General features: G+C 48.2%; 2 protein-coding genes across 5 annotated transcripts; one reads left to right on the plus strand and one right to left on the minus strand.

Annotated features, from left to right (window-relative positions):
• The first annotated feature begins 12,210 nt into the window (after positions 1–12,210).
• ZYX (zyxin) lies at positions 12,211–20,780 on the plus strand. The gene is made up of 9 exons (XM_070424078.1): positions 12,211–12,790; positions 13,222–13,421; positions 13,561–13,653; positions 13,752–14,288; positions 17,706–17,826; positions 17,957–18,126; positions 18,259–18,437; positions 19,509–19,629; positions 20,167–20,780. The coding sequence occupies exons 1-9, from the start codon at positions 12,589–12,591 to the stop codon at positions 20,269–20,271; spliced, it is 1,728 nt and encodes a 575-aa protein (XP_070280179.1). The 5' UTR covers positions 12,211–12,588; the 3' UTR covers positions 20,272–20,780.
• A 69-nt stretch (positions 20,781–20,849) lies between these two features.
• EPHA1 (EPH receptor A1) lies at positions 20,850–36,038 on the minus strand. Of its 4 annotated transcripts, none has more exons than XM_070424075.1 (18): positions 35,897–36,038; positions 34,896–34,960; positions 30,251–30,529; positions 29,067–29,457; positions 28,687–28,842; positions 28,082–28,384; positions 27,822–27,949; positions 27,455–27,605; positions 26,724–26,820; positions 26,423–26,481; positions 25,479–25,619; positions 24,177–24,362; positions 23,948–24,009; positions 23,620–23,826; positions 23,296–23,445; positions 22,827–23,020; positions 21,271–21,445; positions 20,850–21,189 (listed from the first exon to the last, which is right to left on the minus strand). In XM_070424075.1, the coding sequence occupies exons 1-18, from the start codon at positions 35,985–35,987 to the stop codon at positions 20,998–21,000; spliced, it is 3,027 nt and encodes a 1,008-aa protein (XP_070280176.1). In that variant the 5' UTR covers positions 35,988–36,038; the 3' UTR covers positions 20,850–20,997. The 4 variants fall into 4 exon arrangements, with proteins under 4 accessions (XP_070280176.1, XP_070280173.1, XP_070280178.1 ...); XM_070424072.1 differs by having other exon boundaries at positions 28,082–28,426; XM_070424076.1 differs by having other exon boundaries at positions 21,028–21,189; positions 21,271–21,426; positions 28,082–28,426.
• Between the last annotated feature and the right edge of the window lie 34,318 nt (positions 36,039–70,356).

Consider the following 70,356-nt stretch of genomic DNA (forward strand, 5'->3'; position numbering starts at 1 on the left):
CTTGTCAAAGACTAGGCATTGCATCAGAATCTCTGTGTCTGGGGGGTGACAGGGAGGTGGCTCAGGCTGCTCCCAAGTTCAGTCAGCTTGGGGGCAGCTCTTCGGAGTTCAAAAAGGCACTGTTTGCTTAAGCAGCCAGAAATTGGTATGCTGATACTGGAGAACCTTGGGAAAGGGTTGGCGGCATACATGGAATATAGCATGGGGTCTGGGCAGAAATCAGAAGAGTCTGAGAACAAGTAGTGATGGAAGTCTGTATTCCTTCCGTGGGATACTTACCTTAACTGCCAGTAAACAAGAAGATAAAGAATGGAGCTTGGGGGGCTGGGTTATTAACACGTGGGAGCAGACTGAGAACTAAGTCCTGGATGGGTGGGAAGTTGGTAGTGTGTAAATTGTATTTCCACAGAGGAAGTACCAGAGAATCTGTGCAGGTCTATGGTGTTCACTTCCTCATTCTGCCCCTTCCCTGGATTCCCCCAGTAATCAATAGATGCGGGTCTTAGCCATCGTGCTGAGGCAGGGCCTTTCCTAGGCACAGCAAGTTTGCTGAGGAGGAAAGGACATCTCAGGACAGCTAGTTGTAAAGGAAGACACGTTCCATAGCAGAAGTTCTCTGGTTCCAGGGTTGGTGGCCAGGACAAAAGGCCTTATTTGACCAATCTCTGATCTGTTGGGCTCTGTGGAAAATAACAGTTTTTAGACCAACATAGGTCAATGCTCATTTGACTTTTAGATGAAGTTTGAAACCTTTGCAAAATATTAGGGATCTAAGGTGAGCTTATTGCAATGCGTAATGAGATAAAGAAGCTTGGCAGCATGGGCAATAGTGTGACCCCTCTTCTCCACCCAACCCCTGTGGTGCACTCCCCAGAGACACACAGGCAGGTCAGCATCACTGAATGCATACTTCCCAGGATCCTGTGGCTCCATTCAGCAGAGGAGAGAGCCCAAATAAATGTTTGCTGGTGACTCGAATAGAGTCTATTGTTTAGATTATCAAGGGAATGCATTTGTCTTTTCTTTGAAAAGCAGGTCTGTGGGCAAGTCTGGAAGAGAGCCACTTCAGATTTGGGGGTTCCACCCAAATATCTGATGCAGAAGTCCAGGCCAGGGGTTCTGGGCTAATGGGATCCCACATCCTTCTCAGAGAAGGGGAGAGTTGGGTCCAGAGGGCCTGGAACAATGTCCTTGTCAGGCCCCAAAGCATAGTCAGGGCCTCGAGATGCCATCATCAGGTCACAGGCAGCAGCAGACCAGGCAGGATGCCAGGACCAAGGAAGCAGGCCCTGGCAACCATGAGTCGGAGGCCAGGTAAGCAATAAAAACGGAGTTCATCAATCCCAGAGAGCAGGAGCAGATGGGATCATCAGAGGTCAAGCGAGTACTCAGCGCTCACAAATCCCAGAGCCACTGATGGAGAAAGGGAAGGATCAAATAGGTAATATCAGGCAATTGCTTCTTCCAGACTCAATGACCCTGTCAATTTTATACTCGCCAGAACCAGTGACAACATGGACTTGGAAGGCTTGTTTTTGAGCATCCAGATAGCTGCCTGGCTAGTGTTTATGAACTCAGCGTTGAGGAGCAGCTGATGTCACATCATGGTTCTAGACTAGAGTCTTCTTTTTTTTTGAAATATATTTTAATTGATTTCAGAGAGGAAAAAAGAGATAGAAACATCAATGGTGAGAAAGAATCATTGATCAGCTGCCCTCTGCATGCCCCCCACTGGGGATTGAGCCCACAACCCGGGCACGTGCTCCTGACCGGAATCGAACCCGGGACCCTTCAGTCTGCAGACTGACACTCTATCCACTGAGCCAAACCAGCTAGGGCTCTGAAGTCTTCTTACCTCCTGTGCTGAGACCCCTATGCTCCACCTTTATGCCCAGTTCCTCCAAGAGAGAGACCCTGCCTCATACGTGCCTATAAGACATCCTCCCCTGGTCCTGCTTCTGAATCACAGCCTGGTGGCTGATGCTCCGTTACTACCTGCCAGACTTTCCTGTCACTGGGTGCTAGCTGACAGCCTACCTCTCAATTTCCTGAATGTACCTCAATGTTGGGGTCCCCATCCCTGTGTCTTTCCTCGCTTGGATTCCTCTTACAAATGCCTTCTTGGATGAGGATCTGTTTTCCCTGCAAAGTCTTCTGCTTTCCTGCAACTGGTCCTCATCCTAAATAGTGTTCAATGCTTAGTGGGTCGGTGGAGCTCCAGGTTTCAGCCCTTGCCATCCTGCCATCATTCAACAAGCCAACCAAGTCCAGAGAGGGCAGCAGAGGCATTTTCCTGACAATGAAAGGGCAAAGGTCATACAGGGCACTAAGTATAGATCACCGAGTATTAGGACTGGAGGAAAACTTAGAAGTTGAGTTCATTGCTGTACTTTCACAGATAAGGAACATTATTTGTCTCTCAGATTTTTAGTCACACGGCTAGTAAATGGCTTTACTGGAACTCAAATTCAGGTCTTCTCTTTCTAGCATTCGTTCCCCTACCCTAGGAGGCTTCCCTAAATCTATGTTGGATTATTTTTCTGAGTTTTATTATAATACTAAATACTGTTGAAATATGCTCATCACCAAGCATGTCAAACTTGCAGGCCACATGCATGCCCTAACTGGATAGGCTCGGTGGATAGAGCTTTGGCCTGCAGACTCAAGGGTCCCCGGTTCGATTCCGGTCAAGGGCATGTACCTTGGTTGCGGGCACATACCCAGTAGGGAGTGGGCAGGAGGCAGCTGATGGATGTTTCTCTCTCATTGATGTTTCTAACTCTCTATCCCTCTCCCTTCCTCTCTGTAAGAAAATCAATAAAATATATTTTAAAATCCTATATAATAAAGAAGGAATATGCAAATTGACCGTCGCTCCATCACAAAGATGGTGGCACCCACAGCAGAGGCGGGGGCGCGGGGAGGGGAGTTTCGTAACAAGATGGTTGCACCCACAGCGGAGGCCAAGTTCCCATAATGAGCCTTAATGAGCAATCAGCAGGGACCTGAGGCTGCACCCCCCCTCCTCGTGGGGCTTGACAGGGGACCTCAATCTGTGTCCCCCAACCTGGTGCCAGGCTGGGGACCTCAGGTCACACTCCCTGCCCCGGTGCCAGGCTGGGGGACCTCAGGCCGCACCCCCCCCCCCCACCTGACAGGGCTTGACGGGGGACCTGAGGCCGCGCCTCCCCACCTGGCGGAGCTTGATGGGGGATCTCAAGGTGAGCCCCCTGCCCCAGCACCAGGCCAAGGGCCTCAGGCTGCACCCCCCCCCCCCCCCCACCCGGCAGGGCTTGACAAGGTTGGGACAGGTCGGGTCTGGATCTAGCCCAATGGGGGTGGGGCCGGCCGGTTCTGGGTCCAGTGCAATTTCAAGGCACACGTGGGTGGGTAAGGACTTGACTCTGGGTCCCGTGGTGTGCCCCAGTCTCTGACAGGAGGAAGATTTTTATATACATTTTACTAATTTTCTTTCATCTCTGACACTTCCATTATAGAGAAAGGGCAAATAGCAATATTAAAATATTTCCTCTAATTAATCCCCTTTTATTTCATTATTTTTTTTATTTAAGCAGTTACTTTTTTATTTTATTTTATTGTTTTATTGCTTAAAGTATTACAAAGAGTATTACATATGTCTCCTTTTTTTTCCCCACCCTTGACAATCCCCTGGCCTCCCCTACCCCCCAGTGTCTTATGTCCATTGGTTATGCTTACATGCATGCATACAAGTCCTTCGGTTGATCTCTTACCCCCTTCCCTCCTGCCCCCCAACCCTCCCCGGCCTTCCCGCTGCAGTTTAATCCCCTTTTAATGTGCACGAAATTTGTGCATTGGGCCACTAGTGTATGTATGTGTGTGTGTGTGTGTGTGTGTATATATATATATAAAATAAATGGGGCATGCAGTGTTTGATAAGCTTGAGATGAATCAGTTCCGTTTGGATAAAATGAGGCAAAAAGAACTTTGTTCTAAGTGGGTACACTGCATGTTAGGTGTTGTTACAGCAATAAAATGAAAAGGAAAGGAACATTATTCAATTTAGGCATTCTAGAGATAACTGTTCATTTGCTCTTTGTGTTTCAGGATGGGTGGGTGTGTAATGCTAATCATCGTGTATATGTTCAGGTTATTCTTTGGTGAAGGTATTTTCACGGTGATAAGCTGACAGGGACAAAGCTTTTATGCTGCTGGGTGCTGGTCATCCAAGCACTTGAGGGCTATTGGCTCACTGAGTCCATCATGACTGTTCTGCCAGTGGGCAGCAGACCCACCCAGATGGCAAAGCCCAAAAGAAACTGGAAATTTCTTTTGGGTGGTGTGTACCTGTTGCTCTCAAGTAAAAAGACCCATTTTAGCTCGGCTGGTGTGGTTTAGTGGTTGAGCATTGATCCAGGAAACAAGAGGTCATAGGTTTGATTCCCTGTCAGGGCATCTGCTTGGGTTGCAGGTTGATCCCCAGTAAGGGGTGTGCAGGAGGGAGCTGATCCATGATTCTCTCTTATCATTGATGATTCTATCTCTCATCATTGGTGGTTTATCAGTCACCTTAAGAAGCCTGACAAATTTAAAACTGCAGACAATCAAAAATTCAGATATATATAATGCGATGGCTACAGGTAGCAGAGTTGAATTTTATTACTGATGAAGGAAAGCTGTGTTGAGCGAGGGGCACAAGCAATTTCTGTGTTCTCTGATGGGGGTTAGAATTTGACATTTGATCTTTCAAAATACTGATTACATGTTGAAATGATAATGTTTTGGATATGGTGGGTTAACGTATATTATTAAAATTAATGGCACCTGTTTCTTTTTTAATTTCATTTGAAATTAGATAAGTGGCTTACATCATATCTCCTTTGTCAGTGTTGGTTTAGGGCAGTGGTCGGCAAACTGCAGCCCCTTGAGTGTGGCTCTTCCACAAAATACCACATGCAGGCGTGCACGTACAGTGCAATTGAAACTTCGTGGCCACACTCAAGGGGCCAAAGAGCCGCATGTGGCTCTCGAGCCGCAGTTTGCCGACCACTGGTTTAGGGTATCATCGTGGGGATAGTGGTTGAAGTCGAGCAAAATCCTGAGAAGTGAGAAGTTCAAGGAACAGAGAGGTAGGTGGGGGAGGAAGGACCATCTTATTGAAATCACTAAGAATTAAGCAAAGTCACTTGAGAGAGAGGGCCAGTGAGGTAGGACATACAATGTTCTGGAAATGAGGGTGGGTGACTCAGGGCAATAGATGGTGATCCATGGACAGGCAGCAGCTGGCATAGTTTGATGACGGGATGCTCAAAGCTGGAGATTTTAGGGAGAGGAGACTAGCATGGAAGTAGTAACACAGATTAGAAAGGATATCTGTTCCGCCTCCAGGGCTGTGGGAGGAAAATGTACTGCCACTTGAGAAGACTATGAGGGAGGTGTATCCTCAGAGGTGATCCATGTGAGAGCAGCAGGAGAGAGATGCTGTAGGAAGAGGAATGTTTGATGATAGTGGTCTATGAGCTCTGGGGAACACCCTGCACTGGTTTCAGGAGTTGGACAAGATGTGGCGGGAGCTGGGAATCTGAGGCTTCTTAAGGTGACTGACATCTGGGGTTAGAGGTTTTCATGCAATCAGTGCTGCTGGTCTGCAGGCAGAGCAAATGGAGGCAAGATGGTGAGTGTAGGAGGTTTGGGCGGAGGGTGGGGAGGAGAAGAGAAGGTGTCCTTGCTTCACTCCTGTTGGGAGGAGACATGGGGGCCTGGGGTCTCCTTATTCCGAGAGTCCCGCCTCCCTCTTCCACCTGTCCATCAAATGCTGTAAACCATTAAAGCCCATCTTGGCTCTTTTAACTTCTCATGCAATACTGGATAGGTGATTTTTTTTTCAGCCAATAACAGATTCAAATTCATACTCCAAGGCAGATAACTCACACATGCAGATCTTCAGCACAGTTCTTCTCCGCTCCAAACCCAGATATCTCACTGTCTACCATACACTCTCTCATTCTTGGCAGGTTCAAAACAAAGCACTGTCTTATTCCCAAACCTGCAACCTCTCAGCCTAGCATGCTGTACTCCAGGTAGGTAGCAGCTGGGGGCTGGGCTGAGTGCATGATGTCTCCCTTACAGCCCCCACTCCCACTTCAAATTCAACCGGTCACTAGATTCTGTTGATGATTCCATGTCCTAAACACCCTAAAATCTATCCACTTTTGTCCATCTCCATCACCTCCCCCTTCTCCCCCCTTGTATATAAAGCTCTACAATAGCCTCTTAATAGGTCTGCATCTGAACTGAACCCTACCGTTATTCCCCATATTGCCCCTATGGTGAGACTTTTCAAAACTCCCAAGTATTTTCATGCCACCCTTTTCAACCTAAAACTCTGCCATGGCTCCCCACTGTTCTCAAGACAAAGTCAAGACTTTTACACATGGTCGGCATCTCTGCACAGCCCCCTCCCCAGCTCTCTGGCAGCCCGGGCTTGCACCTCCCTCTCAGTCACCCAGGCCATGCTTGCCTTCCTTTTTGCGTAAGCCATAATGTGATTATGGCTGTGCTCACAGCCATCACATGGCTTTGCACATGCTGTTCTCTCTACATGGAATGCTTTCCCCTCCCACTTTGCCCAGTTAATGCCTATGCATCTTTCAGATCCCTTCCTTGAGCTCCACAACTAGGTCCCATCCCAGTATGCACTTCATCACATGCATTGTGTATCTTCACCTGAGGTACTTGTAACAGAGGCAGTTTTACATTTGTTTATGATTGATTAATATTTATGTCCCTTTGTAGGCTCCCTAAGGTCATAGACCAGGGGTCCTCAAACTACGGCCCGCGGGCCATGTGCAAATACAAATATTGTATTTGTTCCCGTTTTGTTTTTTTACTTCAAAATAAGATATGTGCAGTGTGCATAGGAATTTGTTCATAGTTTTTTTTAAAAAACTATAGTCCGTCCCTCCAACGGTCTGAGGTACAGTGAACTGGCCCCTGTTTAAAAAGTTTGAGAACCCCTGTCATAGACCCTCCCTGAGGGCTGGGATCATTTCTGTTTTTGCTCAATATTATTATCCCTCACACCAGAAAAAGCATCCTGCACATAGTAGGTGCTCAGTAAATGCTTAGTGAATAAACAAATGATGCAAGCTGACTCAAAAGCCATTAACTTTACAGAACACAGGGTCTCCTTTGATCTAGTATGAGAGTTCAATGATTCTGGGACTCAGCTGCACTCAGCAAATGTGTACAGCCCTGGCTGTGTGGCAGGCGCTGTGCTCAGCCTCCTGCGCTATGCCACTACTGAGCACACAATAGTAACTCTGCTGGAACTGGGTAGGTTAGGTTGCTCTGTGGCATTAATGTCCTCTGGTAGCATCACACTTGGATAAAAAGGCCTGTCTCCCAGCTGCTCAAGCATGTTGAGAAGTTAAGTAGAAAGACGTGTGGTCTTCTGGGTAGATCCTCATCCCTCTTTCTGAGACCCGGTGCCCACTTGCCACATCCATCACACCTCTGGGTGGCAGGAAGGGGTGCCCGAGTTCTGAGGTTTGCTCAGGAGCACCCACTTCCTGTGTTAGGTGATTCTTATTAAAGGGAGTGGAAGTGGCAGGAGCCACTAGAGAAACATACTTCTAATTTCAAGCAGCTAGGTTATCTAAAGATCTTTACCACCACCACCCTCCCTCCTTGAAATGTTTACTTCCCCTAGTGACGGCTATTTTCAGTGACAAACACAGGAGCTTCTAAGCCAGGCACTCTCTAATTTTGGCTTCCCCTGGGTTCAGGAGAAAGAAGGCAAAAGGTAGCAGATGCTTTGCTACTGGCTGCCTCAGTGCCAGCAACCTGCCTGTGCTACGGCTGGTACCCTGGGTCTCTGTTCCTGTCTGCCCTTCCCCACTCCCTCCGCTGCTGACTCTCGGCCATCTGACCATCTGCCTTACTCTGCTCCCCGCAGTCACCACACATTGCTACCTTGCTGACACTTGCAGTGCCTTTGGGTGCCCATCTGGCTCAGACCTTGGGAGGTATGGACCCCTCCCTTCTACTGCTCCTCTGATGCCCCGTGCAGGCTCTGCCCACTGCTGCCTGGACTTGGTGGGACAATAATAATGATTTCTAAATGGCGAGAAGGCCGCCAGCTATTGTAATCGGTGTAGCCACACCGAGCCAGCACTATTGGGTGGGTGGAAGTTTTTTTCTAATCTTAACATCTTATTATATTAAAATATCTATGTAAGTGTTTTTTGACTCTAGATGGAGGTTTCTCGAAGGCATATTAATTATACCCAGAGTGCCTAAAATATGAAGTTATTGGTAAGTCCTGGTTGAACTGAGGCTGGGGAGTGGAGTGGGAAAGGGCACAGAAGATATGTGCTGACGTCAGCCCACCTGGAAGAAAGGAGGAAAAAGGGGCCATTTGTGGTTATCAGTCCATCCCCTCCCTCGGGGCTGGGGCTGGGGTGGCCCAGGGGCAGAGCAGGAAGCTGCTCTTCCTTGGCTTTGTGGCCACAAAGTTTCCTGGGTCTCTCACTGGGTGGTTCCCCCTCCCCCTCCACTGTGTGTGCAGCCCCACCCGTGAGAGAGCCTTTTGTCCTGACAAGCAATGCAAGTGGTGCTAGGTAGGGAGTAAATTTGGGAGAAAGTGGAAAAAAAATGCTCTGATATTAGGAAGAAAGAGAAGATGGCTCTGTCATTTTTCTTTCTTTTCCTTTTTATAAATTATAAAAGTTTACATGTTCATGGGGAAAAGTCAATAGTTATAAATAAAAGCTTCCTGCCTTCTCCAATTCTATACCCCAACACCAACCACTTTCATTTATTTTTATTTATGTTTGTTAATCCTCACCCGAGGATAATTTTTTCCATTTCAGAGAGAGTGGGAGGGTGGGGGGCAGGAGAGAGAAACATCTATGTGAGAGAGACATATTGATTGGTTGCCTCCTGCACATGCCCCTACCAGGGTGGTGTATCCAACCTGCAACCCATGTACTGTACATGCTCTTGACCAGGAATTGAACCCTTGACCCATAGGTGTGCGGGCTGATGCTCTAACCATTGAACACACCAGCCATGGCACCAACCACTTTTAACAATACTTGGAGAAGCCTTCTGGAAAACTTATACTATACAAAACTCTCTCTCTTTCTCTCCCCTCTATCTTTTCTCTATATAAACACACACACACACACACACACACACACACACACAGGTAAAGAGAAAGACAGAATTTGATGTTGCAATGTGATGGAAAAAGAAAATGGTGGTTGAAGGACTTAGAGTGGGGAATGGACTTGAAGCTGACCTGAAGAGGTTGTTGATGTACCAGACTGGGGCTCCTGAAGGGAAGAAGTGAGGACTGCAAGGATGTAAGTGGGGAGCAGGGGTGTCTTCAAATAAAATATTTGCATTACAAAAATTTTCTTCTGCAGTTTCAGAGGTGAAAAATGCAATAGCTAATTGGCCTCAAATTCCTTAACTGGAAAATGGGATCATAATGTACATTCCTTACAGGTTTGTTGTGAGGATTACATGGGGCCTTTTTGCTTACAGTGTTTAGTATTGTGCCTAGTGCCATGTGCTAAGCTTTATTACAGTGAGTGCTATTATTATTGCTGATGTTATGGTGGTTGCTGTTGCTAGAGTGCCTAGCACAATGCCTGGTACAAAACTGACCCTCTGGCCATCTGCAGCCAGTCTACAGAAAGAACCTGATAGCATCTCTCTTCATTTCAGAAAATTCTTCTTTTTTTCCCACTGCCTTTGTTCCTTCCTTTTTTCTTTTTTTTTTCTCTTGGCTCCTTCTAACTGCTTACTTTATGTTGTATGACCCTTGAAGAAAACTTTCTGGTACCTGGTGGACATAAATTCTCAGAGGCCTGTAGAGATGTTTTAGGTAGCAAAGGGTCCTGCACATTTTTTTACTTCCTCTTCTTGCCTGGCCCAAGCTGTTGGAAATGATTAGGTGGGAACATCTGTGCACTTGCTATCGTTTATACATTCTACCTGAGGTCAATTAGAATTGTTTACTTAAGGAAAATTCCTAAGAATCATTAGGGCCACTCCCTGATTGCCAAGTGCCTTTTAACACATTGACCCTGCAGCTCTGCTAGAGACATCCTGGCCTAGCAAACCTGTGCAGGGATAGATACTCTGTGTGTTTCTACTTGTATTTAGAATGGCTGGCTGGAAACTCAGCTTTAATATTCTGCATCCCAAATGCGTTATTTTTAAATTGTCAGTACAAATAAGCCTGCCTACGCACTCTTCTATTCTTGATTTATAAATAGGTTCAGCTGCCTAGCGATTAAACATACTATATTTTTGCACATGCACATTCCTTAAGGAGACATTTAGACTGTAAATGGCTTTTCCTCTTGTGACACTATCTAGAAACCATCTTCCTAACTTTTCCCCAACAAGTGGGTATATTTTGAAGGACTGGCAAGGAGACTTTTGGTCTTTAAATCCCAAGTCACCATTTCCAATCTGCACAGAAATCCAGCATCAAATTTCTAGCCTATCTTTATAGGGACAAGCCCAGGACCAGCTGATACCTGCATGACATGCTTTATATCATACGTGGCCACACATGCTTACGGCAGTGTGAAACACCCGTGACCAAGACAATGAGACACCAGAGAAAGGACCGATCAGTGGGTTCTGAGAAGGAGATGAAGATGTAGTGTTAGGTATAATTAAGTATTTGATAAGGTTGAAGGAAGAGGCAGGCATTGCATACCCCAAGGCCCAGGAGATTGGCTTGGCAACTCAGAAGGGAACATACGGAATAACGCTCTTAGGTTAACCTGTCAGAATTTCCATTCTGGACAGAACTGGGACTTGAATAATAATACCAAGTATTATATAACACTTCAGATATTGAATTTCATTTATTTCTCCACTTAATGCAATAAAGTAAGTAGATTAAATATCACCACTCTTTTACGCACGGAGAAAGTGAAGCGGAGAGGATGGACACTCAAGCTAGTCTCTGCACCCTCTGACCTCACTCTGCATTCCTGTCTCCAGTGATGCTTCACCTGACACCAGGGTGTAGGGGAGTGAGCTCTGCTGACATTGGAGCCCTCAAGGCAGCAGTTCTGGCCTAGACTTTCCTTGGGGCTGACTGGGTGTGACCGCGGGCCCCTCTCTTGAGCTCCCAGCCTGATTCCTTCTGGTAAATGTCAGGGGTGGGTCTGGACGATCTCTCCAGCAGAGCCCAGATGCTCCTTGACAATAGGCTGTAGCCGATTTGAAGGGCCAAGGAACTGGAAACAGAGTAGGACATGTGCAAGGGAACTGCCTTAGAAGGCAGAGAAAAGGCAGCGCCCGAGGGTGATATATTGGGTTTACAGGCTGAGAGGCCAAATGACTCCATAGTTTGTAAGTAGTGAGTGTGCAAGAATTCAAGCGGCAGTTTGGTTAGTTTCAGTGTTCAATGAACCCAGGTCTGTCTTTTTTCGTAGCCTGGAGCTCAGTCCAAGGCAGAGGAATCCGGTCGGACCAGTGGGGGGCTCCACCGAGCGCAGTCTCCAAATCTCCCCAGGGCCACCCGGCTGCCCAAAGGCTCCTCGAGGGGTCACTGCGGACGCTGAAAAACTGTCGAAGGCGTTTCACCTGCGTCCACGCTCTTCCTTCCTGGCCGGCCGCCCCCCGCCTCCGCTTCCCCCCACCCCCATTCCCGGGGTCCTACGTCCCCGCCTCTCCCTCCCGCAAATCTTAACAGAGAGATCTGCAGGCGGGGACGCGGGTGATGCGAATTCCTAGAAGCCTCAAGGGGCTGCCCATGAGGTGCGTACACACACACACACACACACACACGCCCGCCCACCCAGGTCACGCAAGGGCCTGGGTGGCGGGTGTGGGAAGGGAGAACGCCCACTCACCATCTCCGTCCACCCTGGAGCCCAGTTTTATCCTAGTCTTGCCAATCCCCGGATAGGATCTGGGGCGCGGGGCTGGCAGCGGTGTGGGGAGGTGGCGGGCGCAGGTAGCGGAGGCCGGGAGAGGAGGGGGCTGAGTCGGGGTGAAGCGCAAAGGGGCTGCTTCGGCACCTCGGAGACACCCTACTGACCTCGCCGGCATATCCCGGAGTGGGGACGGTGAGTCAGACCTCGGGCACCGCGGGTCGGGCCTGGAGGGGGGCAAGTCAGGAAATGACATCAGAGACTTGTGCACGGGGAGGGGTGGTCCTCGGCGGGCCGAGCGGCGGGGGCGGGGGCCGGGGCGGGAGGACCTTGACGGAGGCTGTGGCCCGGGGGCAAGACCTGGGCCCCTTCCTGGGGGAGTTTCCTGCCGCGTCGGCCCTCCCGCTCTCCCCGCCCCCCTCTCCGGGCCGCTCCTTGTATGGTCTGGGCGCCGCGCTCTCCCCGCCCCTCCCTCCTCCCCCTGCTCCGCGTCCCTCCCCCGCCAGGATAGAGGCGGCTCCGGACCGGGACGCAGAGTCCGCGGACACGGCTTCCCAGGCGGCCACGGGGACGCGGCGCGCACGCTCCGGCCCGCGGTGAGGAGCGGGGAGCCGCACGCGGGGAGGGCACGCGGGGACGCCCTCCGCCCGGCTTGGCGCCGCAGAACCCGGCCCCCCACGCCCAGCAGCCCGGCCTGGCCATGGCGGCCCCCCGCCCGTCTCCCGCGATCTCGGTCTCGGCTCCGGCTTTTTACGCCCCGCAGAAGAAGTTCGCCCCGGTGGTGGCCCCGAAGCCCAAAGTGAATCCTTTCCGGCCCGGGGACAGCGAGCCTCTGCCGGCCGCCGGGGCCCAGCGCGCACAGATGGGCCGGGTGGGCGAGATCCCGCCGCCGCCCCCGGAAGGTATGCGGCCGGGCTGGGGGCTGGTCTAGGGCGGGCGCCGCGCTGGGGGCAGTGGCTTCGGGGTTGGGGGTGTTTGGAAAGGTTGCGGCGGAGGGGGCTGGGCGCAGCCACCCTGTCCCGAGCAGATGTTCTTACCTCATCGCGGAGCTCGTGGCTGGGAGCCAGGGCTCCTGGGACCGGTCCAAGTCCCCGCCTGGGGGTGGGAGGTGGGAATGTGGGGCACGAATCTTGCCTCCGGGTCCGTTTTCCGAAGTGTAACGGGAGCTGCACCGCTCCTGCGCGGAGCCCCCATGCTCTCCCGTTTCCTTCCCGCGCGCTCCGGGACCCTTGAGAGTTCTTGGCTGAGGGGTTAGGACTGTGGAAGGAGGGGAACTTAGGGAATGGGGTAGAGGGGCGCCTGCTGACTGCCCTCTTTCTCCTTCCTACCCCAGACCTTCCCTTACCACCTCCTCCCCTCCTTGGGGATGGCGAGGACACGGAGGGCACCCTGGGAGGTGCCTTCCCGCCTCCCCCTCCCCCGATCGAGGAGCCTTTTCCCCCTGCACCTCTGGAGGAGGAGATCTTCCCTTCCCCACCGCCTCCACTGGAAGAGGAGGGGGGCCCTGAAGCTTCCATCCCGCTCCCACCACAGGTACGGGGTCTGGGAGGGGCAGCTAAACCGGGACATCCCCCCCCCAAGGAGAGGAGGGTCCTTTCTGACCTCCTCCGCACCTCCCCCTTGATGGGGGAATGGAGGGCTGGGATGGGTGTTCTGACCCTTGACCTTCTAGCCTAGGGAGAAGGTGAGCAGTATTGATCTGGAGATAGACTCTTTGTCCTCACTGCTGGATGACATGACCAGGAATGATCCCTTCAAAGCCCGGGTAAGGAACTGGAGAGGAGGAAAGGAGTGGGGACAGAACTGGGGAGGGCTGCACCCTCCTCCAACCACACTTCTCTCCCCCTACCCCTCCCCTTGCAGGTATCATCTGGATATGTACCCCCACCTGTCTCCACTCCATTCATTTCCAAGACCAGTACTAAGCCTGCAGCTGCAGGCACAGCACCCCTGCCTCCTTGGAAGGCCCCTTCTAGCTCCCAGCCTGTGTCCCAGGCTCAGGCTCAGCCTCCGAGCCAGGCACAGTTCCATGTGCAGCCCCAACCCCAGCCCCAGGCCAAGCCTCAGGTCCAGCTCCATGTCCAGTCCCAGCCCCAGCCCCAGCCCCAGCCTGTGCCTTTGGCTAACAGTCAGCCTCGAGGTCCCCCAGCCCCACCTCCAGCCCCTAAGTTTTCTCCAGTGGCTCCCAAGTTTACTCCTGTGGCTCCCAAGTTCAGCCCTGGTGCCCCAGGTGGACCTGGGCCACAGCCCAATCAAAAGTTAGGGCCCCCTCAAGCTTCCTCTTCCACTGGCACAGGCTCCCCTCAGGCCCCCAGCTTCACCTATGCTCAGCAGCGGGAGAAGCCCCGCGTGCAGGAGAAGCAGCACCCAGTGCCCACACCGGCTCAAAATCAAAACCAGGTGAGGCAGGGTGGGAGGACCAGGCTGAGACATGGGTGCTGGGGACAGGGGATAAGTCAGGAGCCAGAGAAGAGGGCAAAGATGAGTGGGTGGGGATGGTGGGATAGGAGTTTCCAGCCTCTAGGGTTGGACTGGTGGGGGGCTGGGTGTGGCCTGATTGGGAGTGGGAGCAGCACAGGCTCTGAATTAGGCGGAGGGTTTGGTGGACCATCCCTTCCCCCTTCCCCAGTATGTTAGAGGGGAGGATGACCTCATCACCAGTCCCACCCTGGTTCTTCCCCCTTCTTGGATTCTTGAGTTAATCTCTCTTTCTCTGAGCACTCTCACTGCCTGGGGGTGATAAGAGTGGCTGCACTGGCTGAGCCAGCATCTGCTGTGTGCCAGGCACTGTGCTCTGTGCTCAGGGTGGAAGAGATCTCTCAAAGAGGTTAAGCCTGAGGGAGTCAGCTGGACCTGGGATAGAATTCCCAGCTCCCATCTCACAAAATCCCAGGCAAGTGAGGTGAACTTTGAGCCTGTTTCTGTCCTTGAAATAACATTATCCACCCTATACAATGGTTGTGAAGATCAAGGGGGCTAACGCATAGAACGTGCTGAGGGTCTTTATCTAACACATGAGTGCCCCAAATTGAAAAATTCGCATTCCCACCTTTTAGTTCAGGAGACGAGAGCGTCTTAGTTGAAGGGACCCTGATGGTCATCTAGTCCAACCAGCGACAGAGTAAACGGACAGCAGGAGTGTCTGTCTCTGTGTGTGCAGGCACGGATGGGGCAGGAGGAGATGCCAAGGACCCATAAGTTGTGCAGAATTCTATGTTACAGAAGCTCCAAACAGGGAGTCAACATGGGGTGGCCAGTTAAGAAAGGCGTCCTGGTGCTGGTGTGCTCTGAGGGATGGTCGGACTTAAGAATCCAGAGAGGAGAGTGAAGGGCACTGGGGTGGGAATAGCATGAGCAAAACTCAAGGGCACAAATACACCAGAGTGTTTGGAGACTAGAAAGTAGAAGGTTCCTCTGCGAAGTTATAGAGCCACAGAGAGGTAGGTGGGAGCTCGAGGGAGCCAGTCAGATCTGGCAAGTCCTTCATAGCTTTCGAGTAGGTGTGTGAGTGGGTTGGAAGACCTGTGACAGCCATGCCTTTGGAAGCTTTTGGGATAGTGTTTACAGCAGAGGTGTGTACTAGAGGTAGGAGATTAGTGACTTATGAGGGGATAAGAGTTGTCAAAGCAAATGCCTCTAGGACCTGGTAACTGATAAGCAGTTGGGAGAGGAAGGGAAGGGGCAAAAAATGCCTGGGTGTGTCGGGGGGAATGAATGACAGTAATGCTGACAAAATAGAGAAGTCCAGAAGGGGAAATGCTTTGGACAGGAAGAGGAGGGGTCCAGCTGTCAACGTATTGAGCAACAGGCTCCAGGAGGACTTTCCTTCAACTGGAACTTTCACTCAGTTAGAAATGGAGGGCCGGGTTTTAGGAGAGGCCCGGGACTCAAGGTTGTCACAGGGCAGTGGTACTGAAGCAGCCCAGGGTGCTTGCACAGCAGGAGCTGCGGGCCTGGGAGGAACCTGGGTGATGCTCCCGCTTGTTAGGTGGGAGGGGAACAACGGCAGAAAAGGAGGAGCATCATGTTGGGGTGGGATCTTGGGGGACAGATGTGATGGCTGAGGAGACCTTCCATAGGTTTGAGGAGGATGAGGACTATAGGAAGGTCACAGGTTTGACTATTTGGAAGTCACCGAAGGCTGTGGGGTAGTCCATTTCTGCCCTTTGGTGTGGGGACAGTGAAAGGAGTTGTGGACTGCATGGGCGCTGAGGAAACGGAGTTTCCAGAGTGGCCTGCTCTGGAGGGTTGGCAGAGATGGACTAGGGCAGGGCTTGTGTGTGTGTGTGTGTGTGTGGTTTTTCATGTTAGGGGACGGCTCAGGTATGGGTGTGAACCAAGAGGAAGAAGCTGGTGCAGGGGGGTTAGAGGTGCCTGAGAGCAGGGGCTGCTGCTCCATGGAGTCTGGAGGAGAGGAGGTGACGGCCCCCCAGCTGTGGCGTTCCTGGAGAGCAAGGACAGAGTCACCACAGTGTTTCTGTGGAGAAGAGGAACACTGAGGGAGCTCGAGCTGGCCAGCTTCCATCTTCTCAGTCGTGTAGGAGGTGAGGTAATTGGTGAGAGCGAGGGGCTCAGGGGGATGGAAAGGTTTGAAACAGCTGCTGTGGGGAAGGAAGGCCACTGGGAACCCGCAGGAGCCAAAAGCCAGACAGCCGAGCTGCAGGTGACTGGGGCTGAGGTCACCGAGGGCCTGCTGTGTTTTGTGTTTTGTGAACTCACTCTGCAGCCTCTATGCCTACTTCTGTAGCCTGGAGGCAGAAACAGGAAGCGGGTGGTGTGGCCTGGGCTGAGATTGGGCCAGATAAGTGAGGTGGCCCAGGGTGGCTAGAGGGGCTGGGAAAGCCTTGTAGAAATAAGATGGTCATGGGGCCTTCTGTGTGTCTGCATCTCCAGGCAGGCACAGCTCTGGATGCAGAGGGGTGAGGGTGGTGGGGCCCAGGCTGAGGGGGGGAAGGTGGCTGTGGGAGGAGGTACCTGGGAGACTGAGGCTCCAGGTGTTATGGGATTGAAGGCATGGGCAGGCAGAACCTTCAGTGACCACAGTCCTACGTGGACTTCTCCAGTAATAGAAGACCAACCAGCGTTCCTATCAAAGTGTCTCATGGTAATGCTGGTGGTCAGACAGTGCCTGTGGTGCTTCCTCCTGGTACTTGTCGGGGTCCCTGCAGTGCCCCCTAACCTCATCCCACCCCGCTCCCTAAGTTCTCTCAGGATCCCCTAAATAGTGGGATCCCCAGTTGTGGGCTGGCCCTTCTCTGAGGCCTCCAGGGGAGGAAGTGAGGTCAGGAGGAACCCTGGACCTCTGTGGAGGGCTGGGGGCTGGACTGCCGCAGGTAGCTCTGGGGGTTTAACCTGTGATTCCTGCCTGTGTTGTATCCTCACGCTGACAGGGCTGCTCAGCAGCAGGCGGGACGGGTAGGTGTGTGCGTACGTGGGTGCGCAGCCCATCGTGCCGACCTCTCCTGTGGGGGGCCATGTCCGAGCATGCTCTGTGGAGTTGATGCGTGGCCTGGTGTGTTTGGTGCTTCAGTGACCTGAGCTGCTGTGTGCGTGGCCTTCGTCCGCTCAGTCATTCTGGCCTGTCTGTGGCTGCCCAGGGGTGTTTGGGCAAAGGGGGTGGAAGGTCATCCCCTCCCCCTTATTCGAGTGGTGCTAGGGTCTGGGAGGGGTCGTGAGTAGGTTTCAGGGTCAAATCTGAGCATCTGGGAAATGGGAGGGGAGTTAGTCCTTCCTGGAAGAAAGTGGGTAAGCTGGTTGGGGAATGTTCTTGGAGGGGGTGACCCTTTAGAGGGTTTACAGAGAGTGTTGGGGTTTCAGGTGCGCTCCCCTGGGGCCCCAGGACCTCTGACTCTGAAGGAGGTGGAGGAGCTGGAGCAGCTGACCCAGCAGCTCATGCAGGACATGGAGCATCCTCAGAGGCAGAACGTGGCCGTCAGTGGTGAGCCCACCGCCCCCTTGCTGGGATGTCTGTCCCCCGCTTCATTACTGTGCTGGCCACTCCTGTGGCTCCACTCCCTCTTTGAGGGATCAGTTGACTCCTATTTATTTATCTTCTTTGGCCTACCCAGAATCCTGTGGCCGGTGTCACCAGCCCCTGGCACGTGCGCAGCCCGCAGTTCGAGCTCTGGGACAGCTGTTCCACATCACCTGCTTTACCTGCCACCAGTGTGAGCAGCAGCTGCAAGGACAGCAGTTCTACAGCGTGGAGGGAGCACCATATTGTGAGGGCTGCTACACTGTGAGTCAGGTTTGGGTCTGAGGGCCACTCTGGGGCTCAGCAAGGGGTTGGGATGTGGACATGTGGAGACCTACCTTGGCAGCTGGCTGTTGGGTACAGTTCCCTGCCAATCTCCTGCTGCTCCCTCCTCAGGACACCCTGGAGAAGTGCAACACCTGTGGGCAGCCCATCACTGACCGCATGCTGAGGGCCACGGGCAAAGCCTACCACCCTCAGTGCTTCACCTGTGTGGTCTGCGCCTGCCCCCTGGAGGGCACCTCCTTCATTGTGGACCAGGCCAACCGGCCCCACTGCGTCCCTGACTACCACAAGTGAGGACCCACCACTACCTCTGGGCGCTTCTCTGGGGCCAACCATGGTTTGTCTGGGAGCCAGGCTGTCCCTCTGATCCCAAGACAGCTCCAAACCCCTGGTCTGGCTTTCTGGTAACCATGTTCTATCTGTAGATGGCAGGGACGAATTCATGTGGACTAAGCCAGCAGTTCTCAACCTGTGGGTCTCGACCCCTTTGGCGGTCGAACAACCCGTTCACAGGGGTCGCCTAAGACCATCCTGCATATCAGATATTTACATTACGATTCATAACAGTAGCAACATGACAGTTATGAAGTAGCAACGAAAATAATTTTATGGTTGGGTCACAACAAGAGGAACTGTATTTAAAGGGCCAGAAGGTTGAGAACCACTGAAGTCACTAAGCTATCCAGGAGCCTTAGACTTAGGTAGCAAGTCTTGCTCCTGGCCAGTCCCCTGGCCCTTGGCTCACTGAAGCTTCTTCTGGGTTCGGCAACATTTGCTGGAGTGACTTCATTTCACACAGGCCAGGTTGTAGATGTTCCTTTGGAGGTCAGTTGTTAGGAACTCTGGTTCCCTAGAAAGTATTTACAAGGTGGCTACTTTCTCAGGCCAGCAGCAAAATCCTGTAAGGTAGCTAGAGGGCGGTACAGGGACCCCACAGAATCTGGCTCCCACTGCTGTGTTTGAGGTGTGCGTTTTTTAGGATTCCACCTTGAGTGGCCAGGCCTTCATGTCCCTCTGTACCTCCCAGCAGTCGGTCAGAGACACCTGCGTGGTGAGGGGTGGACTAGGGTCAGGGGTCCAGGGATGGGACCAGCAGGGCTCCGCTGGGTGTGCTTTCTGCAGGATGAATGTGATGGGGTGAGGACCTGGTGGCAGTGGGTTTGGGGCAGGTGGGGTTTTGGGAGAGGCAGGTGGCTGGTCTTAGGCCTTTCTGTTGGGCTTCCTCTACCTTGAGATGTGGGAAAGATGGGCAGAGAAGTCTGCCTGTTGCCATGCCACCGCCGTCTGCTCTCCCTGTGCTCTGGTGAGAGCGCGGGTGCCTCTCCCCACACCCTGACTTGTACCGCCTTGCTGCCCTCCAGGCAGTACGCGCCCAGGTGCTCTGTCTGTGCGGAGCCCATCATGCCTGAGCCTGGCCGGGAGGAGACTGTGCGAGTGGTCGCTCTGGACAAGAACTTCCACATGAAGTGCTATAGGTGTGAGGTCAGTGTCCCTGGGGCCTGAGGGCTGGGAGGTGTGGGGACATTCTTCACTGGCCAGGTGGTGAGCAGTGCCAGCCTGCAGTTTTGAGGGTGGTCAGTGGCAGTGCCCAGGCCCACGCAGCCCAGATGCTTTGGTCACTGCAGGAAGGGGGTTGTGGGGTTTCTGTGGGGTCACTTAGTTGCAGATAAACCAAGACAGGAGACTGCGCAGTGGTAGGGAAGGGTGGGTGCTATGCTTTGTGGTGACCAGGCTGGGGTCTCACTGAGACTCAGAAGAAAGGAGAGTCAGAATGGAGTTGAGACATGTGGGAATGGCCCCATATCCTTTATTGGGATGGGTGCAGCTCTATCCACTGCCCATCCTCGTACTGGATGCCTAGGGGACAAAAGTGAAAGTGGGGGATGAATGGGGGTGGGGAGGCATAATGAGGATATCGGCTCAGAGCTATGAAGCACTTGGCCTTGCTAATGTAAAAGTGGGGGTGTGTGGGGTGCACAGGGGCCCTTCCCATCAGGGAGTTCTTCCACTTTCTCCTAGGACTGTGGGAAGGCTCTCTCCATTGAGGCGGACGACAATGGCTGCTTCCCCCTGGATGGCCACGTGCTCTGCCGGAAGTGCCACACTGCCAGAACCCAGACCTGAGTGAGGACTGGCCCCTTCTTCACTGGGAGTTAATTCCCCATCAGCGGACCACCCACACTGAGACCACCCTGCTCCTCCACTGGCCCCGCCCCTGGGTTATTTTTTGTCTAGCCTCTCCCTCCATTCCAAACCCCACCCAGTATCCCAAGGTCCCTGACCCAGGGCCTCAACAGAACCCGGGATGCAGAGTCCCGGTTCTGGCTTTCTAGTCCCCTCTCCCATCCTGCAGGGACCTTTCACCACCCTTCAGATACCCCACCTGAGGGTCGCCAGGTTGAGCGCTGCTGCTTTCACTGCTGCACAAATGCCTCAGCTGCCACCCCAACCCGCCCCCTCACCCCAACCCCCAGCAGCCTCTACTCTGCTTGCTGAGGGCCGAGTCCCCTGAGCCCCAGGGAGGCTGGGCTGGGCTGGGCTGGGCTGACTAGCCTGGACCTGGACGTTCCTACCTGCTACCGTGCTGCCAGGTTGTGGTTACAGCTACAAATAAAAAACCTTGTTTTCCAGAATTCTTAGCAGTTGACTCTTGTGCTACAGATGGAGGAGACTGAGGGATTAAAAAAAACCAGGGGTCCAGGTGAAAATTCAGCTCCTGTTTACTTATAAAAATATATATGTGTGTACCTATATATATATTAAACCCCTCCTCCCAGCACGATGACTTTACTTATACCCCAACCTCCCTTTTGAAAACAAAGAGGCTCCCAGGCTCCAAAGGCAAGTTCCTCAGGGAAGCGTGGGCCGGAGCAGCACCAAGGCCTGGTAGGCTGAGGGAAAGGACTTGAGTGACCCTGGCCCCATCCTTGCTTCCTGAGGACAGGATGCGGGGAGGGGAGGGCTCAGTCCTTGAATCCCTGAATACTGCAAAGAATGCGCTTCTGGTGTCCTGGCAGCGTGATCCCCATCTGCACCAGGTCCCTGTGGTCAAGGAAAGGGGTTCGTGAGTATGCGGGCTCAAACCCCAGCAACCCTCCCCTGCCGGGTCCCCAGGGTCCTCACTCGGCCGTCAGGTCCAGTACACACTCCATGGTGTCCAGCCCAGCTGAGCGGAAGTTCAGAATGTAGCGTTTCATGCGAATGGACTCCAGCCACTCGGGGACGCTTCGATAGGGGATCCCGTCTGAGCCGCTCAAGCTGGGCAGGCGAAGGGTTACCCTGTGGGATGGGATGGGGACTACCTCAGTCATGTGAGGGGCGGGGAGGGCTGTCTTCTTTCCTGAAACCTGGGCCTAGCCTGTGAGCATCTGGGGCCAGCATTCAAATTGGTGTCTGGGCACAGAGATTATCTAGACTTTGTGGATTAGCCAGGCCATTGTCTGTGAACCCATTTCCTGGCCTGTTTCCTGGTGCACTCACAGCAGAGGGCAGGCTGACAGTAATGGGGGAGGTGGCAGCCCCGAAAAGTTCTAACACAAGGTTACCATCAGCCCATCTCCACTGGAGTGGCCAGTTCTGGGAATGTATCAACTAGCCCAGCTGAGAAGGAGCAGAGGCCTGGACCCGGGTGTGGTCCTGCCTCCAGGGTGGCCCCTGAGTTCTGGGAGCAGCCCTGATGGCCACCTCCAACCTTGGCTGTTACTCTTGCACTCTGACACCCGCAATACAATGAGTGTTCCTGTACGAAAGCCAGCCAGAGCCAAAAACCATTAGCAAAGTAAATCTACTGGGGGAAACATATCCAACATTCCAGAAAGATTAGCACATGCAGTCTCCAGTGTACGAGGGAGTTGTGCTCCAAAAGATAGTTGCAAAAGTTGGAACTTGGAGCACATTTTCTCCCAGAAACAAGGTTATATATGGTGGTTTGATACAGAGGCCAGTATGCCAGGGCTGGTTTACCCGATAAAGCATGTGAAGTCCGGCCTTGCCCGTCTCCCCCACCTTCCCTGGCCCCACCAGTTCCTTCTCTACATCCTGCCAATGTTTTTAGTAAAATGCAATTCTGACCATGTTCCTCTCATTGGCAGTTTTTAAAAAACTGGTCAGTAGTTCTCTGTGCTCAGGATAAAGTCCAAATTTCTTAGTGGAGCTTGTACTGACCTTCCTTGTATTAACCCTCCTACCTCTCCAACTTCATCTCTGACCACTATTCCTGAACTGGGTGCTGTTGTCACCCTACATTATTTGCAATCAGCCCACCCACAGCTCCCCAAACCCATGCTTGGCACATGATCTGGGAGTCTTTCCAGACCCCACAAGGCTGCCCTTCGCAGTTAGGAAACTCAGTCTACTGTCCATCACTTAACAGATTCTGTCTTCCCCACCCCAATCTAAGTGACCAAGCTCCCTGGAGCAGGTGTCAGGTGTAAGCCCTGCTTATATTTGCTTCCCATCTCACTGTTTGCTTCCTGTCTTCTATCAAACTACAGCTGTCAAGGCTGGGACCAAATCTTCATCAAGGTGGCCACTCCCCCGGGTTGCACACTGCGGTTATGCCTCCTATGCTGGACTCTGTCCGGAGGTTTGCAGGCCCAGCACTTGGTGGATGTGGCTGAATCCCCGTTTTCATTCTAGATCTGCCCTCTAAATCCCTTTGTCCTCCCCAGCGTGGTTACTTGGGATCAAAGTTGGCCATGGTCCGCAGGGTGTGGGGGGTGTTCAGCAATCGCTCCAACTGTGTCTTTAGCTGGTGGAAGTGGGGCCGATGGTCACAGTTGTAGGCCCAGCAGTTCTTCATTAGTTCATAGAGAGCAGCAGGGCAATCCACAGGAGGGGGCAGCCGGTACCCATCCTTAATGCTCTGCATTACCTACAGCAAGGGAGAGGCGAGGGAGGCCCGAGGTAGGAAGCTAACCTGGCAGCCCTTAAGAAATCTCTGTTCATGCAAGATCATTGCAAAGGAGCCTCTAACCTCCCTCATCCTCACCCCTGAGCACTAGTAAGAACAGGGTGTGAGGCAAAGGGGACCAGAGGGGACAGAAGTGCAGAAAAACTGTGGGTGAGGAAGAAGAAATAAGGATATGTGCAGGAAGAGCCATAGGGGGATTTGGAGAGAAGACCACTGTGAGGAGTACCCTGGCTCACCTCCTGATTGCTCATCTCCCCATAGGGCTTGTCCCCAAAGCTCAGCACCTCCCACATCACAATCCCAAAGCTCCACACATCACTGGCTGTGGAGAAGATCCGATCGGCAATGGCTTCAGGTGCTGTCCAACGGATGGGGATCTTTCCTCCCTAATAGGGCATGTTGGACAGAAAAGAGATATGTTTCAGGGCATGGAGGATGGCCACCATGAAGTCATTGTGTCCATAGGAGCACGCGTCCTGTATTTGTTGTAGAGGAGTGCCTATATGCATAGCATAAAATAGTGTGTGCAAATGTGTATACGGTGAATAAAGGGCTCTCACCTGAGTTTCGTAGGTACCATCCTTGTTGTCCAGGAGACGGGTAAGGCCAAAGTCAGACACCTTGCAGCACAGGTTCTGACTCACTAAGATATTCCTGGCTGCCAGGTCCCGGTGGACATAATTGTGGTCACTGAGGTAGGTCATACCAGATGCAATGCCCAGCAGCATGGCCACCAACTGTGCAGGGACCAGCTGGTCCTCCCGCTCCTGCAGCAGGGTGAAGGGGCGGGTTAGGGAATGGGCAGGGTTGCTTCTTCCCAGACCAGGAGTCAATACCCAGGGCTTCATGGTGCACCCCCCTTCCCAGCTGGTCCTCTGCCCTCCTCACCCTCAGGAAGGCATCCAGGGCTCCATTCTCCATAAACTCCGTGATGATCATGATGGGTTTTCCTGAGACACAAAGCAGGTCACCATGGAAGCCTTCATCCCCATCTCCACCCAAAACCACCAGAACCAGATTTTCTACCCTTGGCAAAACAGCTTCCCTCCACTTCCTGTGACCTCACCCCCCCCTTACCCTCCCCTCAACCCCCACTCCTGGAGACCAATCCTCATACTCTTTGTCACAACGCCTTCGAGGTGCAGAATGTGCGGGTGGTTAAACTGGCCCATGATTGTTGCCTCTCGAAGGAAGTTCCACCACTGGCCGTCTGGAGACGTGTTCTTCAAGGTCTTAATGGCCACCGTCTTGCAGTCCTGGCTGGGGATTCTCAGGGTCCCTTGATACACTTCCCCAAACTCTCCTGGGTGGAAAAAGAAATAGGATCATGGCCCAGTGCACTATCAGGGGGATGGATGACATCCTCTAGTCCCCCAGCTCTCTTTTCTTCTCTGGATCAGAAACCTGGTATGCCCTTTCTGGGACAAGGGCTAGGCTATACAGTGGGGCCTTGACTTACGAGTGTCCTGACTAACGAGTTTTTCGAGATACGAGCCGTCTCTCGGCCAATTTTTTGCTTTGAGTTGCGAGCTAAAATTCGGGTTACGAGCCAGCTTCAGATACCCCACCGCTAGTTGGCGCAGCGAACGTCACAGTGAACGCCACAACATCAGCCCAACATCACGTGTCTCACTCGTTCACTCTTTGATTTGACATACGAGTAATTTGAGTTACGAGCTTCGTCACGGAACGAATTAAACTTGTAAGTCAAGGCCCCACTGTACTTCCTAGGGAAGGAGACAGGAGTCCAGGACAGAAGTACATTTCTATAACCTGTTCAGCTAACCCACTGTCTCCTGGGTGAGCACGGTTCTTGGAGAACAGTAGGTGCTCTGTAAAGGCTGGGTCAGTGGGCGCTGTGCTGTGGTACTGGGGTGTGTTCATCAAGGGCAGAGCACAAGTGACCAGAGAGGCTGCCCATTGCCACTCTCTTCCACGAGTTCCTCTGGACAAGCTTGGCTGGCGTGGCCACACAATCAGCAAGGACACTGCCAAGCTTTGTTCTCTGCTCAGTTCCATTTCCCCTGGTGACTCAAGGGATCAGGGCAGCCCAAGGACACTGGGCCTTGTTGGGGTAGAATGTGGGGTGAGGGAGGCTCTGAACCTCTCCCATGTTTGGGAACCATCTGAGAAGAGTCTGATCCTGGACACAGTGACTCCCCTATCGACAAGGATGATGTGTCTAATGATCTTTATGAAAAGCTCCATAACCACAGAGGCGGGCTGTGTATGAGGTGGGGCTATTCCAGGACACTCAGTAAGGGGGCTGTACGTGACCACAGCAGTTCAAGAAGACAGGGTCGGGCAGAGAGGAACTCTTGGGAGCTCTGGGGCCAGAGGAGAGGCCAGCGGGGCTCTGCAGGGAAGGCCAGAAGGAAGTGGCTCTGTGCTGCCACCCAGAGGAAACAGCAGAGCTCACCTCCCCCTATGACAGTGTCCACGATCAGCCAGGCTGGATCCAGCTCCTGGGTGAAGTCCAGGGCCCCCCGGGCAGGGTCCTCATACGTCGTCATGGGTTCCGCCAGGAGGTCCACGTAAGGCTTCAGCCTCTGCTTGTCCCCTGCGGGGAGAACAGGGAAGGCTTGGCCACAGGAGCACCAACTGCAGGGCTAAGGCGTAATGGGGGGAGGGGCTGGCAGCAGACCTCGGACTTCTCATTCTTCTTGTTCCCTGAGGAGTCCTGTTTTGGCTGAAGTGGGAGAAAGTCTCTATCCTCAGCAAGGAAGCCTCCACAGCCAGCTTTTCTTCCTCCTGTCTATGCGCAAAGCTCCTGTGTCCTTGCCCTCTGAGGCCCAGAGCAGCGGGCCAGAACCCAGACCCAAGAGTGTTCACGGCCTCAAGTGCCCCAGCCTTCCCCTGGCTCATTGACCCAGGCTTCACATGCCTTCCTCCTCGCCCCGGCTTGGCCCCTGCTTGCCATGCTCCTGCAATCACTCACACCTCGTTCACATTCCCAGGCAGACCTCACTCCCACCCCACTACTTGGATGGACTGCTGACCCCCCTATTTGGAGACACCTAATGAGGTGACCAGCAGGAAGCCCATATGCCTTGGAGGACTTCAGGGAGCCTGTCAAGCAATCCCATTTCCGCCCAGCCTCAGCCCAGACCAGGGTGGGGGAGGCTGCCTAGAGCCAGGGTATTGGTACAGTGGCACCAACAGCTAACAGGTAATTGCACAGAGCCTCTGGGGCACCATCAGTACAAAGTTAATTAACCAAAGTTAATTAGGTAGCAAAACACAAGAAGCCTAAAGACAATAGAGCTCACTTGTGCCCCCAGAATTGGGTTCCTCGGTTCTATCCCGACATATATGCCAGTGCGCGCGCGCACACACACGTGCACGCAGCTGCTCCTAGCTCACCTCTGTTCACATTGGTGACACAATCAAGCTGCCTCTGCTGCTGTAGTTGTCGACGTTTCCTGTGGGTGGGGGTGGGGGTGTGGACAGTTTATTCAGGGACAGTTTATTTAGTTCTACCATCTACATTCGGGGGCCCAATGGCCTTGGCTGAGTTTTCCCCAGAGTGCAGGGTGCAGGGTGAAGGTGAGGGCACAGTGGAGCTTTGGTATTAGGGGGTGGGAGGGTCATTGGGGCTGCATTCAAGGCCTTCTGACCAGACAAGGGACCCAGGATGGTGGCTGGGGAGGGGCAGGAGTAGCACCTGGAACGGAAGACAAAGATCCCGAGCAGCAGTCCCACGCCCAGCAGCATCCCGAAGATGATGGCCACGATCTCGCCTCCAGTCAGGCCCCTGGAAACTGGGGCACACAGGTGAGGAAGTCTGGGGGTCAGAGTCCACGGGGATGAAGGAGACCAGAGGGGCAAGCCCGGGGAGACAGGTGTGTGAGAGAGAGCGCGCGCGCGCAGAAAGGGCTGCCCTCAGGGGTCTGGCTTGGGCTGCCTGCGGCTGGGCACTCGCTGAGCCTTTAGGACAGCGGTTCTCAACCTGTGGGTCGCGACCCCTTTGGGGGTCGAACGACCCTTTCACAGGGGTCGCCTAAGACTATCGGAAAACACGTATATAATTACATATTGTTTTTGTGATTAATCACTATGATTTAATTATGTTCAATTTGTAACAATGAAATTGGGGGTCTCACCACAACATGAGGAACTGTATTAAAGGGTCGCGGCATTAGGAAGGTTGAGAACCACTGCTTCAGGAGATCTGAGGGTGCTGTGTCAGAAGTATCCAGAGTCGGAAGGTGTGTGTGCGATCACCATGGGAGGGGGCTGGTGTGAGTCTCCCCTGAAGTAGCTTCTGCGTGAGTGTGGAGCTTGTGTGCACACGCGTGTGCGTAGAGAGAGGAAGGGTCACTGACTGGAACAGGGTCCCAGAAGCCTCCCTGGGACGACAGGTGTTTGGAGCAGAACAAAGGATAAGCCACTCACCTGGTGGGCTGGTCCGAAACTCATGGTCAGGAGAGAAAGGGCCAGGGCCCAGCGGGGTCAACATTCGGACCCTGATGATGTACGTGGTGTCTGGCTGCAGTTCGGTCAGCAGGGCCCTGGGTTCTGATACCATCTGGTACCATTCTTCATCCTGTGGGTGAGGGACTCATGTTGACTGGGCTGGGTGGAGCCAGACATGGTGGAGGTGAAGGGCGGTCTTGGGAGCACATGGGGAAGGGGAGGGTTGGTAAATAGTCTTGGCAGGGCTCTGTGTAGGTTTTTGTCCCAAGAGAGCCATCCTGCACCTCAGGCTAGAGTGTTGGGGTGTGCAGGGCATGGACATGGAGACTCTCAGCTGTGTCCTCACCTGGTTCAGCACGTGTAGTTCATAGGTCAGGTTCCCGCCAGGGCTTCGGGGTCGGGACCCCGCCCAGGTCAGCTCCAGCTGCCTGGGCTCCTTCCTCACCAGCCTCAGGGACAGGCCTGGTGGTGACTCTATAAGTCCAGAGGGTGCCAGCGCATTTGGAAGGAAAGAGGAAATAACTCTAGGAGCTGTTCAATGGCTTCCTGCCCCTCCATGTGCTCTTGCGGTTTCCTCTGGGGCCAACCCCTCCCCAGGCCCCTCACCTGTGTGCCCCATGTGGACGCTGAGCCAGGCACTGGCGGGTTTGGAGCTGCCCAACCCTGACACTCCATTGTGGGCTTCAACGTGAAAGGTGTAGTTGGCATAGGGTTCAAGGCCCTCGACGCGCACAGCAGGCATGGTGAGCTCGCTGGCCCCGGGGGAGAAGCGCACATTTCCCGCACAGGGCTGGCAGGGGGCTTCGCCTTGCACTGCTCCCCGACACTGAGAACACCCCACGCTGTATCTCACATCCTGGCGCCCCCCCATATCTGCTGGGGGTGCCCAATGCAGGGAGAGCTGAGTCTCTGAAACAGAGAAGCTCAGGTTTTGAGGGACTGAGGGGGGACCTGTGGAAGAAGAGGGGCCATCAGTAGGAGCCCAAGCTGCTGACTCCCCACCACCCCAATTCTTGAAGTCCTCCGAAGGCCACCAGGAAATTTTACTCTGGCTCTGCTTTCTCCCAGAAGGAGCAGGGGCAGGGGAGAGTCTTGCAGTGACTGGTTCAGTGCCCAGTACCTGATCAGCTCTGGGCAATTCTAGCCTAACCTGGGCTGAGCAAGGGTCCCGCACCTCCTCACAGATGGCCAGGCCCTGCGCCAGGACTCACGTGTGCACGCCGCCTGTGGGCCCTCCCCGGGGGCTCGGTAATGGCCGCTCTCACAGGTACAGAAGGTGGCCCCCTCAGACTCGGCCATGCTGTGTTGGGGGCACTTGAGACAATGGGGTGAGTCCACATTTGCCCGGTAGGAGCCACTTGGGCAGGCTGGAGAGAGAATGCACAGAGCTGCGGTTGTTCCATGTTTTTATAGGTAGAATCGCACCCTTCCCCCATCCCTGTAGTGGAAACACCCCTGCACGTGTCTCTCTGGGGCCCTCAGACACTCACTCAGTTAAATAATCTCTTTCCCTCCCTCCCTTGGCAACTTGGACACTGTCTCCCTCCCCCAAGTCCCTGCAGGTTGTCACCACCTCCTTGAGTCTCCTTACCATGGCATCTCTCTCCGCCTTCCTCATAGCCAGGCTCACAGTGGCACCTCCCCACTGGCACCAACCACTCGCCTTCAGAGCTGCAGTGCATGCGGGGTGCTCCTGAGGGGCTGGCCTGGGCGTGGGGCAAGCAGGTCCCCGCCACTTCTACCAACTTGGCAGGTCTAGGCAGAGTGTCAGGGAACAGGGCTAAGCCATGCACAGCCTCAGGGCAGCGCAGGTAGAACACCCGTACGGACACCAGGGTCATGCAGGCCCCCGGGTTTTGGAAAGCGAGGTAGAGGCCGCGGCCGGTCAGGAGGCCCAGGGAGCAGCGCTCGGTGTTCATTTTCACCAAGCGTGATGCAAGGTCTCGAATGGTGAAGCTCTCGTCTGCAGCCACCGTGGTGACCTGGGAAAAAGGTGGGGGCAGAGGGGAACAATCTCACAAGAATGATCCTCTGAGGCAGGATGAATAACCATCCCCGTCTAACCGCTGAGGAGACCAAGGCTAGGAGAGGTTCGAGACCTTGCTGAGACCACACAGCTGGGTTTGGAAGCTAGGCAGCGGGGCTACAGCTCATGTAACTTCCACTATTTGAAGTTGTGGCCCCACCTCAGTGGCAAAGGGGTGATCAGGTATAAAGTGTGTCAGGACTAATTTAGTACTAAAAACAAAGTTTACAGCATCACCTCTTTAGGAAACAAATGTGAGCACATCCTATAATCATATGCTCCTAACCCTTCCGCACTTCAGCATATTTTTTTGAGTAGGAAAGGAAGGGGTGACACGAGAGAGAGCCTGCAGAGGACTGTCTTCCTACACTACTCTAACAATACTCATGGGGATGGGGCGTGCAACGACGTCGTGAAACACCTCTCCCCTGCCTCCACCATGCTGTTATCTTAGTGGATGCCTGCAAAGCCTCTGCAATCGACGAGGCTGGCACTATGATCATTATGTTAAGACAAGGAAACCAAAGCTCAGAGAAGTTAAGTAATGCACCCAAAATCGGGACACAGCAGAAAAGGCACTCAAATCCAGTTCCTCCAAACTCTAGTCCCACCGTCTTTTCAATTATCTGACACCTAGACCCTCTTCCTGTTTCTGGCACCTTCTCTTTTTCTTAGCTGAGTGGGTACATGGAAAGGAGGGAGGCAGGGAGCAGGGTCAGGACCGAAATGGCACTGAGGAGTGAAAGTACCTTCTGGAACATGGGCCGTCGGAGCTGAACGCCCACGTCCTGGTCACTCTCCATGTACAGAAGGTTGAAGGTCTCCTTGCAGCCCAGAGGCCCGGCTTCCCCGAAACTCTTACAGTCCCGCATGGTGAACTGAAGCTCCACGAAGACTTGAAAATCCTCCTCCCCCCGGTAGATCCAATTGGAACGAAGCCAGTGGTCAGTGTCTCCTCCTCCTTGTACTGCGCAGTCTTGGAACATGTAGAGGGGTGTCCCATTCAGCATCTGCTGCATCTTGCTCCACTGACAGAGGCAAGTCAAAGTCACATTCCCAGTCATCATCTGCTCCCCAAACCCCCATTTTCTAGAGCTGACGGTGGGGAGGTCAGTGTCAAAGTCCCCCAGGTTCATGCTATTTGTCCTGCCTGTTCCCCACCCCTCATCCCCAGGACAGTAGGTTAAGTATTAGGGTCGTGGATTTATTTGGATATAGGACAGGCAATACAATACCCCTTTTACCTCCCTAGCCAGCCATTGTCCCTTCTGTTAGCCCACCCCAGGTGCAAGTGTCTGAACACTAATTTTGACCTATTTCATCAGTAGAGCTGTAAAGTACCGCAAGGACAGACTTTTATAGCAAAAGCTTATTCACAAAACCTTTCTGCCGACTTAGAGAGCAAGAGGCAGCAAAGAACTCTTCTGTCGCCCTGGCTGGTTTGGCTCAGTGGATGGAGCGTCGGCCTGTGGACTGGAGGGTCCCAGGTTCGATTCCAGCCAAGGGCATGTACCTTGGTTGCGGGCACATCCCAGTAGGGGGTGTGCAGGAGGCAGCTGATCAATGTTTCTCTCTCATTGATGTTTCTAACTCTCTATCTCTCTCTCCCTTCCTCTCTGTAAAAATCAATAAAATATATTTTTTTAAAAAAGAACTCTTCTGTATAAGGGAATCTCTGCCCTCGCTGGTGTGGCTCAGTTGGTTGATGTACTAAAGAGTCACCAGTTCAATTCCCAGTCAGGGCACATGCCCAGATTGCAGCTTGATCCCTGCTGGGGAACGTGCAGGAGGCAGGTGTTCTGTTTCTCTCTCACATCGATCTCTCTCTCTCCCTTTCTCTCTCTCTAAAGAAAAAAATCAAAAACATATTTTAAAAAACAATAAAAATAAGGGAATCTCACCCCTTCCAACATGTGTTCCAGGAATGGCCACCATTGAAATCAGCAACTAAGACATCCTCCCCCCTTAATTTCTTTTACATTAAAATAATTTTTAAACTTTGTTAATAATGGCTAGTTCTAGTATCATGCTTCCCATGGGCTAGTCACAGTTGTAAGCACCTCCAATGAGGAAACTGAGTCACAGCCCAGTTAAATGACTTGCCCAAGGCACTCAGCTATTATGAGGCAGAGCTGGGATGCGGACCCAGGCCCTCTAGGCTTCTGAGTTTATGCTATTAATTATTATGTCTTTATGTGATTATTATAAAAAGTCAAAGGATGAAAATTAGCATATATTAAAAAGTGAAAGTTCTACCCTCTATTCACCCCACTGCCAGAGGAAGCCACTCTTAACAATTTGGAGTAAAACTTCACAATTTTCAGTACCTCACAAGCATGTGAACTCTCGGCCGCGGGTTTGAATGCTTGTGTCTGAATGTTTTACTATGTGTGTACGTGTTCAACATAAATGTGGCTTTTTTAAAAAACATACATGTGTTATTCTGTAAGCTGCTTTTTGTTTTTTGAAAAATGTTCACATGAGTATATATAGATCTACCTAATTCTTTTTAGCAATCCATAAAATAATTGTCCATTGTGTAGATGTACCAGAATTTATTTAACCATTCGCCTATGGTTGCACATTTAAGTAGCTTCTAGGGTTTTGTTTTGTTTTTTAGTAACCATGTGCAGATTTCTATCAAAACTCTATAGAACTGCTGTATCAAAGGGTAAACACATTTCACAAGATAGTGCCAAACTGTCCTCCAAAAAGACTTTATCAGTTTATACTTCCACCAACAATGCCTGAGGGCTCATTTCTCCAAAGCTCATCAACACTAGATATTAATAATTTTCTTACTTTTGGCCAATCTTATGGACAGGACACAGCTTCTTGCCATTTTAATTTACATTTCTTTGAGAAGTTATACATTTCTCTTTTATTCACTGGCTATTTGTATTTTTAAGCAATTATCTGTTGCCTGATATTCTACTGTTTTATTTATGTATTTATAATGAAATTAATTGGGGTGATCTATTATTATCTTTTGAGTGTTCATTTGGATGAATTTTTAAAAAATATTACAGGCATTAATCATTTTCTTGAAATGCATGTTTCAAATAGTTTCTCCCTGTCTGTCACGCCACTTTACTTTGCTAATAGTATCTTTGATGTTGACATTGTTTAACATTTTACTATAATAACATCTATAATCTTTCCCTTTATGATTTTGGAGTTGTGTTTGTTTGGGAAGCTCTCCCATTCCAAACTTATAAAGATATTCTATATTTTCTCCTAATAATTTTGTAGGTTTGGTTTTTAGGTCTAGATTTTAATCTCCCTAGAATCTATTATTTTTTTGTGTATAGTGTGAAGTGGAGATGTAATTTTGCCTTCTTTATTTTAACTATAGACAAACAATTGTCATTTTATTGATGATTTTATACTTTCCACATTGATTTGCAATTCCAAGGTTATCATACTAAAATCTCATCTATGTGGACTTGTTTTTTGAACTTTCTATTCTGTCCCATTGACCTGAGTATCCTTGTGCAATCACACATGCTTTCATTATAGTTGCTGTATAGTATGTTCTGGTGTTTAGGCAAGTCTCCCATTTCATTATTCTTTCTTTAAAATAAATATTAGCTATTTGTAAGTATTCCCCCTGCTGTGTGCATGTAAGAAATAAACTCCAAAAATCTGTATTTTGGTTGAAACCCCTTATTTTATAGGGAAGAGACTACGAGGCCCTTACCTGAGAGAGTTCACTTTCCCAAGGGCTTTCACTCCATTATAAAGCCTGGGCATTCATGGCTACTCTCAGCTCTGGGAAAAGGCAAGAAACTAGGAATTTGGGATGGCGTGGGGCAGGAGCAGAGTTTTGCATTATGCTAGGTAATTCACAGATTGGGCAAGGGGTGTCGAAGCACTGAAGCTGGGCCGATAGAAGGCACCCAGAGCCTGTTTGTAAGAGGCAGCTGTGATGAGGAAGCCAAGTGTAAGGCATGCATGTGGTGGAGGGCAGGTGGGAGGGTGGTGGGTGGTTAATGCGCAGCTCATTAGCTCGCCTGCAGCTGGAGCCAGGAGAAGCAGATGTTCCCAGCTGTAACTCGCCTCTCCCAGTTCCAGCGGTGAGCGGAGCAAGAGGGAGAAACAGCTGCCCAGGATCAGCCACGAGGATCCTTTCACTTATCACTCAGGCACTGCTGGCTGCTACGTGGGTACATTCTGGGGAGCCTGGACCTCAGTGTGTGTTTTGAAAAGATGAGAAGTAGGAGAGAGGACAAGCAAGACAGTGGGAGTGTGTAACCGCTGCTGTCTTCTTGCCCTCCTGGTGCTGTTTAGCCTGAGCTTCGAAAGGCACCTGGCTTCCCTCTGGCCCAATTAGGGAAGAGTTATTTGGGTGGAGGTGGCAGGGGCACAGCGAAGGCCCGTGGGAGCCAGCAGGTGGACCTGTAGCCCTCATTGTGGAGTGATTAGCTGGTTTATGAGATGAGGCGCCTATTAGGGTTGGCCTAATCCAGGATTTTCCAAGCAGCCCCTCCTGTAGGATACATTATGGTTTAGACTATTAATTCTAATTACAGGCTACTCTGTGGGAGAGCTGAGATTGAGCCAGGACCCTAGGACCCAGAGGGAAAGAATGCAAGTCACACCAACCCCAGAAACAGAGGCCGATTCCTACTGGACTAGGAAAGGGAAAAGGGGGTACCCAGAGAACAGGGTTTAGGACCAGAGGGAAGAGAGACCTAAGGTGAGAGTCCGGGAAGCTGAGGCAACTGGGCTGGCTTCCCACGGTTCCAGAGGGACAGGTTTGCAGAGAGGCCAAAAGGTGTTCTGCTCACTGGGTTTTAGGAATATCCAAGGGACCTGGAGCAGACTTAAACAGCTGGAATGCATGGTGTGCCTGCACTGGGGAGGATGGAGGAAGTACCACAGACTCTGGGACTTTTACTGAGGCAGCTTCCAATTTTGGGGAGTCACAGACCCATTGAAGAATGTGATGAAAACTCTGGTTCTCCTCTCCAGAAAAAAACATCCACACACATACACAATTTTACCCCTTGGAACCTATCTGTGCAACTCCATAGGGATGAATGGACCTCAGTTGAGGATACTTCTCTGTTTTGTCTTAAACTTCAGCCATCCCCAGGATGGTCCTGTTTCTCCCCAGGTGGTCCTCAGAGGTATTCAGCACCCCCACATCCCCCACTGGGGCAGGGAGGGGAGGAGCCAGGCATTGAAGCATTCTCCATGGGGTGAAGCCTGACGCCCCCCCTCCTTTTCCCATTCAAAAGGCTCTCTGAGTCATCTTCCCTCCCCCTCCCAGAGGAGACACTTCCAGTTTTTCCTGCTCTTTTCTCTGTTCCTCCACCCACCTCTCCACCCCATTTCCCACTGGCCCTCAGCCTTGAGACATCCTAAGGCCTTCCCTCCCCTGACACTTACCCCATCCTCGGGATCCAGCAGCCAGCCCAACTCTCCCTGTGCGGTGCTCGTGTCCATCAGAGTGACTGAAGGTGGGGAGGAAAGAGGCCTGTCACCTCGGGGAGGAGGCCCCACAAGTGCAGCACACATTCCTCATTCTGGGCCCCCAGCCCCCAGGCTCCCACACCCTGTGTCTAACAGTATGGACTTCCTGAGGCTTAGGGGAGTGAAGAGCCCCAGGGAGAAGAGCCGGTTGTCCTTGAGAGTGTGACAGGAGGAAGGCGAAGTGGGACAAGGGTTGGAGGGCTGGATCTTTGACCCAAGTCAAGGCAGGAAGCATTGGGAAGAACTGCTACAGACGACTTGCACCCTCTCACTCAGCGGGGGAGCCATCGGCTGCAGATGGAAGGGTGCATGGGTGAGACAGTTGCTCAGCCCCTGGGGGGTCATGAGTGGGGAAAGGGAACCTCAGAGGTGGTTCCTGGGTAGGAGGCTCCCACCACTGGCAAAGGGTCTGCTCTGCTTGTGACTGGGGTTGTGGAGTGGGGTACAAGGCACAGCTCTGAGTTTAGGAAGTTGGGGGAGCAGGGCTGGAAGACGTGACCGCCCTACACCCCGAATTCCAACCCTCCCCCCAGCCGCAGGTCTCTCTGTCGCCCGGCTGAGGTTGACAATAAGGCGACTTCCCATCTCTGGGTTGGGCAACTGAGGCTGGGACTGTCTGGGCACAAGCGCCCCCTCCCCTTCTCCCCGCATTGCTGGGGTGGGGGTCTGGACGCTGCTCCTCGCACCCCACCCCCAGGCGCAAACTGCTGCCCAGCCGGGGGCGGGGATGACTGGCCCGTGAAAGCAGCTGTTTGGGGTCAAAGACCAAAGATCGGCCTGGCCAGTCGATGCCCTGGCGGCCGATTAAACGGGAGCGCTGGAGAGGGGCGCGCGGAGAGGCCTCCTGAGGAATGCCGGCTCCGGGAGGAGGGTGCCAGCCGGGCCAGGGGAGGGGGGACAGGGCCGGGGGTCTGTACCTTCCTTGGCGCGCGCCCCCGGGGGCAGCGGGGTGCAGAGCAGCAGCAGCAGCAGCAGCAGCCCGAGCCCCAGGGGCCAGCGCCACTCCATGGCGCGGGGCCGGGACCCGGGACAGTGGCCCGCACGGCTGGCCCAGGTCGCGAGGACTGAGCGAGCCAAACAGGCCCGGAGGGGGGGGGGGGCGGGGGCGGGGGCGGGGGCGGTGCTGGGGGCGGGGCCCCGGCCTCACCTGGATCACCTTCTTAAAGGGACAGTAGGGCAGGAAGGAAACTTGTTAGACAGGTAATAAACTTCAAAAACCGGAGGCGTCTTGACTGGAATGAGACCGCCGGCGCCGCCTAGTGGGTGGGATTAGGCATGGACTAACCCAGGCCTGATTCTAACCCTACCACCCCAGCCTTGATCCAGCCTTTACCCCGATTCCACCTCGGACCTGAACTGCATTCACCCTGGTAACCCTCCCTCTCCCTTTCTTCAGGGCCCAGCACTGCCATCGACTCCGAGGAAGGCAGGGAAGGCTTAGACAACCACAATGCAGGGCGGGGTCCGCCCTCAGAGAAGCACCTGGGAGGTTGGAAGAGGGAACCAACTCAGCCGGCGGGGCACCTTGCCTGAGTCTTCAGGAAGTGGGGGTTGTGACTAGGGTTTTACGTGGCAGAGATTGGGAAAGGCATGAGCAAGGCCCCGAAGGCAGGGAGCCCCAAGGTGCGTTCTGGGAGTGGTGAAGGGACCAGTTTGACTGCTGGGGCACAGGATTTGTCTCGGGAGCCAGGCAGAAAGGCAGGTGTGGGCCAGAGCTGGGAAGATCTTGGTAAACACGTTGAGGAGTTTGAACTTACCTTGCGCTTTATAGAGCAGCCCGGAGGAGAGCCTGCTTTAGCCCTGCCTAGTGGTGTCAACCCACAGACCTCCCAACTGCACGGAGAGAGCCTTATATTATATTTAATAGCTGCTTATTCAGTTTCTACTTTCCATGCATTAAGCCTGAAAAACATCAAAGAAGAGTACTGAAAAACATCAAAGAAGAGTACGGTAGTCCTTGCCTTGCCCTAAACAAGTAATTAGTCTGAGGAGTGTTGGGGGCTAGGGCAAAAGCAAGCACCCTCAGCGATTAAAATGTCATGCAGGAGTGGACCCCAGTGGAGGTGCAAAACAGGGGTGACAGTGGCTCAAAGCTGAGCGATGCATTCACTGAGAATGGGCAGCGGCCTCCACTCTCGGGGCCCTAGCTTTCTACACCCCTCCCTGGCTCCATCTCATTTGGGTGAATCATTCATAGTTCTTCTGTTATTTCAGTTGTTGCATGTTTCAGTCACTGTGGAGGAAGGGAGGAGCACTCCAGGTGCTTACTTCATTTTTGAAAGTTAACACTTTTCAGAGATTCTTTTACAATTTTATTTTAAATACAGATAAATATAAGAAGAAAAGGGCTCATCATGGCCCAACCCAGACTATCCTCCCTGGCATAAAAAATTAAATGTAATGCATGTATATCGGTTGGAAAATTTACATGGAACAGAAAAGAAACAGAAAGGAAAGTCAAATTCTCCCTCTTCCCGCCCTCCAATTCCTGTCCCCAAAGTTTACCCCCATCAACTGTTCCTGTGATTCTCCCAGGACTTTCCCCCCTATATACCCACCATCATGTTTCTCCCACACATACACACAGGGAGGCCATGGGATCCAACGCTCTGCACCAGAGCCCCTCTAACGGAGGGCTTTGGGGGAGGAGGCGGAGGCCCCTGCAGGCTCACTGGGGTCAGAGCTCTGTGATTTCAGCGGGGAGGAATGGGTGAAGGGTGCACAGCCAACACAAGGGGGGAAATGGAGCAAGCTTTGGACAATTGCTGCTAGGAAAGCAGCCAGACTGTGGTGAGGTAATGCATGTGTGCATTGCTGTAGTTGTTAGTTACAAGACTCTGGGGACTCAAGGGGGTGGGGTGGGGGCTGCTCCTGGCAGGCGGAGGTGGAGTCAGAGGAGCCTCGCTTTTGTTTAAGGTTGCTTCTCTGTCCCGGTCAGGGAGTATTGCTGGAGGGGAGTGAACGGTGAAAGCCCACCTTCTAGCGGCATTCAGCCAGATCCCAGTCGACAATTCCTCACTCCGGTTGTTGTGGGAGGAGGCACGCCTTCCATTTGGCTTCTGTCCTTAACTAGCAGCGCAGCTTTTGTCAAGTTCTTTACATGCTCTGGACCTGAGTTCCCTTAGGCCTGGGTGATCCCTGAAGCCACTTCCAGGAAAGATGGTGGGATTCGGAGTCAGAAGACTTGGGCCGGCTCTTTCAGCCAGGCGGTGCCTCTGTTTCCTTAGCTGTAAAGTGGGATTCATTGTGCCCACCTCCTCGGGTGGGTGTGATGATTCAAGGAGGAGAAAGTTTGCTAACTGCAAGTACTGGACAGATGTTAATGTGCTGGGAGAAGGACGGGGCTGAGGGGGACCAGCGTTTCACCGCCCTAAAATATGTCTTTTGGGAATTTGATTTTAAGCTGGTTATTAAGAAACAAAAGACTCAGAAAGTATCTTTGAGCCCTAGCCGGTTTGGCTCAGTGGATAGAGTGTCAGCCTGCGGACTGAAGAGTCCCGGGTTCGATTCCAGTCAAGGGCACATGCCCAGGTTGCGGGCTTGATCCCCAGTAAGGGGCGTGCAGGAAGCAGCTGATCAATGATTCTCATCATTGATGCTACTATCTCTCTCCCTCTCCCTTCCTCTCTGGAATCAATAACATTTTTTTTTTTTTTAAAGAAAGTATCTTTGATCTTCCCGTCTTACCTACCTCAAGGACTTCGGATAGAAAACCTACGTAAAGGAAGAGAGCATCATATTAGCCTCACAGTCCGTGTAAACTGACTGTGGCCGACAGGGGAAGTCTGGCAGAGAAGCCCTCTGTGTCCCTCTGATTTTGGGTGGTCCTGTAAGAATTTTTTATTGCCACGTTTGCTCTTTCTCATCTACCTGTGAATTGCCTGCTACCCTTTAAAATCTCAGCCACCCCCACCTTTGTCCAAGATTGCATATACTAGTAAACCTCAACTGCCCAGTGGGTCTTGGGTCTCATATCTTATGGCACTACCCCCCACCCCCCACCCCGTGCTCCCCCAGTGTGCATTTGTAATAAATTTTGGACATTTTCTCCTATTAATCTGTCTCGTGGTAATTTGATTTTTAGCCCAGCTAGAACTTAGAAGGTGGGGGAAGAGTTATTTTCTGTGCCACCACAAGGCTACAGAAGACTTACTGAGTTGCTCCTTACTGAGGCCTCCCAGGTCACTCCCAAAGTGACACAACCTCTGTGACGAAGGCATCCATTTTTTTTTTTTCTTTTAAAAGCAATTATATTACAGGATCATTTGCATAAAATAAATTGTACCCATTCCAAGTGTACAGTTGAATGGGTTCTGACAAGTGCACATGCCCTGATAACCACCACCTCCATCAACTTACAGAACACTTTCATCACCCAGAAAGTTCCCTCCTACTCTTTGCAGTCATCCCCACCTCTGGCCCCAGGCTTCCTGTCAGTTTAGATACCTTTTTCCTTGGTCCAAAATTTGACTGGCTTTGTCCCTTCAGTATGAGCCCTAAGGCCCATCCACATTGGGGGCATCAGCAGTTCGCTCCCTCTGCTTGTTGACCAGTATTCCCTCTGTGGATGCCCTAGACATCCCTGGCTCCTTGCTGACCTGGGCTAAGGTAGATTCCATCCCACCTGGGTCAAGGCCTTGTATGTCCATAGGCTTTCGTTAAAACTCTGCTTAGTTAGGAGGGTAAATCCAGTAAGCTGCCGGCAACCAGGAGGAGAGCATCAGTACAAATTAGTTTATCAGACTAGTGTCATGATAAACTAAAGGGCCTGCAGGAATGGGACCCAAATGACTTTGTCTGTATTTCACGGGGGCTGGCCTGCACTTGTAGGCAACGGGACTCAGGAGACATTGTGGGCCGTGGGGAGTGGAGAAACAGCCCTCTCCGTATAGCATTTGGTGGACTCTGCATATCTCTGATCATCGGGCTAGTTTGGTCCTCCCGTTTGCTTCTGCCTCTCTCTTTCCTTTCTGTTCTCTGACCCTGCTCTGCCATGGGCAGCAGGGCAGGGATGCTCACAACTACCATTTATTACAGCGCCTACACAGGCTGCTGGGCACTTCACATGCATGTTTCATTGACTTCTCACACCAACACTTTAAGGAAGGTATCATTAGCCTCATTTTATGGGTGGAAAAACCCGAGGCACAAGGAGTTGAAGCTACTTGTTCAAAATCACTCAGTTGCAGAACCAAGGTTTGAATCCAGTTCTGTCTGACTCTGAGGCTTGTGGCCCCTACTCAGGGTCTCCAGAGTCCAAGAAGGTAGTGAATGCCTCACTTTTGTCTTACTCCCTGTTTCTGCCCCTCCACCCATCCCACCCAAGGTAGCCAGTATTTTGCTTTAAAACACCATGAACAGAATAATAATAATAAAAAAATTAAAACACCATGGATTGGGTTTCCCCATTTTTGAACTTTATAAAGTGCAATCATCTGATATGTGTCCTTGGTGTCTGAGTTCTTTAATTTACTTATGTTTGGGAGATTTATTCATGTGGTTGGTGCTGATTCATTCTCATTGCTATATGCTCTTCTATTGTATAAAGAACACCTTATTTTTTAAAGACCTCTTGACTTGTGGTTAAGCATTCTACACTTGAATTGCTGCACTGGGCAGCTCCCTTGGTTTATCCGGCTAGTCTGGGTGTCTCCAAAGGAGGTTTAATCTTCCCAGAAGGCACTTCCATTTTTTAAGGAGACTTTTTGTTAGCCCCATGGCTCCTTAATTGCTAAATATATGCAGAGCTGGCCTTGAGCAATGCCACCAGGCCACAGTGATCCCCCTCCACCTCCCTCCCTTCCTCCACGTAGTCCCTTTGCCAAGAGGAAAACAGCTGATATTGTTAGGCAGCTGCAACTCTTTATAGCAGATATAGGACTATTTTGAGATAGAGGCAGTTTGAAATTTTCTCTGGGATGTCAAGAGCGAAGGTTCTAATGTTGTCACTTAATAGCCGTGCAATTCTTGGCCAAATCATCTAACTTATTTGAGCTTCAGCCTCCTCATCTACTAAATGGGGGACATGGGGATAAATACCTACCTCACAGTATATAAGGCAATTATGAATATGAGAAGGTTTCAAGCAAAAGCTCCTAGTACTGCCATACAATCTGTGTCCTCTTGTACAGGGTTATTTGCAAACTAGGTCTGAAGAATAAAAGGAAGTATTTGCTGAAGGAGACTGAGTAGCATCAGTCCCTGAAATAAAAGAGATGTTTGGTTGAAGCTTGGATCTCAAGAAGAGGCAAAAGAAGAATGAAGAAAGAGCTAAGAGGAAATCACTCATAGATGATGAGGCATTGTGGGGGAAAATGCCACTCCAACACTTTGGAGCATATTGTAACTCTCCCTGCATTTGCTCTTTAAAAAATTTGTCTCTATATTTGCCATATTAAAATCCTCCACAGCATTCTGTTTGTTTTAGGGGAAAGAAGGCAGCAGAGAAGCTGTGAGCCTGCATTGCATTCTAGCATGGACCACTGTGTAGGGGAGACCCAAGCTGAAGAATGGATAGTAGTAGCCACAAAGGAGGAGACGGGATGGTTCCTGGTGCTGATGGGAGGGATAAGAGGGCAACATGGGAATTCGCTTGGAGTTATGCATTACATCCAAGTGTGTATTTGGGTACCTCAACACCTTCTGCACCCCCATTCTTAACTGATCTTACTCTAAAGTAAAAATAAAACCAACTCACGATCCTATGATTTCATTTGATTTCTGGAGTGGGGACATGAAAACATGGAGGGTGTCAGTTACATGAAGGGGCTGGGACTCAAAATTCCTCATAATATTATTTGTGTGTGTCTCAGCAGAAGCCATTGCCTTTTTTCTACCTTAATTTGTTTTCTTAACTGCCTGAGAAGTGAATGTGGCTAACCTGAGAAATTAAAACGCTGCCTTAAAGCTTGGGCAGGTAGAAGGGAGGCAGAGAAAGGATGAGAACAAATGTGGCTCAGTAAACTGGGCACGTCAGAAATTTAATAAGAACAAGTTGAGACAAGTGTTATACACCAGATCCTCTGGGAGAAGAGCATTAGCTTGGTCCTTGTCAAAATGTTTACTGGTTAGACCGAAGGAAGAGAAAAACTGGAAAACCAGCCATGTCTTAAAGTCCATTTCAGTTGGGCTAGTATGAGAGAGGAGAGGGCTTTGCCTTCCAGATTAGGCTAACTTGGCTTATTTGAAAAATGTACAATTTTATTGCTAGTCTAGGCTGGGAGTTCTGGGAAACTAATCTCTAGGGAGGACTGGGATGTAGATTGGCATAACCCACACTTACAGTTTTAAGTTTCTGGTCCCATGGTCTGGAGGTAATATTACATTGTTGTCTCATGAAAGAAGTATTTGATAAGTATGAGCCCTCTTAATTGGGCATACATTTGATTCCTTTCATATTTTGCTTAGAAGTGTTTTTATGAAAGGATTCTATTAGGGCCATCTGTAATTTCCCCTAACAAGTTCTAGTTAGAAAGTTATTGTTATAAATGCAGACACACAGACACATACACATTTGAAGATACTAACCACCTCTTTTAAGAAATTAATGTATATTTCTCCGAATACCAGTATATTCTTGAGTTTGGAAGGGATCCAGGCCCTGGGTCATAAGTCTTGGCGCCACCTGGTGAGGAAAGTAGGTAACTGCATCTTGTAACTTCAAATTCCAGGTGTGCTTTCCAACAGGTATAATTACTGTTTATAAAATCTTAGAATAGCATGAGACTATTTATCCACATGATATGAAAGTGGCAGCCATTATCATATACTCTCATTGTTATGAAAATGGGGAGGCTTTAGGCTAGAAAGAAACTTTCTTGGTTAGCCATGCATCCAGTAATGGTGGCCTCTGACTGGAGAGAAGGGAAGGTCCGGGTGGGAAAGAAAGGGGGGTGGGGAGGGGCTTGCAACGGTGTGATGAAGGGCTTCTCCTACTTTCAGTCTTCAGGACCAGACACACACAAAAAAGCAGAAACCAAGTCATGTAGGAGGGGCTGTCTGAGAGGAAAGGGGGAGCATTATTTGTAATGTATCTGTTAGGTACAAACTAGAGAGAGATGCTTCCACTCCGATTAACCCTTCTGCTGAAGTTGCCTTGTCATCTGGGCAGAGCATCAACTAAGAAAGTGGCGGCATTGTTTCTTTTTCTTTATTCTTTACTCCCAAGCCTCCCTCCCTTCATTCTTTTTTTTTTTTTTAAATATATTTTATTGATTTTTTTTTTTTTTTTTAAATTAAATCTTTATTGTTCAGATTATTACATTTGTTCCTCTTTTTTCCCCCCATAACTCCCCTCCTTCCAGCTCCCACCCCACCCTCCACCCTCACTCCCCACCCACTGTGTTCATCCATAGGTGCATGATTTTTGTCCAGTCACTTCCCGCATCTCCCACACCCCTTTTTCCCCCAAGAATAGTCAGTCTATTCCCTTTCTATGTCCCTGATTCTATTATAATCACCAGTTCATTCTGTACATCAGGTTATTTATTCACTTGATTCTTAGATTCATTTGTTGATAGATGCATGTTTGTTGTTCATAATTTGTATCTTTACCTTTTTCTTCTTCTTCCTCTTCTTAAAGGATACCTTTCAGCATTTCATATAATACTGGTTTGGCGGTGATGAACTCCTTTAGCTTTTCCTTATCTGTGAAGCTCTTTATCTGACCTTCAATTCTGAATGATAGCTTTGCTGGATAAAGTAATCTTGGTTGTAGGTTCTTGGTATTCAGCACTTTGAATATTTCTTGCCATTCCCTTCTGGCCTGCAAAGTTTCTGTTGAGAAATCAGCTGACAGTCGTATGGGTATTCCCTTGTAGGTAATTGAGCCTCTTTCTCTTGCTGCTTTTAAGATTTTCTCTTTGTCTTTTGCTCTTGGCATTTTAATGATGATGTGTCTTGGTGTGGTCCTCTTTGGATTCCTTTTGTTTGGGGTTCTCTGCGCTTCTTGGACCTGTAAGTCCATTTCTTTCTCCAGGTGGGGGAAGTTTTCTGCCATTATTTCTTGAAATAGGTTTTCAATATCTTGCTGTCTCTCATCTTCTGGGACTCCAATGACTCTGATATTAGACCGCTTAAAACTGTCCCTGAGGCTCCTTACACTATCTTCACACTTTCGGATTCTTTTTTCATTTTGCTTTTCCAATTGGGTGTTTTTTGTCGAATCTTTGGTTTGATTATTGTACTCCTCTGGTCTGCTATTGGGTATAATATTCTTTATTTCAGTCCGTGTATGCTTACTTTCTAATTTCTTTATCGTAGCATCGAGGGTCTCATTAGTTTTCGTGAGGTTCTGCACAAATTTATGGCAAGCCCTCAAAATTGCGATTCTTAGCTCCATATCCTCCATTTCTGTCATGTTTTTTTGTCTCCGCATCTTTTATGCTTTCTTGGTGCACCCCCTTGTGGTCTCTGTGCGCAGTCTTGTTCTAGCCAAGCCTTAATTGTTGTAGTTAACACTAGAGGGATTTGACCCTCAGGCCGACTGGCTATAGGAATCAGCTGTGCGAAAAACGTCTGCCTTCTGGGGAGGCGCTAATCCAGCCTTTGCCTGAGGCGATCGGCAAATGGCTGTGCGCAGGCTTTGGGCGGGGCGGGATCAACAGGGCGGGCGGAGGGAGCAGTTATGGCCACGCTCAGTCCCGTTCCCAGAGGCTCTGCTTCTCAGAACCCCCGGCAGCCGCTGCAAACCTCGGAGAGAAAGCTGCCCTCAGGTTCCAACTGATGCCGGGTAATCCCGCTTCTCCCGTTTGAGTCTGGGTCCCTAGAGATTCGCCCGGATCTGGAGCCCAGAGTCTGAGACTCACTCCCGACAGAAAACGACAACCGCGCCCTCAGCCACCAGCCCGCTTTCGCGCGCACCTCGGTACCTTTGTATTTTCCACACTGCGCCGCCTCTGAGCCTCGATTTGCTGTTCTCTTTCCTTCTAGTTGTAGAGTCTCTCTTCAGCCAGCCTTCCTGTGGTTCTGGGTGATGTCCGTTCAGTCTTTTAGTTGTATTTTTGAAATAGTTGTTTGCGGCAGCGGTCTCCGGTGCTTACCTACGCCGCCATCTTGGTCGACTCCCTATTTTATTGATTTTTTACAGAAAGTAAGGGAGAGGGATAGAGAGCTAGAAACATCGATGAGAGAGAAACATCGATGAGAGATAAACATCGATCAGCTGCCTCCTGCACATCTCCTACTGGGGATGTGCCCGCAACCAAGGTACACGCCCTTGACCGGAATCAAACCTGGGACCTTTCAGTCCGCAGGCCGACGCTGTATCCACTGAGCCAAACCGGCCAGGGCCCTCCCTTCATTCTTTTAAAATGATTATTGGAAAGTGCTCTTTCTTAGACCAAAATTAAGACACTTGAGGCACCAAAGTTAGTGAAAAGTGTGAGAAATGCTCACTGTCCGAATTCAAGTAACAGACATGGAAACAGAAGTATGGAGAAAACCAAGACTTTTAATATGTCCTTGCAAGAGCGCGTGTCCGGTTGTACAGGCACACATGGAGTGATGAGCACATACTATTTAGGTGTGAGAGTCCCTCCTCCAGGGTTCCTCATTGGCTGAGTACTATGGGGTTAATAGTCTCCTCATATGTCTCCTAGGTCTTACTGTCTCTCATTGGGTTATTTAAAAAAATGGGCTGAGGCCTTTTCTCATTGTTGCCACCTCCCTCAGAGCCAGGTAAGAAACAATAAGGGCTCAGACTCCACCAGCAGTGGGTGAAAGGAATAGATCATTAGAGTCATATTTGTGATTAAAAACAAACACACATTTCTCAATGTGAAAATAAGCGTGCTGGAATGAATGACTGCACCCTGGGAAATGCTTTAGAGATAAAGGTGGCAAATCAGCATGATATTGTGATTTACAAGAAGAAATATATATATTTGGTCTTAGTACCCATTTCTGGCACCTGTGATGAGATGAGTTGAGGAGGCAGGAGGTATTTCTTCCTGGGTACCTCGGGGTGTTTCCACCCTGATGATTGCTCAAGTACACAGTTCTTTGTTCTTATATCCTCTTCCCTCTTCCCTACATTCTGTTTGCCCTGGGGAAATTCAGCAACCATTTCCATGAAAAGTTGACTGTGCTGAAGATGGATCACAGAGGCCTATTTCCGACAGACAGGACGTCCAGTAGTCTCAGGAATCAGAATGACTTGCAGTAGAATTTGGGGTTTCTGCCTCCTAGGTGTAAGACTGTGGGCATTTTTCTTAACCTCTCTGAGACTCAGTTTCCTATATGCAATGGTTCCTTTACCTTCTAGAAGCGTGTGTGTGTGTGTGTGTGTGTGTGTGTGTGTGTGTATGTGTGTGTAGAGGTGTCCCCAAGTGGAAGGCAGCTCGGGAAGCCCTAAAGTAGAGGCAGAAACAAACAGCCATGAAAGCACAGGCAGCTGATTTGGACAGGAACAGTGTAGGAAAAAAAGGCCTTTGCTTGGGGCCAGGTAGGTAGAATAATTTCAATAAAGCAGTTTATTCATTCATTCAGCAAAAATGGATTGAGGCCCTATTATCAGCTAAACACTGTTTTAGGTGCTGGGGATACAAGAGTAAATAAAAAAAACAAAAAAGGATAAAACCTCACCTCACTGGTTTACAACATTCTAGGGAGAGGAGCCAGACAGTACACAAATAAATAACAAAATATGTTTTTCAGATGGTGAGAAATACTGGGAGAGAAATTAAAACAGGGTCAGGGAAGGGATTCTATGAGGAGGCCCCTCTTATATATGGGAGGGAGTTTGGGCAGAGATTGTACCAGCAGATTGGAGGGATCAACAACCCAGGGGGGTTAGGAGGGAGGAATGAGACAGGCTCAGGAAGGTAAGTGGGAGTTGGTAACCAGCTTGCAGAATTTGAATTTCCTTCTCTATGTAGCTAGGAGGCAGCCAAAGTTTTGAACATGGGAACCATGTGAACAAATGGTGGTTTGTTTGTTTGTTTGTTTACTGAGTTGAGATAGAGAAACATTTATTTTTTGTTCCACTTATTTACGCATTCATTGGTTGATTCTTGTTCATGCAATGAAACCCACAACCTTGGCATACGCTGTTCTAACCAACTAAACTACTAGGCCAGGGGCCAGATGATGGTTTTGAGCTCTGATAGCCACCAGAGGAAAGACTGCAGAGGGAGGGGAGAACCTGAGAGACAGTGGTCCAGGTAAGAAATAATAAGGGCTCAGACTCTGGCAGTGGATGAAAGAAATAGATAAGTAGAGTCATATTTGTGATTAAAAACAAACAAACATTTCTCAGTGTGGAAGTAAGTATGCTGGAATGACTGACTGCCCCCTGGGAAATGCTTTAGAGATAAAGGTGACAAATCAGCGTGATACTGTGATTTACAAGAAGAAATATATATTTGGTCTTAGTACCCTTTCCTGGCACGGAGCTCCTAAAACCATTGGAATTTCCTGTGATGAGAGTGACTAGTTAGTGTCTTTTGTTGTGTTAATGAGTGACTTTTGGAGATCCCTAGGGATTGGGGGCTGGTTGCCAGGGAACTCAGCCACCTGATTGAAGGGTTGGAACTTTCAGTTCCACCCCCTGACCTTTGGGGAGGGGAGGAGAGGGGTTGGAGGATGAATTAATCACTTGTTGGTTTGACTACCTGATGAAGCTCTGGCTAAACCCAGAAGGACAGGCTTGGAGGACATTCAGGTTGGTGAACACGTGGAGATATGGGAGAGTGGCTCCTCTGGAGAGCCTGGAAGCTATGAGCCCTTTCCCTATACCTTGCCCCTTTGCATCTCTCTTCATCTGCCTGTTTCTGAGTTGTATCCTTTAGCATAAACTGATAATCTAGTAAGTAAACTCTTCCTGAGTTCTGTGAGCTGCTATAGCTAATTGAATGAACCGTGGGGAGGGGGTTTTGGTTACCTCTGATTTGTAGCTAGTTGGCCAAAAGCACAGGTGACCATTTGGACTTGCAACTGGTATCTCAAGTGGGTTTTATGCATATATGTTTGGATAATTGGTATCAGCTACATATGCTGTATAAATTTCTCTGAGACAGCTTTCTTCACTTAACTATGTATCTTAAAGATTATTTTATAACAGTATATTAGATTTAGCTAATCCCCCAAACTGTTGCAGAGTACTTCATAGTGTAATGTATCATATTTTATTTAATTACAAATACTCTGGGCCAATGGCCCCTTTTTATAAAAATATTAGGGACTATCCCCCTTACTATTCTGACATAAAATTCATAAATAAAACAACTTACTTAAAATATGATTAAAAATCAATATAATGTTGTAACTATAATATGAAGACATAAGAAAAAGCAATTTATAATAAACTAATATGTATTTTGATATAGAAATAGCTTGGGGACACTGAGGCAGATGACATCAAAAGGTAGACAGATGCTTGTCCCTACATGTAGCCTGGAGTGCTACAGCCCCAAATGCAGACAGCTTTAGCTGTGTTTTGTTGTTGATTTAAATACCTTGGGTGATGTTGATATGAATTTTATGATTTTTCTGAGATGATGAACAACTGGTAAAGATTCAAATCAAACAGAATTCCACAATGTCTCAATTTATTCATTGGTCCCATTCTTAGAGAAGTCATTGTACTATATTGAAATTGTGCAAAAATTACTTCGTGTTTATATATAGTGGAGTTCAGTTCCTGGCTCAGATGTTTTCACTACGTAAGCAATGTCAGGCAGGACACCTGAAGTCCTCGCTGAATGGGGAAAATTCTCATTGTGTGGGATACATTGTGGCCCCTAACCAATAAATGCCAGTAATAACCCCAGAGATGGTGACATAAAAACAACCACTTAAATTTCCTAAATATCTATTGGGGTGGTGGGGGGGGGGGGGCGGGGGGGGGGGGGGGGAGGAGGGGTGGCAGTGAATAATGATGGCATTTGTGCTCCCCCCCTAGATTTTTGCTATTATAAATAAAGTAGCACGATGTATCCTTATAGCTGCCTTTTTTATGCACATGTCAGAACAACTCTTCAGGGAAAGATAAATCCCCAAGTCATTTAAACTAAGGTGCCCTCACTGGGCAGCTGGGGCACCAAGTGTGACTTCTCCAGAGGAGGGCTCTTTCTATGTTGCTTTTTTTTCTCTTGTCCAGGTGGCTCTGGTCAGAGCCGGCCCAGGTTCACTTGGAAAACCCAGAGCCTTGTCCTCCCTTTCCCCTCCAGGAATGCAGCCGCCTGTGGGCAGACCACTCTTACCAGCCCTTCGAAGAGGGGTAGCACCATAATTTCTACGGTGGGGTGTCATCTCTGGCGGGGACACCCCCTCCGTGGGGATGCCACTACTGGCCCAAATGTCAGATTAGGAGCTATTATTAGATTGAAAGTTTTGATTAATGAGGTATCTTAATTGTGCATATTAAACATTATGAGTAGCTTGGCGAGGTGGTGAAATTGGACTTTTTCCCAGAGACACTGATGAAAAAAGAAAGAGGTAAAAATTCTCAGGCAGTGACTGACCGGGAAAGAGAGAGGAGAGTCAGAAACAGGTCATCTGGGCTGGCAGGGAACTTGGAGGACATTTAGTTCAAGGTCGTTGATGCCCATTCCACAAGAGAAACCAACCTTTAGGAAGCCGTAGGTGAAGCAGGGATGTTCTGAGAGAAAGAGCAAGGTCTCAAAACATTACAAAGAAGCTGTTACAAGATTTGAGATTTGTTCATTAGCAAGAAATAGAAAAAGGCATTTTTTTAAAAAAAAAAAACGAGGAAAGACTTAAAAGCAGGAATGTTATGGGAGTAAGTTTCCCTTCAGAAAAGGAAAACAATAGGTAATTTAAGGAGTTTGCATTTTGTTTCTTTTGCTTTGTCTACATTCTTTTTCTGGGTTTTGCCTGTTTTTACTAAATAACTAACATATAGGGTTTAGCAATGGGCAAAAATATTTGCATATATATTTCCTTGTCTAACATTCACAAACTTGCCAAGTATTTATGATGACAATTGTACACACGGTGGGTGAAAAAGAGGGAGAGACTGAATCTTAGGTTACATGTTGAGAAAGTGACAGAAATAAAACTCAAGCCCAAGTCTTCTTAACTTAATTATATGCCCTTGAAGGCAAAGTAGCTTGAAGTTCATTTAAATGTGTAGAACGTTAAGCTGAGCATTTTGCTTTTGTAACTCTCTTTGGAATATCATGATATTTTCTGATTCTCTCTAATGTTTGCATGCTTAGGTGTATTGACTCATTGCCAACTGGTGGTAAATAAATATTATGGGAAAGAGGAGAAACAAGGGATGAGAAAACACCTGTTACTCAGAACAGCATTTCTGGTTCAGTAATTTGAAAAGTTGTCATTGAAAAGTGGCAAGTGGATAAAGCTGGTTTCTTTTGGCCCCACCAGGCGATGGAAAACACTGAAGCTATGTGCTGTCCTGATCTCCCATTGAGGCCAAAGCAGAGCTGTAGCAAATTCACTATATTTTCCTGATGGGGAAAAAAGAAAAACAAACAAACATCAGAGGCATAGACAGTGTATCTACACTAATAAAAGAGAAACATGGTAATTGGCGTACGACCGCTACCCTTTTCATTGGCTAATCAGTGAGTATATGCAAATTAACTGTAAGCCAAGATGGCGGCCAGCAGCCAGGCAGCTGGAAGCGAACATGAGGCTTGCTTGCTGCGGACTCCAACGTTCCCCGCCTGCCTTGCCGGCCTCTGAGCCGGCAGTTTGAAACATTCTAACAAATATAGAAGCTAAACAAACGGCCGGGATCTCAGAGTTGAAGTTATACATTGTTTCGATTATAGAACGCAAACAAACCAGCGGAAGCCTCAGAGCTAGAGCCAGAGCTAAAGCTGGCCCAGAATAAAAAAAAGAAAAGAAAAAAAGGAGCGGTTGGGAGCTTCAGTTAATCACCAGCCTTAAGGCAGCCCTCAGCCCCTCACCCAGACTGGCCAGGCACCCCAGTGGGGACCCCCACCCTGAAGGGTGTGTGACCAGCTGCAAACAGCCATCATCCCCTCATCCAGGCTGGCCAGGCACCCCAGTGGGGACCCCCACCCTGATCCAGGACGCCCTTTAGGGCAAACCAGCCAGCCCCCAGGCCTCTATCCTATATAGTAAAAGGGTAATATGCCTCCCAGCACTGGGATCAGCAGAGCCGCGAGGCCTCCTGGCACAGGATCAGCGTGACAGGGGGCAGCGCCCAAACCCCCTGATTGCCCTGCGGCTCTGTGTGTGACAGGGGGCGGAGCCACAACCTCCCTATCCGCCCTGCTCTGTTCGTGACAGGGGAAGGTGCCCCAACCCACTGATCAGCCCTGCTCTGTGCCTGATAGGGGGGAGCTCCCCAACCCCCTGATCGCCCTGCGGCTCTGTGTGTGACAGGGTGCGGTGCCCCAACCCCCCTGATGGGCCCTGCTCTGTGAGTGACAGGGGGCAGTGCCCCAACCCCCTGATTGGCCCTGCTCTGTGCGTGACAGGGGGTGGCGCTGCAACCTCCCCATCGACCCTGCCTTGAGTATGACAGGGGGCGGTGTCCCAACCCCCCAATTGGCCCTACCCTGAGCGTGACTGAGGGTGGCATCGCAACCTCCCGATCCGCCCTGCTCTGTGCATGACGGGGTGGTGCCCCAACTCCCCAATCGGCCCTGCTCTGAGCCTGACCAGGGGCTGCACCTAGGGATTGGGCCTGCCCTCTGCCACCCGGGAGCAGGCCTAAGCCAGCAGGTAGTTATCTTCTGAGGGGTCCCAGACTGCGCGAGGGCACAGGCCGGGCTGGGGGACCCGCCCCGCCCCCCCCAGTGCACAAATTTTTGTGCACCGGGCCTCTAGTCTAATAATAAAGAGCAAACTCTAAAGCACATATGACATCCTTAAATCAGATTAAATGTGAAAATGATGTATGCAAGCATGCTGAGCAGGGTGTCAGCCACAGATTAGATTTTCAATGAATGTTACTTCAGTTTGAGAACTCCCTACTTAATACCTCATGATTAAAAAAATTTTTTTTCTTTCTCTTTTATTAACATGGCCTGATGGGGAGATACTAACTAATCCAACTAACCTACCCACCTGGGAACCCAGTGTGTAGTGTTCCTAAAGGCATTCTACAATCCTTAGGTTTGCCCAGTTGGAAACTGCTGTGCAGCCTCACTGAAATACCTCTGTTTCCCTCTTTTCTGCACATGCAGACAAAATTATGGGACTTTTCTGTGGGGATTGTCGGGAGGAGCTGGATGATTGGGAATGTCTTTCTTTCTTTATTTTTTCTTTATTTTTTTGTTAATCCTCCCTGGAGGATATTTTTTCCCCCATTGATTTTTAGAGACAATGGAAGGGAAAGGGAGAGACACACACAGAGAAGCATTGATTGGTTGCCTCCCAGACCGGGGATTGAGCCTGCAGCAGAGGTACGTGCCCTTGACCGGAATCAAACCCGTGACCCTTCAGTCCGTGAGGCCCACGCTCTATCCACTGAGCCAAACCGGCTAGGGTGGGAATGCCTTTTAAACTCCTCCACTGAGTTTATGAGGGAATGTGTAAGTGTGTGAGTGTCCACATCCTTTTGAGAACAGAGTGGATGCTATGCTATGCTCTTTGCCTCTTTATTTTATCTCAAATTCCAAGCACCATCATACAATTCCTACTATATATGGGTCAGCACATTTTGGCCTCGTGCTAAAAAGTCTCTCATTATCTGATGCCATCAGTGCTCCTGTCATCCCTTATGCCTCCAAGAAGGTGTACGGTGATAAATGATAGGTGGGGACTGATCAAGGATCTGAGGCAGGACAAGATGAAAGGGGATAGGGAGGGAAAAAAAATAAAGAAAAAAAAATCGTCATTTAAAAAATTGAAATCTTAGATTATGACTTTTTTTTGGGAGGGGGGATGATTAAGCCCATTGTAGAAACATGACTCATATACTGACTTCTACCCTTTCTTCCTTCAAATGGTTATGAAAAACACATACTTGGAAGACTTTAATAAAATTACGAGTAATATTAGATCATTATGTTTCTGTATACAGAGGACAGCAGTCCAAGAGTTAATTGCAAGAGGAAACTGAATGAATGCTTTAGGAGGCACTGCCGTATCAAAAAGCTAAGGAAGAATAATTTGGCTGTTTTTGCTTGTAGCCCTCTCCTTGTTTTCTCATTTCTTTCTTAAGATTTCATCAAAGTTATATATGCATTTAGTGTTTTTATTTTAATGTCTCTTAAATCGTTTTTTATATATAAAATTTTATTGATTTTTTACAGAGAGGAAGGGAGAGGGATAGAGAGTTAGAAACATCCATGAGAGGGAAACATCCATCAGCTGCCTCCTGCACACCCCTACTGGGGATGTGCCCGCAACCAAGGTACATGCCCTTGACTGGAATCAAACCCCGGGACTCTTCAGTCCACAGGCCGACGCTCTAGCCACTGAGCCAAACTGGTCAGGGCTCTTAAATCGTTTTTAATCTATGGGTTCCCCTTTTCCTGTTTGTCCTGTGGTTTCTTACAGCCTAGATCCTGCTGCCTGCATCCCGTGGTATCCTTCATCTCTCCTCCATCCTCTCTATTCTCTGTAAATTGGTAATTAGATTCAGAGGCCCGGGGCTAGTTTTAGGAGGCTAAAGATATCCATTTCCACTGGCCAGCCCAACTGGACCCGAAAAGGCAAAGCTAAGTCACCAGCCAAGTTGCTTGGAGTGACAAAGACACCCTCTACACGCCTGCCTAGGTCCATCACTGCTAAGGTGGAGATGGAGGGAAAGAGGCTGGGTGGGAATGTGGGAAAAGCCCTTTGTCTGCTTTCCACCCGGAAAAAGTACCGAAATAAACCAGCGGGGTGGGGCCTTTGGCAGGAAGTCTGCATCTAGTTTAAAGAGCCAGGTATTTGTACCAGTTTGTTTCGGAAAAACACTGGTTCTTGCTTTCATCCTTTTTCCTACCCCTCTTTCCCAAAACTAGTTTTATTTCCATTAGCTAATGTGTTTATGTATGTGTGTGTATATGCCTTTGTATCTAAATTGTATGCTTGTGTTTTTACATTTTAAAAAATGTTTTTATTGATTATAGAGAGAGGGAGAGAGAGAGAGGAAAGGAGAGGGAGGGAGAGAAACATCAATAAGACAGAAACATCAACATTGATTGGCTGCCTCCTGCACGCCGCTCACTGGGGACTGAGTCTGGAACCCCAGCATGTGCCCTGATCGGGAATTGAACCGGGGACCTCTTGGTGCATGGGTCGACTCTCAACCACTGAGCCACACGGGCTGGACTGTGTATTTTTTATTTTTCAGTTTTGGGCACACTTTTCAGTCTTCCTCACCCCATTCTCATGGCAGCCCCTTTCCGTATCACTTTTCTTTTTTCTTTTTAAAAAAAATATATTTTATTGATTTTTCCCAGAGAGGACGGGAGAGGGACAGAGAGCCAGAAACATCAATGCGAGAGGAACATCAATCAGCTGCCTCCTGCACACCCCCCACTGGGGTTGTGCCGGCAACCAAGGCACACGCCCCGGGCCTGAACCGAACCCGGGACCCTTCAGTCCGCAGGCCGACGCTCCATCCACTGAGCCAAACCGGTTAGGGCTCTGTATCACTTTTCAATATAGTTTTATTGTGATGGCTAAATCAATATTCACAGTTTAAAATATGATGATTGTGATATAAGATATATGCATTTGGTCTCTGCCTCTGGTTCCTGACTCAGAACTCCTAAAAACCCTTGTAATTCCTGTGTGAAAGGAGCATCTTTTATTCTATTACAGTTCATGGTTGACATCACAGGGGTTGGCGGGGGTGATCCCACAATAGTTGAAAATTCCCATGTAACTTTTGACTCCCCCAAAACGTAACTATAGCCGGCCCTTAGCATTCGAGGATTCAACCAGGCAAGGGATTGAACATTCGGTGGTGGTGGGGGTGAGGGTGAGGGTGGTGGGTAACATGCGGTCGGGAATCTGCTGTTGCGAATGCGAACATACTGTTTTCGGTCTGCGGTTGGGAGTCCGCAGCTGGGAGACCGCGGTTGGGAATCTGCTGTTGCGGATGCGAACATACTGTGTTCTACCGGCGGTTGGTTGAGTCCCCGGATGTGAAACCCCGCGGATGCGAAGAGCTGACAGTATTTATTGGGAAAAACAACAACAAAACCAAACTGTGTACACGGGGACCTGAGCAGTCCAAACCCGTGTTGTTCAGGGGTCCAGTTCCCGACACAAGAACTTAAAGTCCTCGGGGTCCCGGAGTGCAGGAGTGTCCTTTTGTTTGCTACGAAGATGACAGGCTGCTGGGGCCTCGAGTTGCCCGAAGGGCCGAGGCGGGAAGCTCGGAGAGGGGCCTGGAGATGGAGGTCACCCGTGGCCAATGACTGAACCATTTATACCCACGTCATGGAGCCTCCACAAGATCCCCGAACCAAGGGGTTCAGAGAGGTGAACACGTGTTCCGGGTCGCTGAACACGTCCGTATTCCAGAGAGGGGGGGACCCCGATGTCGAGACAGACTCCCCGGGGCGGAACCTCACTGACCTCGCCCTGGCACCTCTCCGTTCTGAATGGACGTGAGTAAGTCGTGCGGCTCTAAGTTCTGTGAGCTTGTCCCGAACGATGGAACCCGAGGAGGGCGTGTGGGAACCCATGGGAATGGGGCGCGGAGGAAGGACAGTGACAGGCGGGGCCGGGGGCCGCCCTCTGGGTCTGAGCCCCGACGTGCTGTGAGCGCCAAGGTGGCCTGGTTCGCGTTCGGACTGAGCAGCCGGGCGTCCGGCGGCGTCTGAGAGCGGAGGATTGTTGGTGTGAGAAAACCGGCGGCCCGCACGTGCGGCGGCAGAAATGCGGTGGGTGAGCGGAGAAACAAGTTTTCTTTTACTGACAATGTAAATACTATTCTTGATGGAACTATGTAATTAAACAATTATTTTTTTCTTTCCTGTACACCCTCCCCCCTCCCCCCTCCCCCCCTTGGTTTAATAATTGCCTTGCTTTGGTTTGCTTTTGCTCTCAAACGCTTCAAAAATCTTTCTCAACAACATTTCTGGGAGTCATTGGCATCCGAGAAGGTTTCCCCTGGAGCCTCTCGTCCCCCTCGACTCTGGACTCGTCCCCTTGCTCGGTGCGCCTCCCTTCATCCTGAGGTCTGTCTTCACTGTCACCCTTGGTCTTTGCCTCGGCTGTAGCCCATGTCGTCCTTTACCACGGGGATACTCTCTAGCGTTGGAGGAATATGTTCTCCAGTAGCTCCAAAGAAATAGTACATAAAAAGTGAAGTTTATTTTTTCGCAATTTGGCTTGTCTGAAAAGTTTTTATTTTGCCCTTGCTCCTGAGTATCCAGATAGAGAATTCTAGGTTAGAGATAATTATTTCATTGCCTTCTAGCTTCCAAAATTACCTTTGAAAGGTGTAAAATCCCTCTATTTCTTTCTTTTAAACAATATAATTATTTATTGTTGAAAGTATTACATATGTCCCCCTTTTTCCCCCATTGACCCCCTCCAGCCCACCCCTGCCCACCGCTCCATTGTCTGTGTCCACGGCCAGGCATTGATGTATACAAGGTCCTCGGTTGATTACCTCCCCGCCCCCCCCCCCCCCCCCCCCTCCAAGATTCCGCACTCTGTTCCGTGATTCCATGTCTCTGGATCCACTCCCATCAGTTTATTTTGTTACTTAGATTCGACATATGAGTGAGATCATGTGACACTTGTCTTTCTCCGACTGACTTATTTCACTTAGAACAGCAGTTCTCAACCTGTGGGTCGAGACCCCTTTGGGGGTCGAATGACCCTTTCACAGGGGTCGCCTAAGACGATCGGAAAACACATATATAATTACATATTGTTTTTGTGATTAATCACTATGCTTTAGTTATGTTCAATTTGTAACAATGAAATTGGGGGTCACCACAACATCAACAGTATTAAAGGGTCGAGGCATTAGGAAGGTTGAGAACCACTGACTTAGAATGATACTCTCCAGGTCCCTTCATGCTGTCTCAAAGGGTAAGAGATTCTTCTTTTTTTACTGCTGCATAGGATTCCATGGTATAAATGTACCACATTTTTTTTATCCGCTCATGTGCTGCTATGAACATAGGGGTGCATACATTCTTTCTGATGTATATTTCAGGTTTCTTAGGATATATTCCTAGAAGTGGGATCACTGGGTCAAAGGCAGTTCCATATCTAATTTTTTGAGGAAACGCCATACTGTTTTCCATAGTGGTTGCACTAGTCTGCATTCCCACCAGCAGTGTGCTAGGGTTCCCTTTTCTCCACATTCTCGCCAGCACTTGTCATTTGTTGATTTGTTGATGGTAGCCATTCTGACAGGTGTGAGGTGATAACGTCATTTTAATTTGCATCTCTCTGACGATCAGTGACTTTGAACATTTTTTCGCATGTCTCTTGGCCATCTGTATGTCCACTTTCAAGAAGTGTCTATTTAGTCCTTTGCCCATTTTTTAATTGGATTGTTTGTCCTCCTTCTGTTAAGTTATATGAATTCCTCATATATTTCAGATAGTAACCCTTTATCAGATATATCATTGCCAAATATGTTCTCCCATATAGTGGGCTCCCTTTTTGATTTATTGGTTGTTTCTTTTGCTGTGCAGAAGTTTTTTATTTTGATGTCCCATTTGTTTATTTTCTCCATAGTTTCCTTTGCCTTAGGAGATGTATCTGTAAACATGTTGCTACGAGAGATATCTGTAAAATCACTGTATTTCTTAACATTTTGAATTTGGTTTCCCCCCTCTCCTAGAAACTTCTTCTTTATGCTCAGTATTCTGAATTTTTATGATGAAGAGCTGATATTTGGAGGGCCCTTTAATATGAAAGCCTATGTACTTTAGTTCTGGGAATTTTTCTTAAATCATTTGTTGAAGTTTTTCTGCCCTCCATTTATTCTCCTTTTAGAATCCCTATCATTTGAATATTGGATATTCTGGATTAGCCTCCTCTTGTTTTTCACCTACTTTTTAATTTTTATTAATTGAATTTACTGGGTTGACATTGGTTAATAATATCATACAGGCTTCAAGTGTACAATTCTATAATATATCATTAGCATAATGCATTGAGTGTTCACCACTCAAAGTCAACTCTCTGCCACCATTTATCCCCTCTTTGCTCTCTTCCACCTCCCCCGCAGCCTCCTTCCCCTTTGGCAGTCATCATACTGTTGCCTGTGTCTGTTTTTATTTCTTCTTAATCCTTTTGCCCTTTTCACTCAGCCTCCAAACCCCATCCTCTGTGACAGCTGTCAGTCTGTTTTTAGTATCTATGAATCGATATCTGTTTGGTTTGTTAGTTTATTTTGTTCATTAGATTCCACATATAAGTGAGATGATATGGTATGTGTTTTCTCTGACTGGCTTGTATCACTTAGCCTTAGACTCTCCAAGTCCATCCATGCTGTCGCAAAAGGTAAGATTTTCTTCTTTTTTTAAATGGCCGATAATATTCCATTGTGTAAATGTACTACATATAGCTTTTTTATTCATTCATCTACTGATGGGCACTTGGGCTGCTTCCAAATCTTGGCTATTGTAAATAACACTGCAATGAACATAGGGGTGCATATATTTTTTCGAATGAGTGTTTCATAGGGATTGGTCAGATATTTTCCCAGAAGTGGAATCACTGGATCATAAGGTAGTTCCATTTTTAATTTTTTTAGGAAACTCCATACTGTTTTCCACAGTGACTGCACCAATCTGCATTCCCACCAACAGTACATGAGGGTTCCCTTTTCTCCACATCCTCACCAACACTTGTCATTTGTGGATTTATTGATGATAGCCATTCTGACAGGTATGAGATGGTATCTTATTATGTTTTTTAAAAAAATATTTTTATTGATTTCAGAGAGGAAGGGAGAGGGATAGAGAGATAGAAACATCAATGGTAAGAGAGAATCATTGATCAGCTGCCTCCTGCACACCTCCTAACTGGGGATGGAGCCCACAACTCAGGCATGTGTCCTGACCTGGAATCGAACTGTGACCTCCTGGTTCATAGGTCGATGCTTAACCACTGAGCTATGACGGCCAGGCTCATTATGGTTTTAATTTGCATTTCTCTGATGATTAGTGACATTAGCATCTTTTCAAATGTCTATTGGCCATCTGTATTTCCTCTTTGGAGAAGTGTTTATTCACTTCCTTTGCTCATTTAAAAAATGTTTTTATTGATTTTAGAGAGAAGAGGGAGGGCGAAAGAGAAACATTGATCAGCTATCTCCTGCATGCCCTCTACTGGGGATCTAGCCTGAAACCCTGGCATGTGCCATGATTGGGAATCGAACTGGTGACCTGTTGGTGCATGGGATGATGCTCAACCAACAGAGCCACACTGGCTAGGGCTTGCCCATTTTTTGATTGGATTGTTTGTTTTTTGGTGAGTTGTTTGACTTCTTTATAAATTTTGGCTATTAACCCCTATCACATGTATCATTGGCAAATATGTTCTCCCATTCAGTGAGTTGTCTTTTCATTTTGTTGATGATTTTCTTTGCTGTGCAAAAGCTTTTTAGTTTGATGTAGTCCCTTTTGTTTAATTTTTCCTTTGTTTCCCTTGTCTGAGGAGATATATCAGAAAAAATATTGCTTAGAGAAATGTCTGCTCTTTTACTGCCTGTTTCCTTCTAGGGTTTTTATGGTTTCATGACTTACATTTAAATTTAATTTATTTTGAGTTTATTCCTGTGTATGGTGTAAGTAGGTGGTCTAGTTTCATTTTTTTGCATGCATCTATCCAATTTTCCCAACACCGTTTATTGAATAGGCTGACTTCACCCCATTGTATGTTCTTGCCTCCTTTGTCAACTATTAATTGACTATAAAGTTGTGGGTTTATTTCTGGGTTCTATATTTTGTTTCATTCATCTATATATCTGTTTTTATGCCAGTACCATGTTGTTTTGATTACTATAGCCTTGTAGTATAGTTTGATGTCAGGTAGGGTGATAATTTCAACTTTGTTCTTCTTCCTCAAGATTGATGAGGCTATTCAGGGTTTTCTGTGGTTCCATATACATTTTTGGAATATTTTTTCTAGTTCTGTGAGCTTTACCATTGGTATTTTAATAGGAATTGCATTGAATCTGTAGATTGCTTTGGGTAGTAGGGACGTTTTAATGATGTTAATTCTTCCTATCCATGATCATGGTATATGCTTCCACTTATTTGTATCTTCCTCAGTTTCTTTTTTCAGTGTACTATAATTTTCCAAGTACAGGCCTTTTACCGCCTTAATTAAATTTACACTTAGGTAACTTATTACTATTTCTTTCTTTGATGCAATTGTAAATGGGATTATTTTTTTAGTTTCTGATAGTTCATTATAAAAACGTAACCAATTTCTGGATATTTATTTTGGATCCTGCTACTTTACTGAATTCATTTATCTGTTCTAGTATTTTTTTTTGATGAAATCTTTAGTGTTTTCTGTATACAGTGTTATGTCATCTGCAAATAATCACAGTTTTCTTCCTTTCCATTTTGGATGACTTTTATTTCTTTTTCTTGTCTGATTATTGTGGTAGAACTATGTAGTACTATGTTGAATAAGAGTTCACCTACTTTCCTCCCTCTACTTTCTCAGATATTTCACGAATTTTATACTTCAACTCTTCTATTGAGTTTTAAGTTGCAGATATGTTTTTAATTCCTAAGAGCTCCTCTTTAAAATTTTTTGAGGGTTCCTTTTAAACAATCTCCTATTATTTAATGTGGTTTTGTTATCATTTTCTGAGACTTTTTTTTTTTTTTGCGGGGGATGGGGGGGAGGTTTCTGCCTCTAGCATTGTTTTTTCCCTCCAAGTAGCTATTTTGTGTGTGTTTTTTTTGTTTTGGTCTTATTGTCTATCTTTTCTCAGGTATACTTAACTCCTTGTTTTCTGCCCAGGCTGAGAAAGAGATGGAAAGGCTGATTGGCATATCTGAACTCACCAGATGGGACTTGGTAACCATAGATTTCACTGTAGAGTGATTGGCTGGGTCAATTATTTGAGGAATTATTGATACCAGTTTTTTTAGATCTTTCTCTTGGAATGTTCAGATTCTTGGAAAAGACTATACTCATCTCTTACCTGGCAAGTGAAGGCCTAGGAGCCAGTATTCTGGAAGCCAAGTGAGGGGAATGATTTATTCACCAAATTTCCCTGTTTTCAGTAAACCTTGGCCTCAGATGTGTTTGATATACACCCAGCTCAGAGATCCTGTTCTATCCGCTCTAGAAATAAAGACACTTCTCCTAGAAAAAGACACTCCTGGTCCGTTCCTAGGGAGGGGCCAGGGGTGGTTGCCCAGTTATACAAAAGAGGACAAATGATCCTGGAATTTGTATCTTAAACTGAATTTTAACCAGTTTTTCTCCACAGGTACCTGGTACTATAAATCCAGAATAAAAGTTAGGTTAGTTCTTGACTTTTCCTGCTGCTTGCATAGGATTCAGTGTTCTCAGCCCTGCTATATTTTTGACCATTACTTTTATTTTCCAAATATTTTTTTCTCTCATTTTCTTTGTTATTGTGGATTGATGCCTTGAAGAGTTTTGAGGACAGAGTGAAAAAAGGTGCATTGATTCAATCTGTCTTTTTTCCTTCTTTTGATGATTTTTGATCTAGGACAGCAGTTAAAAAAATTTTTTTTTGGTTTATTTTTGTTTTTACAGTGGAGTCCTGTCTGTAAGTGAAATGTTATGCAGAAGCTCAGTATATAAAGAACCTATATTTGTAATCAAACCTGCTCTGTCTGGAGAGGGGATGATTTGTAAACTGCTGATTTAGAAGTTGGACATGTTTTATCCCTCCAGTGGATATTAGATATTTGAGTGAAGATTATGGCATTATGGAAGGAACATTGATTTATTCCATTAGAGATTTACTTCATTGCTTCTAATTGCTCAAATGGTGCAAGACAGATAGGAAAAACTGTTCTAAAACTTTTTGAATGGAAATAAAATTGGACTCTAAACTTCCTTGCAGTCTAACTTTTAAATGCTATTTTTTATTTGAAAAGAAAGTACATAAACCTACCTGAGTATTGAACAATATTTAACTGTGCTTTCACATTTTGATAATTGAGAATGTTGGAAAATCTCAGATTCACTTTCCAAAAGCTAAAATTCTGTTTTATACTGGATTGCTAGTTGATCCAATATTTTATCCAAAATTACTTACCTGAGTATTTGACTGAAAGGAGGTCTGTAAGACCAGAAAAAAATATTTTACATGAAAATAAATTTGTGCATGATTTTATTTATATTTAGGCACAGTCTAGCCCAGCCGTGGGCAAACTACGGCCCGCGGGCTGGATCCGGCCCGTTTGAAATGAATAAAACTAAAAAAAAAAAGACCGTACCCTTTTATGTGATGATGTTTACTTTGAATTTATATTAGTTCACACAAACACTCCATCCATGCTTTTGTTCCGGCCCTCCGGTCCAGTTTAAGAACCCATTGTGGCCCTCGAGTCAAAAAGTTTGCCCACCCCTGGTCTAGCCATTAAAAACATTATTTCCTTCTTCCTCTACTTTTTTCTGGCAGACCATCAGTTACCTGATGAAACCATGAAAACAGGTGGAAATAGCAGTCGCCTCTTATCTGCAGGTGATACATTCCAAGACCTCAAGTAGATGCCTAAAACCATGGGTAGTACCAACCCTGTGTATACTATGATATCCCTATTTCTAGCATCACTACTCTTACACTTTGCGGTCATTTGAACACAAGCACTATGCTACTGTGACAATTGATTTGATAACCCAGAGAGCTACTAAGTGACTATGGGCAGGTACTAGAGATGCTGGACAAAGGGATAGTTCATGTCCAAGGCAGGATGGAGAGAACAGCATAAGATTTCATCATGCTGCTCAAATGGCCTGCAGTTTAAAACTTACGAATTTTATTTTTGTAATTTTCCATTTAATATTTTAAGATCACCATTGACTATGGGTAATGAACTGCACAAAAGCGAAACTGAGGATAAGAGGGTACTAAGTATTCACACACTGCATGCCACTCTAAAGTCCAGTAAAGAATGGACACCAAGATTTATAAAAGCTGTCAAATGACATATATATTTTAACATGTTTGTAAGATGACAAAATTGATTTTTAAATGTAATAAGAAAAAATAAAACAAAAACTCATAAAGGGAAACCAAAAAGATCCTTTACTAGTGTAAGAACCAAGTGTAAGCAGGTCTTTTCAGAATCATCCACTTGGAATCTTTCACACATAGACCTCTCACTTGTGGAATCTTGAGTGAGACCATTTGTAAAGTGGTCTTCGGGGAGGACTGTGACTCCAGGATTTTTGACATCTGAAGAGGGGACTCCCCTCTCCACCCACACTCTGTGTTCTCTCCTCTCTCTCTTCCCTGTGTTTCCTTTTGCTCTTCCATTTTTAATGTTTACAGACATTCCTGCCTTTTACAATGCACCTTAGCTGGGTCTTTCCTCATGGTTCCCTGAGCTAGGTTGGCTGATGTGAACCAGGATCACTTTGTGTGGTTGGGGTGGAGACAAAATGTAACGTGTGAAATCACTTCATAAATGGCAAGGTGTTCTAACAGGTTGGTTGTTATTATCTTAAGCATTGTTATAGGATGTGGCTCATCCTACATAAAGCAGCCTCTCACTGTGGGCTTGTTCTGAGCTCTGTTCTGAGTTCCTCTTGTCATACCCCTCACTCTTGCTTCCCTGACTCCTACTGTGATGTCCATTGGAGATCTGATGGCCCTGTTTCCTTGTTCCTTCTTTTCATTATGACTTGTTTATTTTTCTCATTTCCTCAGAGCCTTTTAGGAAAGGATTAATTTTGGTTTGCTAAGCACATTGAAGTTAAGTTGTTAATAACTAACAGACTTGATGGTAACATGTCAGGGAAATACACATTTTAACTGGAGACTCCTGAACTCCAATATGGCACCTGCCAGTTACATTTTAGGCAGTGTAAGAGGTCATTGGAGGAAAAAAGCGAGTTTTTCGTAGTGCTTCCAAGACTTATGCATATGGATGACTCCACCCATTCAGAAGGTGGGCTTTAATATAATGTATTAAGGCTACTGAAAAGAATATTAACCCAGGACATGAAGGGTCAGGGAAAGTTTGTGGTTAGGAAATAAGAATAAAAGCATCTTTCAAGGAAAAGTTCGGAAAGAAATAGTAAGGTAAGAAATGAAGAACAAAATAGGGGTATTTTCAATCACCCCTGGAACCTCTATTTTGTTCACATTTTCTTGTGTCTGGCTCAAAAAAGACCAGGCAAATACAAGTTATGCAAATAGAGTTATGGTGTCATTGAGCTGGGAGTGATTTGCTTGCCAAGGGAAATCACAGGGATTCTCTTTTCAAATCCTAGAGAACTGGGGGTATTTGCTGGTACCTAAGCTTTTGCATGAATCCAAGGAGATGGCTTTCTAGGTCTCTGGTCTCAAGAGTGGCTTGGCCAGAGAGGTTGGTTTTCAATGTGGATGTGTCCCAGAACTCTCAGGTAGAAGCTGAGCCTGAGCAGAATCTTCCTGGAGAAGATGCCCTCCTCACTCTCATTGATCTCCATGGTCATCTTCTTCCTGAGTCGTTGGCTGCAGTGTTGCAGAATGGCTTCATGGCCACTATGCTTGGTAGGGAGTGAGTGCGAAGCCAGACACTGCCCGCAGGTGACATGATTGTGGCCTGCCTGGTTGCCTCCAGTTCTGCCTACATGGGATGGCCCTCCTACCAGACATTGAATAACAGCTCAAATTAAGTGTAATGCAAATAAACCTATTTTTCTTGTTCTTCGAAAGTGAAATATTTCCTGTTGCGCACACCAAACAAGTCAGTACAAGACTAAAGATGTGGCAATTGGCTGCTAAAATATTTGCTGCTACTATTAGTGGAGAGAAATAGTGCGCCTGCACATAAGGTGCGTAAGGGAAATAAATGCAACGTGATAATAGTAATCAGTCATTAGCGAACGTTGTAGTTCATTATTAATAATTATGTATAACAGGATATTGTAAAAATTAAGTTATGAAATTTATATTAAAATGTTTCTTACATACCGTTATATTGGCTGGGCCACAAAAATATTTGTTGTGGGCCATATGAGGTTCTTGGGCCACAAGTTTGACATGCTTGCTGTAGGGCAGTGGTTCTCAACCTTCCTAATGCCGCGACCCTTTAATACAGTTCCTCATGTTGTGGTGACCCGCAATTTCATTGTTACAAATTGAACATAATTAAAGCATAGTGATTAATCACAAAAACAATATGTAATTATATATGTGTTTTCCAATCGTCTTAGGCGACCCCTGTGAAGTTCGACCCCCAAAGGGGTTGCGACTCACAGGTTGAGAACCGCTGCTGTAGGGGATGCACCCTGTGGATTTCCTCACCAGCTGCCTGTAGATACATGGTCATGTCTTAGGTGTCAGCTTTAAGAAGTATCAATTGCTGTGTAAGAAATGTTGCTAGTAAATGCAAGGGCCTGATATATTATCCACACCAATGTTGATACAGGTAGAAAACAGGCAGAGAAAGAGTAGGCAAATTGGGCAAGCAGGAGGACCTTCGAAACTGAGCCTTAACAATATTTGCGTCTATTTTGGGAAGAAGAACCTCTTTATCCTCTTTGGATTGCTCACATCCTCTATTCTTTCCTCTGCATTTGGGGCTGCTGGAGGGACAACCATCATCCAGGACCTTTCAGAGTAACCCATTAGAAATAGACCTTGAAGTCTTGGCACCCACCTTTTCCACAGGAGAGCTGAATGGAGGTGGCATGGTTTCAGGACTTCCGGTGATGGATAAGAGAGCCATCACCTTGGATATCATTTTATTCCTTTTGTGTCTGATAGCTGTGGTGAAGAGTGGCTTAATTACTGCAGAACTAGGCATGCAGTGGTTGCTGTGGAGAATATTGTCACCTTGAGATAAATTATTGATCAGCCTGGAGCCTTTTGGTTCTGTCTGTAATGGGTGTTGATCAGTGAGAGAATTTATGGTTTTTCTGTATCCAAAGTCCTTCCTGTACAATCCTGTACTCCAGTTCCTCGCCTTCCACTGGGACTTCTTAAATGATGCTACCTTATGGTTTTCCTACTGGCGCAGTGTTTTCTGTAATGTGAAAATTGCAATTCTCACTCACCCTGTCTTCCTCTGCCTAAAGCAGAAGGTGTTTGGGTTGGGTTGCTCACCTCTGTGGGGTTCTTCAGCTTGAATGCCATCTTATTTTTCATAAGCAATGAAAGCATATATAGGAATTATTTAAGGAGAGGTCTGCAATCTTGGAATGCCACTGGAAATACTATCAGAATATTTGAGAAATTCTACTTCTTCCCTCTAAAAATTATTACTTGAACAGTCCCTACCATTGTCTTCTTCACTGGCATGTTTTGCTCATCACATCTTTGGGAAGATACGACAAAAAGACCTTCCTATATATCTTGGGCTCTCATGCCCCAGTGCTCATGCACACATCAAGGCTCTCACTGGTGCTCAACACTGCATGTATTTTCCCATCTCAGGAATTTAAATGGAAGGTGGTGATTTATCTGTCCACAGTGGTCCACCGCATCATTCTACTGGTGAGCAACCCCGGCTGAGAGCTGGAGAGGGGATGCTCCTTAAGGTGTGTGGCATCTTGAGTTGAAAACCCTAGAGACGCTAATGCAGAAGGCATGGGGACACTGCTTCTTTTAGTCTCTTTGCCAGATTTAATGCTCTTTTCCTCTTTGCCACATTTCATGATGAGGAGAATAACTTTAATGACTAGGATTTCAAGGTGAGATTGCAGGTCCTGAAATAGGGACTGGCACCAGTGATTTACACACTGAGCAAGCATGTAGCTAATACAGCTATGTTCCCTATGGGACTTGATGTGGCCAAGAATCAGGAAACTTTTACTTTCCTTGTGATCTAGCTCTTGGTGTTTAAAATTATCCTTCTGACAAACCAGATGCAAGGATCCTGACATAGCATGCAATTTTTATCTGTTGTCAGACTAGAGAAGATTTTGGAACCTCAGTTGTCTTTTGGCTCCATACTTCAAACCACCTTTCTTTTTATCACTTAACTGTCTTCCAGCCATCTCCTGCAGTGAAGTTCTCTGTCTTCCTGTGCACGAACTCCTGATGTCTGCATTCTCCCTGAGCAAGGCGGGGGTGGGGTGGGGAGGAGGACTTTATGTGTATGTGTGGCAGTTAGTGTTACCTGGGATTGTATATTTGCGGATCACCTTCTGAGATCCTTCTGAATGCGAGGGCTTTATTATTTATATACTAGAGGCCCGGTGCATGAAAATTCGTGCACTTGTGTGTGTGTGTGTGTGTGTGTGTGGAAGGGGGTGTCCCTCAGCCCAGCCTGCACCCTCTCCCAGTCTGGGACCCCTTGGGGGATGTCCACCTGCCAACTTAGGCCTGTTCCCCGGGGGATTGGGCCTACGCTGGCAGTCAGACATCCCTCTGGCAGCCTGGGAGCCCTTAGCGCTGCCATGGAGGCAGGAGAGGCTTGTGGCTGAGCGGAGCTCCCCCTGTGGAAGAGCACTGACCACCAGGGGGCAGCTCCTGCATTGAGCATCTGCCTCCTGGTGGTCAGTGCGCATCATAGCGACTGGTCCTTACCCTTTCATTACTAGTATATAGGATTGTTTATGTTCTCCATAATAGTCCAATCTGTTAGTCGGTTTCCTAAATGTTAAGGTCCATGACCCAGATGTGATTTCTTTTATGTTGACTTTGGGACCTATTGAAATGACATGGATAGTTTCCTCTACATCTATCTGATCCTTCAGATTTAAGAAGAAAAAACATCCTGGCATGTTTTGGTGAAAAATGTAGCCTGCTTCTGCTTGTCACATATCTTCTCAAACCTTCCTTAAGCTCAGTTACCTCATGAACCATTCAAACCAAGATCCCTAAACTTCCCTCTTTTGATTCCTCTCCTGGCTCTTGTGATGCTGCACTGGGCTCTTCCCCACCTGCTATACTTTTGTGTCTTTGTGTTTCCTCATCCTCCTGCCCTTGGTTGTTTCCTTAGCCAGTCCTCTTTTTTTCTTTGAGGTTAATCTGCTCCTGTTCCTTGGTGTTTACATTTACCCACCTAGCTTCAGTTATGAGCTTCACATGAATAACTACCAAAGCCTTGACTTTCCTCAACACACTAAACCTAGATTTTCTTCCTGTTGCTCCAACTCAGCAGGTGCATAACATCTGTCCTCCTCCCCGCTCTCCTCTTTCTTTCTCCCCACCAGCTCTTCCACTGCTCAGTCGAATGTATTTTTTCTATTATTTAAAAAAATATATGTTTTAATTTTTTGAGAGAGAGAAGAAGAAGAAGAAGAAAGAGAGAGAGAGAGAGAGAGAGAGAGAGAGAGAGATATTCAGTGTGAGAGAGAAACATCAATTGGTTGCCTCCTGCACGGGGGTCAAACCAAAAACTTGTGCTTGTGCCCTGACTGGGAATCTTACCAGTAACCTTTTGGTGTACGTCCAACCAACTGAGCCACACCAGCCAGGACTATTCTTGATATGCAGTGAGTCAGGCTTACAACCTCTGAGTTAGTTTTTACTCCCCACTCGCTGAGCCTTTTTACCTAATCAAGAACTTGTCTTCAATTTCAACTTCTGCTATGTCTCTGTTATCTGTCCCTTTCTTCCCATTTCTGTGGATCCTATTTTAGATCAGACTGTCCTCCTCTCTCACCTGGCTACTTAAATCTCTTCTTCACCACTTGCTTCATGATACTCTTCCCTCCCTATACCCTGTCAAAACTACCATTACCAGATTAATCTCCTGAAGGCATGACTGAGCATTTCTTCTTTTTAAATTTTTTTTTTATTGATTTCAGAGAAAGGAAGGGACAGGGAAAAAGAGATAGAAACATCAACAATGAAAGAGAACATCAATCATCTGCCTCCTGCATGCCCCTTACTGGGGATTGGATTAAGCCTGCAATCGGGCATGTGCTTTGACTAGGAATCGGACCGTGACCTCCTAGTTTATGGGTTGACACTCAACCACTGAACCACATTGGCCAGGCTATGACTGAGCATTTCACCCACAGCCTCCTCACTTCTCAGTGCTTATCAAATAAAGTACAGGCCCTAAACTTGGCATTCAAGGACCTTCAACATATGCCAGTAATTGTGTCTTTCACTGCTTCCATTCTAGTAGAACCCTATTTTGTAACAAAATTTGGATTATTATTATTCTAGACATATCTGGAGTTTTCTCCCTGACATGTTGAAGTGTGCTCTTACCCTGTTTCATATTTCCCCCCTATTTAACTTTTAGAGGTAATTTAAAGGGCTCTTCTTCAGGGCACTTTACTGGATGCCCCTCCCCATAAACTTTAATGTCTCCCACCATTGAGGATGTATACATGTGTATTGCTCAGGTGTGACATGAATTCTGCCGGTGGAATGACCTGTGCACTGGTTTTATTCTCCTCAGTAGATTTTAAAGCTCCTGAAGGAATGGGCTGCCTCCTAGTCTTTCATGTGCCCCTGGAAGCACTTACAAATACTTGCTACATTGAACAGAATGGTTCTATTGCACCTGGAACCCAGCTGTAAGCACATGTCATTTTGTCTGTATATTTTTCTACCTACTACATTTTAATACTTATGTTTGATTTGTATTCCCCTCAATGTCTGGCTGGCTTATTTTTTGGAGGTCAAACTTATATTTTGTTTCTCTCTGCTTTATGTAGAATGTAGAAATAATAAATGGGTAAGTGAGAGTAAAATTTGCCTGATTTTGCTATGCCTGAACTTTTGTTCTTTCTTGAGCTTTTACATGTTGCTAAGCAACTATGAACCACAAGCTTTTAGTTCCTTCCTGTGGGAATCTAAGTGAAGCCTGATTTTTTCCTCTTTGTTACTAACCCCGGCTCCTTTTCTGAAGAACCTTCTATAAGCTTCTCGGCTCCTTCCACTCTTCACATCATTAGCCTAGGACAGTGGTTGGCAAACTCATTAGTCAACAGAGCCAAATATCAACAGTACAACGATTGAAATTTCTTTTGAGAGCCAAATTTTTTAAACTTAAACTATATAGGTAGGTACATTGTTATTAACTTAATTAGAGTACTCCTTTTTTTTAATTTTTTTTTATTTTTTATTTATTTTTTATTTTTTTTATTTTTCGATTAAAGTATTACAAAGGGTATTACATAAGTGTCCTTTCCCCCCCCCCCCCCCCGCCCTTGAAAGCCCCTGCCCTCCCTTACCCCCCAGTGTCTTATGTCCATTAGTTATGGTTATATGGGTGCATACAAGTCCTTCAGTTGATCTCTTAATCCCCTCTCTCCTCCCCCCCAACCCTCCCTGGCCTTCCCACTGCAGTTTGACAATCAGTTTGAGGCAGCTCTGCCTCTGTATCTATTATTGTTCAAAAGTTTGTAATGGTCTTTATTATCCATGAATGAGTGAGATCAT

This window comes from Myotis yumanensis, unplaced genomic scaffold (genome assembly GCF_028538775.1).
Source record: "Myotis yumanensis isolate MYYU_CA2020_CCGP unplaced genomic scaffold, mMyoYum1.0.hap1 SCAF_9, whole genome shotgun sequence".
Lineage (NCBI taxonomy): Eukaryota > Metazoa > Chordata > Mammalia > Chiroptera > Vespertilionidae > Myotis > Myotis yumanensis.

Bases quoted from the DNA above. Each gene is read 5' to 3' on its own strand.
- ZYX (XM_070424078.1), top strand. From the start codon at position 12,589: ATGGCGGCCCCCCGCCCGTCTCCCGCGATCTCGGTCTCGGCTCCGGCT. The intron at 14,289-17,705 runs GTGAGGCAGGGT...TTGGGGTTTCAG, and splicing joins CGGCTCAAAATCAAAACCAG to GTGCGCTCCCCTGGGGCCCC. The intron at 17,827-17,956 runs GTGAGCCCACCG...TGGCCTACCCAG, and splicing joins GCAGAACGTGGCCGTCAGTG to AATCCTGTGGCCGGTGTCAC.
- EPHA1 (XM_070424072.1), bottom strand. From the start codon at position 35,987: ATGGAGTGGCGCTGGCCCCTGGGGCTCGGGCTGCTGCTGCTGCTGCTG. The intron at 24,363-25,478 runs GTGAGCTCTGCT...TTTTCCACCCAG, and splicing joins GGACACTGTCATAGGGGGAG to GAGAGTTTGGGGAAGTGTAT. The intron at 24,010-24,176 runs GTATGAGGATTG...TTTGTGTCTCAG, and splicing joins CGAAGGCGTTGTGACAAAGA to GAAAACCCATCATGATCATC.